Source organism: Mus pahari, chromosome 9 (genome assembly GCF_900095145.1).
Source record: "Mus pahari chromosome 9, PAHARI_EIJ_v1.1, whole genome shotgun sequence".
In the NCBI taxonomy this organism is placed as follows: domain Eukaryota; kingdom Metazoa; phylum Chordata; class Mammalia; order Rodentia; family Muridae; genus Mus; species Mus pahari.
The window spans coordinates 41,215,626-41,280,163 of NC_034598.1; the positions used below are offsets into that span (position 1 = coordinate 41,215,626).

Consider the following 64,538-nt stretch of genomic DNA (forward strand, 5'->3'; position numbering starts at 1 on the left):
GCGCCAGATCTTGTTACGGATGGTTGTGAGCCACCATGTGGTTGCTGGGATTTGAACTCAGGACCTTTGGAAGAACAGTAGGGTGCTCTTACCTGCTGAGCCATCTCACCAGCCCACATTTTTTCTTTCTTAGATATTAGAAAGCATATCACTTTATTCATGTCTAGTCCAGGAAAATATCAACCTAACTTCTTTTGCAGCTGATATCTCTGCCATCTGTCTAGCTTTGCCATTCAAGTCTGAGGTTCCGTATGGACCAGAATTCTTCTTTCCAGTTTTTCAAGTTTTGACACAAAAAGGACTTCTCTGGAAAACACTCCAGCTTCTTTCTCCAGGGAAACAGTGACTTGTTTAGTGAATTTGGGAGAAAAGTGTCCAGTGTGCTAGGCTTCCCTGGGCAACCTTTTTTGGGTCTTCTTATTGGCATACTGTGCTTACATGGTACTTGGTGGGTCGGCTCCCAAAGGCTTCAATTGTTTGTCTGGCTCAGAAGCTGAGACATGTGTAAGCAGTCGTTATGAAGCAGTTAGCCAGCCCTGTTGATTACCTTCAAACTGACTTTTCTATTGTGAATTTTTAAAACTTACTTAATGTGTACGGGTGTTTTAACCGGCATCTATGTATTTACATCTCACATGTGCCTGGTGACTGAGAAGGCCAGAAAATGGCATTAGATTCCTTGAAACTGGAGTTATAGATGGCTGTGAGTCACCATGTGGGTGCTGGAAACCAATTCCAGGTTCTCTGACAGAGCAGCAAGTGCTCTTAAGCACTGAACTTAAGTATTGGACTCCAGTCCCCAAATCAGTAGTCTGAGGCAAGGCTCAGTTAAAATGCCTTGTCTTATATCTTTATAAGTTTCTAAACTGGGGAAGGAAGAGGTTAGTGTTTTTGACTAGCCATCTAAAATTCCAATTTTCTATCTAGGGAAGCAGTGTGGGCATTCTTTGCCTTTTACTTCTTCCTTCTCTGACTTGTGGTTCATGGCCCCTTCCTTGGCAGCGTTTGAGGGCTAGGTGCAGGGTGGCTATCTGGTTTGGGTAGTTGTAAGTAGGTCAGCACTCTGTAGGACACACTGAACCGCTGTGAGTTCTTGGAATTATATATTTTTTCCGATCTCTGGTCGTCATTCCTCCATGCCAACAATGCTTCTCAAATACTATGTTCAAATGTTCTCCATTGCACCTCACTAGTAGATTCTGCCGGCATACCACGGGCTTTCCTGCTTCCCTGTCTATTTTCAAACATAATCAAGGCCTTTTCCCCTTTAACTTGTAGGACCCCAAGCTCCAAGTATCCTGAGAGTAGTTCTGTGGCTAGGGAGGTGGAATTCTACCTGCTAATGGGCGTCAGGACACAGCCCTCTGCACTCTCTTGAGCTGCTCCCTGTGAGGAGCCTGTGCCGGCTTTCCAAGAACACTACTCTGGCCCTCTTCCCAACCCCGCCCCATGATGGTCCTTCGTGGCGCCTCGGATCAACGCTAGTTTCACCTCAGGTCATTCTAGCCTCTTCCTTACTTCTGAAGCACTCCTGGTTTCCGCGGCCTCTTTCCTGCAGATGTCGGAGGGGCCATTATCCACCAACCCTGTAGGTATCTCGGCTCAGAACATCCAGACCAGAAGTCTAAAACTGTCATCAATAAGGATCTAGAGGGGCCGGCCCTGCCCCGTCCCGCCCCGCCCCTCCAACAGGCCTGCCCCTCCCATAGGCCCTCCTCGTTCACAGGCCCGCCTCTCCCATAGGCCCCGCCTCCGAAGCGGTTCCCGCCCCATAGGCCACGCCCCCCGATGCCCTCGCGGCGTCGGGCGGCCCTGCGCCCAGCCACTGTGGTCGCGGTGCGTCTCTCGTGCCCACCTGGTGATGCTCTGATTGGCCGAGCTCGCATCGGCCCACCCAGCTGTTCCGGTCGGCCGAGACTCGCGCCTGCGCAGTGCACTAGGCTGTCAGGTAAAGGGCAGGCTAGCCCGTGGCAGAGAGCAGTGCTGTCATGACTGAGGGCACGTGAGTCGCGGACCCTGGGCCTCCCGCGGGTGTTGCGAGGGACGCGGCAGGGCGGTGGCAGGGAAGGTGCCTGGACAGCAGGGTGGCATGGCTGGTGGCTCGGCATGGTTGGTGGCTCTGCATGCCTGGTTTGCAGGCATCCCACCTGGGCGGAGCCTAAGGAAGGCTGCTTCCTCTCGCTGGTCCCCTCAGGTGTCTGCGGCGTCGTGGGGGACCCTATAAAACCGAGCCCGCCACCGATCTCACCCGCTGGCGGCTCCGCAATGAGCTGGGTCGGCAGAGGTGGACTTACTATCAAGCGGAGGACGACCCTGGTCGAGAGCAGACCGGGCTAGAGGCCCACTCTTTGGGACTGGACACAGTAAGTGATGCGATTCTGAAGGCACCATTTCATCCCAGGGCTGGAAGCCATCACTGATCAGCCTATGCCTTGTCTTCCTGAGCCAGAGCTCAGAAACAGTGAAGAGCCTTGTTTAAAAAGCAGGCAACCAGCCAGTAATATATGCATATGTGTAAACCAATGTATATGTGGGTATAGTGTCATATGAGGAAAAGCTGACTATAAGAGGATCAGGAAAGTTCACGAGTTATGTAAGAAGATGTAAAGCTAGCTGCTTTTCTAGTTCTAGTTCTGTCATGGACTTTGTGGTTTGGGGGATGGATTAATGCATAAACTATATTGGGTACTGAAAGTGTTAACATTTTATGGAAAGTTTCACAGTCTCCCTTTTCTTTCTTTCTTTTTTTTTTTTTTTGGTTTTTCGAGACAGGGTTTCTCTGTATAGCTCTGGCTGTCCTGGAACTCACTTGGTAGACCAGGCTAGCCTCGAACTCAGAAATCCGCCTGCCTCTACCTCCCGAGTGCTGGGATTAAAGGCCAGTCTCCCTTTTCAAATGCCAAAGTAATTAAGTTGAGTAGACTTTGTGTCTGGTTAATTTTGGTGAGCGATGTTTTTATTTATTTGCAGGTTTCTTTTTATTTAAATAGTAAGGCATATATATATATATATATATATATATATATATATATTTTTTTTTTTTTTTTAAAAACAAACAGGTGTGAACCTGGGCCTGACAGGCATATCTGTAATCCTAGCCACTGAGGAGGCTGTGGTAAGGATAAAGTTTAAGATCTGCCTGGGCAGCTTAGTAGAGCTTGTCTTACAAAATAAAGAGGCTGGGGATGGTAGCGCTGGCCTTTTAACCCAGCACACAGGAGACAGAGGCAGAGGCAGGCAGATCTTTGTGAGTTAGAGGCCAACCTGGTCTACAGAGCAAGTTCTAGGCCAGCCAGGTCTGCGTAGTGAGACCCTATCTCAAAACAATAACAAATAAATAAAGAAGAGGGCTGGTGATGTAGGTCAGTATTTGTGAGTATTTGCCTCAGTTCAATCTAACAACAACAAAAAGTGTGGCACCTCCTTCCAGAGACAAGAATTGAAGCATTATTTAAGTCCCTCCACCTCAGAGACCTGTGGAAGAAGTTGCCCTAATTTGGTTTTATTTTGAGCATTCTACTTTGATATTTAACTTTTGATTTGTAGGAGAATTACAAAGGTGGGTGTGGTTTTGTTTGGATCCACAAGATGAAATACTTAGGATCTGATTTTCTGGTTGTGTGTGTCCATGAATGGATGAAGTACAACTAATCATGGAGCAGTTAGTTAGCTAACAGGCTTCCTGCGAGTCTTGGCCATCCACTGGGAAGATCTTCTCTGAGCAACACTATGCTATTGTGTGGGTCCTTTCTGAAAGGAAAGAGTCCCAGTATCAGTTGGGCATCAGTACCCTGCCCTGTGTTCTGTGCTGGGCTTTGTTAAGACGTCTTGAAGTTTTGAAGAGATTTATAGATCAATGGTTGGAAGGGAAATTGTGACAACATGGAATTGCTTCCTTATTGTACACGGGGTGAAATTGTCCTATCCTGTCTTGTTTCAGATCAAAACAGTTGAAAAATTTAAACTACTTTAGAGTCACTACTTTGACTTGACTTGTGATTGACGAGGGTTCCTTGGGGCAGCAGGCACCCTCAACTCTCCTCTCTTGCCTCTCTTCACAGAGGAGTTATTTCACGGACTTACCGAAAGCGCAAACAGCCCACGAGGGGGCCCTGAACGGAGTAACCTTTTACACCAAGCTGCAGGCTGAGGATGGACACTGGGCTGGTGATTATGGTGGTCCGCTCTTCCTCTTGCCAGGTAGGAGGAGCGTGCTACCTCAATTCAAGGGAAAGGCTGTTCTAGATTGTCAGGGCATACACACGGGGTGTGTGTGTGTGTGTGTGTGTGTGTGTGTGTGTGTGTGTGTGAGATTGACCTACCCTGGTCAAGCAGGTTAAAATCCAGGAGCTCACTGGAAAATCTCTGGGGGAGGGTATCCCAGTCACCCTGCTGCCAGGATTTAGGGAACAGTGGTGGAGCACAGCTAGCCCAGGCTAGACGGGCAAGTACTGTAATCATGGAAGCAAAGCATTCTCGAGACGAAGGGGATGTATGGATGCTCTTGAATCCCAGTACAAGATGGAAAGGGTACTGTAAGGTGGAAGGCCCAGCCAGTGCCAGGGTGTTTGCCTCAGGAACATGAGGCAGTTGGTCATAGTGTGCCAACAGTTAGGAAGCAAAATGAGACCAAGGCTGGTACTCAGATTCTTTTCCTTCTTTTTATTTAGTCTGAGACCCCAGCCCATGCATTTGTAGCACCCACAAAGTTGAATGATTTTCCCCACCTCAGTTTACCTAGAAACTCTCTACAGATAAGTTTGTTTTATGGAGATCTAATATACCATCAGTTTGATGATCAATAGTCACGTGGTCTTGAGTCTTCTAAATAATACAGCTCTTGCCATCCTTTGGGCCTTTGACTGTGCTGCTTCTTTGGTCTGGAAATTTTTCTTCTCCTTTGATTAAATTAGATTTTAAGAGGTTAGGATGAGGAGCTGGTATCCATGCATCCTGGATTGCCTGGTTTCTAAAGAAACCCATATTCACACCGCAAGACCCTTTTCCGCATTGAGTTCTAACTCTGCTATATCAGTAGCCTGAATTATGAGCATCTGGGTTTGTTTCTGTAGTAGCTGCCCTATGATACCCTGTGCCATGCCATCAGTGTATGATAAGCAACTGCTCTATGGGTGATGAGGATAGCCATATGCCCAAAGACCAGGCTTGGAATGAAGATTTCTTGTGTAGTATCATCTCTCCCCATGTATGCAAAATAGCACATACATGTACAAAAGTTTATAAAACACAGCAGTACAATCTAAGCAATAACTACTATCCTGGCTGGGTGGTGGTGGTGCACACCTTTAATCCCAGAACCTGGAAAGCAGAGGCAGGCAGATCTCTTGAGTTCAAGGCCAGCCTTGTCTACAGAGTGAGTGTGTAGCCAGGGCTACAAAGAGAAAGCCTGTCTCGAAAACAGTCAGTCAATCAGTCAACCAACCAGTCAGTCAATCAATTAAACAAAAGCTATTATCTCATCCAGGATTACCATTTTAGTATTCCAATCCCAGGCAGGTGTTAAAGCAAGACTTGGTTGCCCGCAGTGAACCTCCTGATCTTAAACTGGCTCTTCTTAGTCCTTCAGGGCATGTGTGGGAGGCCTATTCAAGGCTCTGCAGTGTTTTTCTGACCCAGACTATGGTATTTGTATCAGGCATGACCACTTGAGCTCTGTGGGGTTCAGACATGGAGTGTTAACTGGATTCTTCTTAGTGTTCCCCTAAGCCCTGTTTCCAGAGTCATTGATTTGGCTTAGGAAGAATGGCCTTCCTGGGCTTGATTGCACGGGAAGGAACGCCACAGAGCTGCTCTGTGTCAGGAAGAAGGTCCTCAAGAGAATGGCTTGGGTTAGCAGCGCTGGGTACGTTTACTAGTGTGGAACATCCTTCTCACCACACAGGTCTCCTGATTACGTGTCACATATCACACATCCCTCTGCCAGCTGGATACAGAGAGGAGATGGTGCGGTACTTGCGGTCAGTGCAGCTCCCTGATGGCGGCTGGGGCTTGTGAGTATACTTACCAGCAGCACATATATACATGTGTGTGCTTGCGTGTGTTTTCTGTAGCTCATGCTTGGGTTTTCAGGCATCTGTTGAGAAGTGTGGTGACTGTAACCATGGACCTAGGGTGGGAGGGGCGAAAGCCTGGCCGGAGGAGAGCAGCCTGGTACCTATGCATAGCCCGGCTAATGGTTTTACCTCTGCTGTGTTGTGAATGAGTCTTGTGGTTGGCAGCCTCTTGAGACTCAAGTGCCAAGTTAAAGCCATTGTATTTTAAAATTCTGGAGGCAGCAGAGATGGCAGCAAATGTAGGGGGTCCCACAGTCCCATCTCAGTCTGCTTTCCTGATGTGGAGCAGATGGGTAGGGCGGGCCCTGCCCAGATGGTTTTGGAACAATTGAGTATCTTCTGTTGGGTGACTCAACTTTCCCTGGGCATCCCTGAAGTGTGCGTTCTGTGTTGTCATGTTGGTGGGAGATATTACAGCAGTCTTCTCTAGGTAGATGTCATTGCCAGGGTTGTTTCATTTCTTAGAAGTAGCGACAGATGGCAGGGCCCTTCCCCACCAGTCTTTACTCCCACTAGGCACATCGAGGACAAGTCCACAGTATTTGGGACCGCCCTGAACTATGTGGCTCTCAGAATCCTGGGTATTGGGCCTGATGATCCTGACCTTGTGCGCGCTCGGAATATCCTTCACAAAAAAGGTACTTCTTATACGGCACATGTGGTTTTCGTCATACTGACGTGGTGAGCTCTGGTAAATGGGACTTAGTAAGATGCACCTCTAGTTGGAACACTCGGAAAAACACATGAGTAGGGTGGAAACTGGTGAGCTGTTTAATAATAATAATTATTAATTTTAACTATTTGAAAAGATGTATTTATTTTTATGTGTCTGGGTGGTTTTGCTTGCATGTAATTCTGTGGACCACATGCATGCAGTGCCCATGAAGGCTAGAAGGGGGTGTCAGATTCTCTGGAACTGTAGTTACAGATACTGTTACTAGCCACATTGTGGGTTCTGGGAACTGAACTCAGATCCTCTGCAAGAGCAATATGTGCTTTTAACCTCTCGAGCCATCTCTCCAGCCCTAATTTTATTATTTTTAATTTAATTAATTAATTAGTGTGTTTGTGTGTGTTTTGTGTAATGGGTGTACAGTTAGCCTAGCTGCAACTTGAGTGTTTTTTTTTTTTTTTGGAGGTTTTTGTTTGTTTGTTTTGAGACAGGGTCTCACATAGCCCAGGCTAGCCTTGAACTCACAGTGTAGCTGTCGTTGGCCTTGACCTCCTCCTGAGTGTGGTATCCCAGACATGCACTACCATGCCTGGTTTGTGTAGTGCTGGGAATTGAACTCAGCTTTGTGCCTATAGAGAAGCTCTCTACCAATTAAGCATATGCTTAGTCTAAAAACAATGTGGTATTTTATATTCTGCTTTCTCCATGAATTGGTAAAGGTTTAAAAGCAACACGCTAGTACAGTGTCTGTGCAGTCTGCCTTGGGGGCAGCTGAGTCCTAGGTTAGCAGCCCCAGTGAGGGAGTCCTGCCCATCCCCTCCTTCCACACTTGTCATCCTCGAGCCTGGGCACCATTACTCCTTTCCTCTCAGAACAAAGCTCCTCTTGTCAGACGGCTGCCGGCAGCACCTCCTCTGGTCCTGTACGCCTCCCTCCAAGGCCTCTGCTCCTGGCTCACTCTTTGCTGCATGCTCCAGGGCCTCCTTTCGTTTTGTCAAGGTGGTTTCCTGCCCCAGGGCTCCTGTGCACCACATCCCCTCACCCCACTTTCCACCTTCACCTGGCTGTCTTGGAAATACCTCTTCGCACTTACAATGTGTCTTCCATTTCACCCTTTCAGGGTTTCTTTCTGACTTCCCAGGCTAGGTGAAGTGTTCTGTATGCATTATGAAATTCTGCAATCTTCTTTCACGGCTCTACCCTTTGTGACTAAGTAAGTCATCATCGGCCTCTGACGTTTTTGATCATGTACTTTCAACTTTACCTTCTGTTCTGTTGCTCTCTTGTTCTAATGTTTGCCCAGAGGAGGAATGTGCTTGCATCACGCTTTAGCTAGCAGCTTTCTCGCTCTCTCGGACTTTGACACACTTGGATTTAGGCCAGCACTCATAAAATGTGTAGCAATCAGTGTTGCCCCGTGCTGCACAAGACTAACTTGCTTGGTAGGGGTCCGGAAGGCTCTGAACATGGGGCTGCATGTTAGACTGTCCATGAGTCACTTGTGCTAGGCTACCTGCTGAATGGAAACCCACAGATAATGCAGCAGCTTGGGCTCAGATGGAGAAAGAGAAGCCAGGTCACCTCCCCTCTTCCCTCTTTCTCCAGGCTCCTAGTGCCATGTATCTGGGCCCCCCCTCTCTTTCTGAGCTACCTGTGCAAGTAGCTGTCTTCATGTGCTTCTGCTTGGGGTCCGGGCTATAAACAGCTCTTTGCAGGTTGGACACACTTGTTCCTGGCTGCTGTTTCTACCCAATGGCTGTGGTGTCTTGGGCAGCTGTGGAAAACGTCTTCTCATCTGGGAGTTACAGGATCCATGGAAGGCTGACCTTTCATTCATGCAAGGAGGGGCCCAAGAGAAAGCTGCAAGCCAGTATTCATAGTTATTGTTCCTTCTCTCTTCGCAGGTGGTGCGGTGGCCATCCCTTCCTGGGGGAAGTTCTGGCTGGCCGTCCTGAATGTTTATAGCTGGGAAGGACTCAACACCCTATTCCCTGAGATGTGGTATGCCTGCCCTCTGCCCATTGCACTTCCTTCTAGTAGACTGATGAGACCTAATGGGGTGGATCAGCGTCTCACTAGAGGCCCTGATGTGTTCTATAGATATATAGAAAGGGGACTCTTTTAGGCAAAAGCAAGGTGTCAGACCACCCAGCTCTGTAGCCGGCTGTGGAGCCCTGTAGGGTAGTTACAGAGCCCATTGTGTGGCTCGGGCTTTGTGGGAATAGACAACAGATCATACCAGGTAATTACAAAACCTTGGAGTATATATAGGAGTAAAGGAAAGGGCCTCCCCCACCCCTGTATCTCTTTTTCTTTTTGTCTTTTTTGTTTTTTGTTTTTTGTTTTTTGTTTTGTTTTTTGGTTTTTTTCGAGACAGGGTTTCTCTGTGTAGCCCTGGCTGTCCTGGAACTCACTTTGTAGACCAGGCTGACTTCGAACTCAGAAATCTGCCTGCCTCTGCCTCCCAAGTGCTGGGATTAAAGGTGTGTGCCACCACGCCCTGCTGTATCTCTTTTTCTTAGCTAAATTAATTTATGGTAAATGTTTGGGAAGTCCTAGATATTATTTTACCAATGAACATTTACATGTACATCGTTAAATTTTTTTTTTTTTTTTACCAATATTTACCCAGAAGAGTCAAAGCCTATTCCTTACTAACTGACCCTATGCTCAGTGTCTTTTTCTATTTTGTGAATATCTTATAAAAGCATTGGTACCATATGTAATACATATGTAATTTACCTCCAGATTATACATACTGGGTGGTAAGATCCCCAGAACAGAGTTCATGCTGAGCCTGTTGTCCTCTTGAAGACAGAGTTGAGGGTTCCTGTGCTATAACTTTTACATGCGGAAAGACAGGATGTGAGGGGCTACTTGGGAAAGGACAACAGGGCCCTAAAACAAGAACTAGAAGGCTTTGCTCTACAGCCTAGTTGAGTGGGAGAAGTGTGTGGCAAATGCCTGGCTCAGTGAGAGGTGTAGACAGAGCTTTCCATGTGTGGGGCGGGGTGGGTGCACTGTTACTTGACGTAAGGAGGTATACTAGACTTGTGCTAACATCCAGTGGTCTGTCCTTGGCAGCTCTCCTGGCTAGGGGCTAGACTTGCCTTGGGAGATGCAGGCAGAAGAAAGCCTCGTCAGGGTGGAGTGGGGTGCAGAAGCTTCGTGCTTCTGGTCCATGTCCCTACACTGTAGGGCTCCTCACATGACCCCCATATATGTAGCACTAGCTCCAGTCATTTGACTTAGGATGTAGATGCAAGTGTGCATGTACACTGAAGAATGTGCTCACAGCAGCATGTAACCTCAGAGCCAGTAACAGTGTAGGCTTATGTTCTTCTGTCCCTCGGACATGGCCTGTCTCTTCCAGGCTGTTTCCTGAATGGGTACCTGCGCACCCCTCCACTCTCTGGTGTCACTGCCGGCAGGTCTATCTGCCCATGAGCTACTGCTACGCCACTCGGCTAAGTGCCTCAGAGGACCCACTGGTTCAGAGCCTCCGCCAGGTAAGCCTCGTGATCTCTAGGGACCTTGTGAGGAAATGGCACATAGCCATTGGGGTCTTGGGCCTTGGGAGCTTAACTGCTTCTCAGTCCTGTGGGGGGTCCTGAGGGGTCTGTGTCATGGGAAGGGCATCTACCATTGCGCAGTGTCCAGTGAGACCTGGAGAGTTCAGAAGCTGCAGTCCTAGCCTGTGCTTGCAGTGACTGTTCTTGGGAAATAGTCCTGAAACAGGCTTTGGGAACAGGGTTTGCACTAGAGTGGGACCTAGGCTCTTAGGGCTGGGACGGCTCCTCAGATAAGCCGTGGTATAACTGGAATAGCTGGACCTCACACCCTGCAGTGATAATTCATTGGGTGTTCCTACTGCTGAGAAAGGCTATGACCCAGAACCCTGAGAGTGTGCAACTCGAGACCTCTCCTGGCTAGAGTTAGTCTAGCTTCTGTGTCTGCTGCTTCTACTAGGCACTCAGGTCTGCCCTGCCCTTTAGGAACTCTATGTGGAGGATTACGCCAGCATCGATTGGCCAGCGCAGAGGAACAACGTGTCCCCCGATGAGCTATACACGCCACATAGCTGGCTGCTGCATGTGGTGTATGGTGGGTGCCTCCGGAGGGTTGGGAGAGCCTGGGGAGTGCACAGTTAAGATGTTGCTCAGCTCTCCTCATGAATCCGTCCACTCTGTCAGTGCAACAACCAACCTCTGTGCTGGGGCCCTGGAGTGGGAGCTGGAAAGACATATCCTTGCTCTGGTTCCCCAACAACAGCTGACTGCTGCCCAGCGATCCCCCGCAGCATCCCAGAGGCAGGGCAGGACATGGTGGGAGGTATGAGGCAGGCCTTCCTAAATGGGAAGGAGGAAGCACAGATGAGGCAGAGTGAGCAGGAGGAGGGATCCCAGGGGAAAAGAGGGGTCCAGATGCTGTACTGTGGAGGACCCACCCCTGTCTGAATGACTAGGGCACAGCCTGCCCCACGTATCTTTCCTGTTGCCGGGTGTCCACTAATGCCTTTTCCCCTGCAGGACTCCTCAACCTGTATGAACGTTTCCATAGCACCAGCCTGCGAAAGTGGGCCATCCAGATGCTGTATGAACACATTGCAGCTGATGACCGTTTCACTAAGTGCATCAGCATTGGTCCGGTCAGTGTCCTTCCTCTCTGGTCCCTAGAGCAGCTTTGGTGGCAGTGGGGTTGTGTGTCTCTGCGTGGGCAGAAAACACTTTGGACTGGGTTCGTACTGAAGAGCTTAACATCCTAAAAGAGGATAGGCTGCAAAGGAAAATGAATGCCCTGTCAGTTTGTGCTGATCAGAGCATGATTTTTATTAATCGGACAAGGAAGGATTCTAAGCCCGCCCCTGAGTCCCCTGGAGAAACTCTCTCTGTCTCTCTGCCTGCTGCGCGGTCAGATCATGAGCGGAGATGTATCTGGAAGGCGGGTTCGAGCGAGTGGGCGGAGACGACGTTAGTGGTTGGTCCAAGCGACAGTGGGTGGCGACAGTGGGCGGTGATGACGACGACGTAGGGCGGTCTGACGGTGGTCTGACAACGCTGCATTCTGGGAGATCTGGGGAGGTCTTCTCATTAGCAATTCTGTGCGCCTGTAAAGGGCGCAATATAATATTTAGAGGGAGAGTGGTTAGTGGAGGTGAGAGACCCTAACATGGGGTCCTCTCAGATGTCCTAAGAGCTAGGCTTTGTTGAGCTGAGAATGAGGCAGGCTTATTTCCCAGATCCCGGCACATCTCCGTTTGGGTCAGTACATTTGAAGCACCACCTGTATCCATTCTCTGCGCTCAGTGAAGCTTTTCCTCCCGTTGCCCTGCCTGGCTCTTGTCTAAGTCTGAATATTTCCTGGAAGACTACTTCTTAAGCTTCCTGGCCAACTGGGTGGGGTGTTTCCCCTCTACTCACAGATCTCACCTTCCTCCCTTATAGGTGGCAGGCTTAGAGGTGCCCAGGGGTAATGAGAACAGTAGGACCCTCATGCTCCGCTTCCGGTCTCTCTTCCATCTGGCTGTGGATGCCAGGCCTCGAGTTGCTGGTTTTGCTTTGCTTCCTGGGCCTGGCCAACTGTGTACATGCTTAGGGACCTTGAGGAGCACATGCCTGAGGCTGTAGTCAGAGTGTACTGGCCAGAGTTACCAGAGACCCAGTGAGGAAGCTGTCCTCACAGATGAGAGACAGTCAGGATGTGAGTTGTGACATTGGCTACTGTACTATGGTGGGCTGCCCATAGGTTCTCTGGATAAACTCAGCTAGCATTGAGCTTCCTTCAATCTCTCTGTGGACTCTCGGTCCTTCTTTGTCACACCCTAAGCTCGCCTGGAATCTTATTGGCTTCAGTGTGAGTCTGTTCCCAGGGACATGAATGTATGGAGAATTCTTAGGAAGCTGCTTTTAGGGCAGATGGGGCCCCATCCCAGGGTAAAGTTGCGTGGATCCTGATGGCCACATTCCCTGCAGATCTCAAAGACCATCAACATGCTTATCCGTTGGTCAGTGGATGGACCATCCTCCCCGGCCTTCCAGGAGCACGTCTCTAGGATCAAGGATTACCTTTGGTGAGAGTGGTTAAGTGGTGGCTGGGTGTGGTGCAGAGAGTTCCCTGGAGACATGCGGCTATAAAGCTGGGCCCTTGGCTCATCTACTTAGGGGGCAAACTGTCAAGTTTCTGAGAGTGTTTTGTGGAATCAAGAGCATCGCCAGTTAGATTGTCTTGGGAAGTAACTAGCAGTAACTACGGGTGATCCCAGAGTCAGAGCCAGGAAGCCTAGGGACACTGTGTCCAAAGTAGGGACCGTTACAGGGGACGGAATCCTTGCACTTTTAGAGGCCATCTTCTCTCAGGTGGTGGTGTGAGCTAGGGTAGCTAGGTAGTCCAGCTCTAGAAGCCTATGGCACAGGCCAGTGACCCTGGGTAGGCCACTGTCTTGTTTCTGCCTGATGTAGCCCTCGTGCTTGTGAGCCCAGCTGGGCAGCACTGAAGTCAGCATGAGGGAAGTGGGTATGGATGCTCCAGGGGGATCTGGATGCCTTTTTGCGTGTGTGTGGCTCCTGATGGACAGCTGGAATTCCAGCTTACACCTTCCTGACGTCATCTTTTCTTATCCCCATAGGCTGGGCCTTGATGGCATGAAAATGCAGGTAAGGGCACAGAATGGAGGCTGCTGGCTCTTTGTGACCATCTCTGCTTACTTATTTTTAATCCGTTTAGAGTTATTATGATCCAAAAGTGACATCCAGGCATGGTAGCACTTACCTGTAGTGCCATCACCCAGTTGATTAAAGCAGGAGGATTGAGTTTGATACCAGACAGTGCTGTATAGCAAGACCCTGTTTCTGAATTAAAATGGGACATGGGGGTGGAGCAAGAGTGACAAACCATGAAAAACCAAAGAAAAAATTACTTCCCCAACACCATTCTTGCAGTAAAAGAGGAGACTTAGTCACCCTTTAATCCTCATGTTTGTGGGGACATGGGGCCGTGGGCACCTCCTGGTCTCTGTGGTTACTGTATGTTCTCACATGACCCTCTGCAGTCATTCTTCAGAGCGGACTAAACCATGACAGGTCCAGGCTTGGCTCAGACCCTCCAGAAGCCTTCATCCTATCACTGTGATGGAGAAGTGGCTCTGGGTAGTACTGGCCTCTCTATAAGGACATCTGGAAGCTCCTCTGGCAGGCCATGTGTTCTCAACTCGCAGGAGAACCCTAAACATTACACTCTCTGGCCACCCGTATGGGAGGAGCCTCCAGGTCAGAGAGGTGGGCCCAGGCTTGAAGATTGTTCCTTTCTGTGGTACCTAGTGGTAAAGGACGGCATATGTGCAGATGTTCAGAACAAGCATGAAGTGGTTTGCTGGAGATACAGTGCTGGCGATAGTACATGATGTATGGCCAGTTTTCCCCTAGGTGCTTCTAGGGCTCTAGCCAGAGGGTGGACAGTGGGTGTGTTTCTTTCTGGGCAGGTGTTTAGCTGGGATCTTTAGCCCCTACAGAGGTGTGATCACCCTGTAGGATTGGGAGCTGTCAAATATTTATAGAGATTCCTGAACAAAACCCCCTGTGGACTTGATCATTTATTTCCTACACTGAGACCCAAGGCTGTTGTTCAGAAAACCAGGTTTCTAGGATGGGATTTGAAGGGACCTTCCTTGCTGTATGAGGGCCACAGTAATATGTCATCTGGGTCCTTGACACCTTAAGCATACTTGGAAATGGAGGGGCTTTGTTTCTAGCTGTCCCATGCCTGGGGTACCATGCTGTCATGGGGTATGGAGGAGTCTTCAAGGGAACACATGGTTCTGGGTATGTCCTGAGAAAGTGCTGTTCTCCCAGGGCCTGTAAAGGCAGTTGGGGCTCTGTTACCCACATGTGCCCACAAGATTCAGTGTTCTTTCATTCATTTGTCAGCTAGTAGGGTGCACAAGGCTCAGAATCTGGTATAGGGTATTGACTGGGTACTCTGTGACAGGTTGGATCCTAGGAGTCAATGGATGGGGTTGCTCTAACAGCTTGTTGTCTGTGAACAGGGCACCAATGGGTCACAGATCTGGGACACTTCATTTGCTATCCAAGCACTGTTGGAGGTATGCGGCTGTCCCCACGTGATCTTCCTGTGTGTATGACCTACACATGCACCCTGAGAGAAAAGATACTGCTTACCATGCCTTCTGTCCCTTGAGCTTCTCTCTTGCCTGTCTTGTAGTGATAATCCTAACCTAGAGAGTGAGTGGGCAGGTGGTCCCTGGGTTGGGTGGGCCTGAGGCTGAACATTAGCTGCTACCTGAGCTAGAGAGAAAGAATGTTTCTCTGCAGGTGGGGTGAGGGCAGTCAAGTCCCGAGGGTGTCTTTGGACGACCCAGGGCCTAGACCAAGTTGAGCTGCTGGAGGCAGGACCTGTCAGAACAGTGGGAGTCTGGTAACTATCCAGGGTGGTCTTCTCTCTGCTCCAGTCTTTAGTCACATCTCATTGTCTTTTCTCTTTAAAGCAGAGAACATTAGGGAATCCTAGAAAACTCTTAAGATGTGTCAGTTTCTGGAGGTGGGGGTGGGGAGGCAAGATGTCACCAGGACACCGGAGGACTGGCTCAGCTGTGCTACCCTGCTGTTTTCTAGGCAGGTGCGCACCACAGACCTGAGTTTCTGCCCTGCCTGCAGAAGGCTCACGAGTTCCTGCGGCTTTCACAGGTGAGGCCCGTGTGTGCTCGTCAGCCCTGCCTCCCCAAGATGGCTTTCTTAGCTTGCTTCCATGCTGCTCTGCCTGGCCCTAGACCATGTTGGTGTATCTAGTCACCCTAAGGTAGCTCTGGCCACAGCCTGCAGTGGCACATCACTAGCTGGCAATTTCTGTTCTTCATGCCAGAACACCGGTGTGCGGAGGGCCAAAGCCAGCCTATGGCACAGTCAGGAGTTATATCCTTGAGTGCCACAGCCTGTTCACATCCTAGCCATCTTTGAGGCACCTCAGGCCTGTGGGTGCCCTCCCCGATGCCATGTGAAGCAGCCACCTGGCCTGCCAGATCACTGTCTTGATTCCTGCCTTTCAAATCCACCTCGAGCCCCTATCATGTGCCACTTTTTCAAGCTGGCCTTGCATACCCTGCTGCAGACACACTGGATGCCGCAGGCCTAGATCCCACTGGCATCCTCCTCTGAGTGCCCTCATGTTCCTGTTTCCCAGTCCACCGATCCCACTGGGATGTAGCTTCCTCAGATCCCCTATGTGGCTTCCCTAGCAGGGCCTGCTCTAGGACCTCACTGAGTGACGGGCCTTTAGAAGCCCCTCTGAATGGACCCCACTGCACATGCATGCACATGCAGACCTGTTTGTTTGCTGCTTGAACTGAGTCATGCAGCTCAGGGGTAGTGAACCCATGAAGCTGAGCGCAAGAGTAGGTTGTTCAACCCTCTGTGGATGATCTAATTTCCTAGTAGCGATAAGGTCATATGGGGCTCATGGGTGTCATAGCGCACTAACTGTGGCTTGCAGTAGGTCTGTCTGCCAGATGGCAGCACAGGGTCCCAGGCGCCAACATGTTTCTGTTTTCCACATATGCTCCTTGCTGCTGTGCAGGTCCCAGAAAACCGTCCTGACTATGAGAAGTATTATCGCCATATGCACAAGGTATGTATGGGCAACCCACCCAAGCCCAAAGCTCAGCTGTCTTCCCTTTGAGGAGGGCTTTCTGTTGCTTTTCCAGCTCCTTGTTCTGTAGATGCCCCGTGTCAGGGGCTTCGTTCTCCCCTGAGGCAGCCATGCTTCAGGGTCGTTGCGGTGTGTAGCACACACAGATGCTAAGAAAAGAGCTGAGCATTGAGCTGGAGTGTTGAGCTCAAGGCAGAGGGTATGAGGGACTCAGCCAGCATCAGCCTCCTTTGCTGGAAGGGCCTGCTGATAGATGCTGGTTGTGGAAGGAGACGTCCACATGGCTGCTGCCTTTCCTTAGTGGGGTCCCTGGGGTACACGTGCTGCTATTCAGGTTCCAGACCTGTTTTATTGCTAAGATTGGAGGGCATTCAGGCAGGGCAAGAAGTCTGCTCAACTGTGTCCCATTCAGGTACCCTGTGCGGTGGTGGCTAGGCCTTGCCGTGACTGTTGCAGCTCTCTAGGGAGGAGCACTGTTGCACTCTATCTCTGTAGGGTGGTTTCTCCTTCAGCACACTGGACTGTGGCTGGATCGTTGCTGACTGCACAGCCGAGGCTTTGAAGGCCGTGCTGCTCCTGCAGAATCAGTGTCCCTCGATCACCGAGCATATCCCCCGAGAGCGGCTGTGTGATGCTGTGGATGTGGTGAGCAGCTTCCTTCATCTTCTGTGGTTATGTCTTAGCAGATTCAGACGGAGTTGTAGGATGTCAGAGTCTAAGACTGAACGAACCCTGGGGTAGATCCTTGGAACTTTGGTTGGGTATGAAGGCTCTGCAGTATAAGATACGGTGCCTAGCCCGTCCCAGAAGCAGGCGGTGTGGTCCCCGAGGCTTCTCTTCTTAGCTTCTGAGGCTCAAGGAACTGTCCATATTTGTGATGAGCTTTCTGCAGGTCTCATTTGGGAGGTTTGGTGGTCTTTGGTGGGTATCCAAAGAATTGGAAATGTCTGTTCATCTTTGTGCAAAGTCCTTTGGCACATCCGCTTCTTGTATATATTTTCCCATGGAGGTCTATATTGGCCTGATAGTGGAGTATGTCTCCAGAAGTTGTGCAGCTGCATTGGGCACCTACCACGTCTGGAAACTGGCTTCTTACCCCTCATTCCTGTCCTGTTGGTTGTCAGCGGTGCTTCAGCCAAGTCATGCTGTCCTTGTATGCTCAGCTGTCTGGGTGCTCTCTCTCGTTCCAGTTACTGAGCCTGAGGAATTCCGACGGAGGATTTGCTACCTACGAGACTAAGCGTGGAGGGTACTTGCTGGAGCTGCTGAACCCCTCAGAGGTCTTTGGTAAGTGTGTTGAGTAGCGGCATGGTGTGTAGACCAGGCCAGGCACACAGGCAGGTCCATGTAGAGCCCCCTATGAGCCCCAGAGTATACAATGCCTGCATTTTTCTGTCTCAGGCCATGGAGACCTTAGGCTGGGGTTGCTGTTTATCCACAGGGCCTTGTGCTGTGTGGAGACTGCCATGTGCCCTTCATACGCTCAGTGACCCCCAGCACTTGTAAGGACCTATGTCAGGGGCTGCCTGGCCATGACTGTTGTCACTAAACTTCTAGTCTGTCAGGGCAAGCTCTCTCCTCATGGACCCTGGCACCTGCCTCATGCCTTCTAATTATCCTATGCTTTGACCTGTCATACATGTGGGGGTTTGGGTGGATGGCAGTGGTAGTAGCCCAGCTGTCTTGTGTGTGTGTCATAGCATAGGTGTGCAGGTCTCACTATGCCCATTGTGGCCCCACTGCCCAGGTTGAACTTGGGGTAATGTCCAGGTGTGAGTCCTGCATGCTTTAACACGCTTGCTCACCACACTCTGGCCTGAACCATAGTGGAGCTCAGGTGCCTTCTTTTCTCCCTTTCTAGGAGACATCATGATTGACTACACGTATGTAGAGTGTACCTCCGCTGTGATGCAGGCACTGAAGCACTTCCGTGAACACTTCCCAGACCACAGGGCAGCAGAGGTCAGGTAAGGAAGGTAAGACAGGACTGAGTAGGCCCACAGCTTAGTGTTCCCTGACAGCAGACCGTGGTTTTTCAACAAGATAAATGGAGACACTGGCTTGAGTAAATACAGGGACAGTTTCAGATGCCTACCTATCCATCAAGTGTGTGTGTGTGTGTGTGTGTGTGTGTGCCATCTGTGTATATCTGTGCATGAGTCTTTGTATATAGGTCTGAGAAAGACAGTACAACTGTAACATAAGGGGTTATTTTTCCTATCTTCTTGAACATGTTTTAAAATGGACATGTATACCTCAATTCACCACCAGTGTCCAGGTAAATATCTGCTAAGTGTTCTTTCATGTTGAGAGCCAATGAATGGTCAGAGGCTCTTGAAATTGTTATATGGGGACCCTAACATCACCTGATTTACACCCCGTTGTCATTCCCCCATAAAGCAACTGCTCTTCTGTCCTCTTAGTCATGGATTGCTGTTGCTCTCTTTGAACCTGCTTTGGTTGAGTCCCACACTGGCATGTGTTGGTTCCTTTTATTGTTAGTTACATGGAAGTGCAGGGAGGGTTTCATTTGGTGGAAGTAACTACACAACGGTCCATCCCTTTCGCTGGTTCTTGCATTCTTTGGATCCGCCTTGTTTGTGGTGTTTCTTGAGTCTTGGAGAGGTTATATAGCTGTTCATTTTCTCCATCTATGGTTGAATATTAGATCATTCTGACATAGCAACAATTACTTTGTCTCAGGAGCTTGACTGGTTATGATTCTTCATGGTACACCTCTCATTCTTAAAGTTTCCATTCATGACTGATGACAGCCGAAGGCAGCAGTGACGTAAGGCATAAACATAAACGTTTAGAAGGGGCACATCATACCTATTTAATAAAGCAGTGGCAATGGCCTCCTCATAAGGATGACCTTTGCCCCAGGTTACAGTAACATGAGTTTCTTCCTGCGGAGGGGGCCTTATATCACAGCAGAAAGCAGTAAAGTTGCATTTTCTTTTTTTTTTTTTTTTTTGTTTTTTTGTTTTTTCGAGACAGGGTTTCTCTGTATAGCCCTGGCTGTCCTGGAACTCACTTTGTAGACCAGGCTGGCCTCGAACTCAGAAATTCACCTNCCTGGCTGTCCTGGAACTCACTTTGTAGACCAGGCTGGCCTCGAACTCAGAAATTCACCTGCCTCTGCCTCCCAAGTGCTGGGATTAAAGGTGTGCGCCACCACGCCCGGCAAGTTGCATTTTCTTAACTGTCGTATTCATGTGTTATTATTGTATTAATGGGCATTATCTTACCTGGTGCTTCTACTGTAACAAGCAGGGTCCATAGCTGAGCTGGACTGTTGGAGACAGTTCTGCACCAACAGCTTGCATGCTTTCTTCAGTATTCTGAAAGCCAGCTTGTAAGGAAGTAGTTTCTACTTTAGTCTTAGCCTATCTTTGCCAAAGCAAAATCTTTAACAGTAGGGTCTATTTAGTTTTGTTTTGCAACCAAAAAGCATGGCTTTGAGGGGCCTAATAGCTCCCAGGGAGGTAGCCCACTCCCAGCATTGAGAAAGTTCACCAAAAACCCATAAATAAAACAATACACTTTTTTTAAAAAAGAGACAAAGCTTGGAGAGATGGCTCAGTTAATAGCATTCAAACTGATCTCACTTGTCCCCGTGAAACAAGGCATGTTCAGTTGCTCCTTCTCACCCTCGGGCACTGTAAGCCCGATTAAACTCTTTCTTTGGTAAGTTGCTTGGTTGTGGTGTTTCACCACTGCACCTGAAGAGTAGCTAATACAGAAGCTGGTACGGAGATAGATTGCCATGAAAGATCTAAGCATGTTTTTGGGGAGGATGTGGTCGGCTTTGTAAGGCTGGACTAGAAAAGTAGTTGAACGCTGTTCGTAGATGATGGACCATCCTAGCAGGAGCTTGGGAGACAGCGCTGAGAACTATGCCACTCACTCATGGAGGCCCAGCTCAAAAGGCTCAGGGTGGGAACATTACCAACTGGGCTGCAGGCCATTCTTGTGATACTTTAGCAAAGAATGTAGCTGTTTTCTGCCCTCTCCTAAGAACTCGCCTGCGGCTGGGCTTGGTAATTAGTAATTGCTTGTAGGCAGGTGTACCCTGAAAAAGGCAAATGGGGCAGAAATACAGATGCAGTCTGAAGAGGGAAGAGAGTACCAGGGAATTTAACATGGGAGCCAGGGCCTGTGCTGAGAAAGAGCATCTGCTTCTCTGAACTTTGACGGCCTGTGTTCCCTTCTGTGTCCCATAGCTGCCTTTCCCCCTCTTCGAGCATGTGTTTTGATCTGTTTGAAGGGGAAGCCGGTCTCACTTTCCTGAGAGCCTTGTGTGGGCAGGACTGGGGAAGGTTTTGTAATTTGATCTGCAGTGGTCATCGAGCTAACAGCCTGTGTTGCAGGGAGACCCTCAATCAAGGCCTGGACTTCTGCCGAATGAAGCAGAGAGCTGATGGCTCCTGGGAGGGGTGAGCAGACAGGAGGTGGGATCAGTGTGCATGCCGGGGTGGGAGGAGTCTGTCCTTACTGCCTTCGTCCTGGGAGCCTCAGCTCTGTGGCCTGCGATCACACCTTCCTTGCTGTACGCAGTACTTGTGTGCCTTGGTTGGAGGAGGCTGTGGCTGAGCCAGGTGAACAGTGCCACCTTCAGCAGGTCACACTCCCCCTGCCTGGGATGTGTGTGAGAACTTCTTGTACCAAAGTCCCTTCCTCCCCCTTTCCTCTCCTTTCCAACCTTCCATCCTCTTTCTCTGTTTCTCACTCTCTTTTTGGTTTTGTGAGACAGGGTCTTGCTGCAAGTCTCAGGCTGGCTTTAAATTAGCAATCCTCCTGCCTTAGCCCAGTGCTAGGAATATAGGCATGTACCCCCATGCTTGGTCCAGTTCTGCCCTCTCTGAGGTTGTCCCAGTACCTGGGTAGAGTTCCTGTCCTCTCACTTTGAGTGAAGACCGAGGCTGACGTTCTCTTCTGCTCCCTCTAGCTCCTGGGGGGTTTGTTTCACCTACGGCACCTGGTTTGGCTTGGAAGCGTTCGCTTGCATGGGGCATACCTACCAAGACGGGTAAGTGTGGCTTTCATGGCAGGTGAGGGCATTGCCATGGTTACTGTTCTGTTCTGTTTCCTGTACTGTGATAAAGCACTGACCAACAGCCCCTTGCGGGGAAGAGTTTACTTTAGGCTTATACTTCCGGGTCATAATCCATCATTGAGGGAAGTTAGGGCAGGAACTGAAGCAGAAGCCATGAAAGAAACCCTACTCAGCCAACTCTCTTACACAGTGGGCTGGACCCTCCCAGTTTCTTCCATTGGTGGCCCTGTGTTGACAGTAAAACTAAGCAGACCAGTAACACTCTGCCGTGGTGGTCTTTTTCCTTTGACATTTGACTTTATTTTGTTTACTCTTTTTAAACAATGAGATAGGGTCTAGGAACTCAGGAAAAGAGGGGTTGATTCAAGCCCTATCTCTGGCTGCCCTCGCCAGTGCTTCTAGATCTAGTGGGTTTGGGGAGTCAGGGATGTTGTACTGAAGTAGATGCAACCTAGGGCCTAGTTCTGTTTCTGTGTGCCCACATACCCAGCCTGCATGTGTCTGAAGCTGCAGGGTGTTTTCCTCTGCCCAGCAGCTCTGTGAGACACGTGCACCCATATCCACTCACTTCTGCAGGCCCCTCCCATGACCCTAAGGCAGCCTGTCAGGGTAGGTTATAAAGGGCTTAGATCCGCCCAAGGCATCATGTTCTAAACCTCCTGCTCTCTCTACAGGGCTGCTTGTGCAGAAGTAGCTCAGGCCTGCAACTTCCTCCTGTCCCAGCAGATGGCAGATGGAGGCTGGGGGGAGGACTTTGAGTCCTGTGAACAGAGGCGCTATGTGCAGAGTGCCAAGTCCCAGGTCCACAGTACCTGTTGGGCCCTGATGGGTTTGATGGCTGCCAGGTAAGGACAACGGGAACCATCCTTGGGAGTGTGTACTAGGGACAGTCAGTCAGCTTTGAGGAGGTGGCCTAGGGTATGGACAGATGTGGGAAGATGTGAAAGTAGCCACAGGACTGAGCCATTATCCCTCGGTAACTGTGGATGGAGACTGCTTCAGAAACCACATACCCTATTCCTAGGCTAAGTGGCAGCCCGTCTGGATGAGTGGTACCTACAGAGAGACTCATCCTTAGAAGTGGTCTACCTATCCATTGGCAGAGCAGGAACAGCAGGGCCTGTGGGGCTGTGGTGGGGAAGGGAAAGCGCTGCCTCAGGATCCAGAGCACACGGCTGCTGTGGCCGCTTTTCCTCTCTTGTGTCCATGGCTCGTATTGGATTGAGACACATGTATTGCGCCCATGTACACAGGCCCACATATGTATCTGGATGCACATGCAAGTACGTATATATGTTTAGGTATATACATGTGTGTTCACACAGCTGTAGGAGTACACACACATACACACACACACACACACACACACACACACACACACACACATTGTACATGCTGTCTTAGCCTGTGTTGCCACAGTACACTTGGAGTCATTTGGAAATCTTCCTGAAATCCCCTTAGTCAATGTGTACAGGGAGCCCAAGGGCAGGAGAGTCGTCAGTCTGTCCCCACTCAGTCCCTAGCAAGTGTCTTAGTTAGGGTTTTACTGTTGTGAACACACACCATGATTGAGGCAACTCTTATAAGGACAACATTTAATTGGGGTTGGCTTACAGGTTCAGAGAGTTAGTCCAGTACCATAAAGGTGGGAGCCTGGCAGCATCCAGGCAGACATGGTGCCGGAGGAGCTGAGAGTTCTGCATCTTCATCTGCAGACCTAAGAGAGGACTGACTTCCAGGCAGCTAGGACTAGAGTATTAAAGCCCACACCCACTGTGACACACCTACTTCAATAGGGCCACACCTCCCAACAGTGCCACTCCCTAGCCCAAGCTTATACAAACCATCACAGCAGGGTAGGCATAAGGCTTGTCTTCCTCCCTAGGGAATCTATCAGCACCGTGTGCCAACCATATCGTTATGGCAACCACCTGTGCATGCTCTGCTTCTCAGGCTCATGGGAAGATTCCAGCAGGAGTCTCGGGTGTTCTGCTTGTTAGGGTTTACTTACCGTCTTAGGATTTCATTGCTGTGAAGGGACACAGTGACTACAGCAACTCATATAAAGGACAACAGTTAATTGGGGATGCCTTACAGGTTCAGGGGTTCAGTCCATTATCATCATGGCCGTGTGCAGGTAGACACTGCGCTGGAGAAGGAGCTAAGAGTGCTACATTTTGATCCTCGGGCAGCAGAAGGGGATTGTGTATGTCACACTGGGCATAGCTTAAACATATATAGCCTCAAAGTCCCCCTCTACAGTGACACACTTCCTCCAACAAGGCCACACCTTCTAATAGTGCCACTCCCAGTGGTGGAGCATTCAAACCCATTCCTGTTCAAACCACAGCCGTCATCGTCATGGGATTTGGAGACGTTTTGTTCTTCTCCCGGGATGCGCGTTTATGCCACATGCTAGGTATGTTCACGCTGTCTTCTTGCCCCTCAGGCATCCTGACATCACTGCTCAGGAGAGAGGAATCAGATGTCTGCTAGGGAAGCAGTTCCCCAATGGAGACTGGCCTCAGGTGTGTGAGGGGTGGGCAGTCGTTCCCACACGAATCCCGACTTGCCCGTTAGTCTTCACACGCTTTCCTATGCCCATGTTCCTCTGAGGGGGCTTTGGGGACCTGGGATAGGGGCGCTGTTCAGCAGAGGCTTGTCCTGCTGGTAGAGCTACGATGTGTTGAGCACATTTTGCTGTGTGTAAAGGAAACTGGCTGGGGGGAAGGACTGGAGAGCTGAAGTTTCCTGCACAAGCTCAGCTCTACCGTGTGCTGTTTGTGTGTGGTTCATCACTCACAAGATATGCAGATGGTCTCCATGTGTCCCTGTGCTTACAGGGATTCTTACAGACTATTAGTCCAAGGAAGAATGTTTACTTGAAGTTATAGTCTCTGTGCTGGGACCAAAGTCGAGCAGGATTGCTGCCAGCCTGTGCTTCCCTGTCTTTGCTTGCCTGTCTTTGGTTCATCAGCTTTTCCCAAGCAGACTTGTCCTAGGGCTGGGAAATTCAGTAGTTAGGACCACCATCCAGGGACAAGCGCCTTATTGCTCATTTTTTCCATTTCTTTCCAGGAGAACATCTCTGGGGTCTTCAACAAGTCCTGTGCCATCAGCTACACAAATTACAGAAACATCTTCCCCATCTGGGCCCTGGGCCGCTTCTCTAACCTGTACCCTGACAATACCCTCGCCGGCCACGTTTGAACACGTGTGTGCCTGTGCTGCACCTGGCCAGCATCATCACCATCCAGGTCCTGGCGAGCCCTGTGTCTTGGCAGGGTGATAAGGGCCTTCTTAGCCCTGCTTAGGCCTCATTCTCTATTTCTGTAGACAGGAGGCTGGGGATAGGATCAGGGTTGGCATCTTTAGACACTTGTCAGTGTGCGCTTAAAGTTCTTGGACTAGCTGCAGTGAGAAAGGGAAGAAGATGAGCCTGAGATTCAGAGAGGCACAGTGGATAGACTCAGAAGCTCCTGGGTATTCTCCTTGAGGCAGCAAGGCTGTAGAGCTTTCGTGATCAATGACTTCCCTGTGAGGGAGCAGCTGGCTTCTTCGCTGTCTCCCTTGTTGACTGTGGAGTGGGCCCTTGAGCATCTTGTGTTTGCTGTGCTGAGGGTGTTAGAGCAACCCTATGGTGCAGGGATGCTCAGAGAAAGGCTCAATGGCAAGTGAGGCAGGTCCGTTGCTCATTGTGCCCTGAGAAGTAAGTATCTGGTGTCCCCAGAAACTTGCCACCCACGACTACATCACTGTATGAAATGCCAGTTATCCAGAAAGGAAATATGAACTGGCTTTGTACTAGAAACGCTACTAAAAGTCATTTGAATGATCACCGACTCCCTTACTAAACAGACCCTGGACTGATGGCTCAGTAGTAAAGAACATCGGCTGCTCACTCAGAGGACCTGAGTTTGATTCCCAGCACCCACCTGGTGGCTAACAGCATGTAACTCCAGTTCTCAGGGAACCCAATGTCATCTTCTGGCCTCTGTGGGCACTGTACACATGGTACATAAACATACATGCACTCATAACACCTATACACATAAAATAAATAAAATATTAAAAACTACAACCTACCTTCCTGAGACATTTCACCCTGGAGTGTCTATGCTGAGTCTGTGTGGCAAGGGGCCAGATGTAGCACCCAGTTCTGCCCCTAGATTATAAGCTTATACACATCACATTGGTTTCTGCAAGATCAGTGTCCTGATGTCCAGGGTTTTCAGTCCTTGCTGAGATAGAGATGTATGCATGGGAAGCCAGTAGGGTAGATAGTGGTTGTCGCGGTTCCTGCCACGGGACAGTGCTGGCGCAAGGACAGCTGATCATATCCTGCTCACCACTTAGACACACCGAGGCAGCCAGGAAAATGCCCATGACACCCAAAGATCGTTATCAGCCCATATGCCAGCTGTGCTTTGTGAGTCCAAGCGAGGGCCAGATGTCTGAGGCAATCCTTTTTGGGTGTGAGCTCTTAAGTTCCTGAGTCTAGTTGTGTCTGGCCAGCACGCAGGCACAGTTCAGGGTGGGAACTGTGTGTCTCCTTGAAGTTATTGCTTTTCTCCCTGGCCATGGTGAGCAGGGTCCAGCTGGATGCCCCTTGAGTTAACGCTCCACATCCATAGTGCTTTCTGCTCTGGTAGCTCCAACTGCTCCCTGGCCCATAATCTTCCCTCAGACAAGCAGAGAGCTGTGTCTGGTCCCCTTTTCCCTGTACAGGACCCTCTAGGGCAGCCTTTGGCCATGATGCAGGTTCCCTGAGGCTTTGTGCTATCTGCCTCCCTGCCCAGCTCCCACCATCAACACCTTATGCTGTGACTCGGGGCTTTCCTGCCTTAGATGGTGGCCTGTGCTGTTCACAGCACTGACTTCCTAACCTCTGCCAGGAGTAGAACTGATGAACTCAGCTAGCTCTGCCCCTGGCAGCAGCGACCATCCCTTGGAATTCCCAGTCACGACCAGATCACTGTACATTCCCTTAATAAACAGACCGCCGGGGAGACGTGCTTTAGGCTGTAGCGGGTCGTGCTGCAGAGTTTAGGGAGTTCTCCAGGCTCCGTGGGGAGTTGGTGGGGGACACTCATCAGATAACTGTCCAGAAATTCTTAAGGATTCTTAAAATGAAAGTTTTAGCTTGTCAGGAATAATTTGGAATGCTCTGACGGCTTTTCCTTGGAGTCACAGCAGATTTCCTCGGTTAATTGTGATGTGAACCTCAACACTGTTTTGAGGGATCCTTTAGTAAGAAATGTTGATGTCTCCTTCCCCCCTTTCCCCCAATGCTGAAGCAGTTTTCCTGTGTGGTACTCACTATGACATGATCTTCACTACATAGTCCAGGATGGCCTTAAGCTCGAGGGTAGTCCTCCTGCCTCCACCTCTAGAGCATTATAGGCGTGTGCTACCATCCCCTGCTGAAGGGCTTGATGGTTACGTCTCTCTGACAAAGTATTTTTTCCTTTTAAAATATAACTTATTGCTAAGTAGAATTGAATTTACTAAGATGTTTTTCTTTTTTTTTTTTTTTAATAGATTTTTCCTGGGAGCTGTTTTCTTATGATATGTTTTAGCAAATACAACTGTATGGTGATACATAGTTATTCAACTTGATTTATTTTTAATTAGTTAATTAATTGGTTTGAGACAGGGTCTCACTGTATAGCTCTGGCCATACTGGAACTTACTATGTATGTAGAGCAGGCTAGCTTGCAGTTCACAGAGGTCCACCTGCCTCTTCCTCCCAAGTGCTGGGATTAAAGGCATGCACTATAATTTATGACTTTCAACTTGACTTATTTCTATCTTTATTTTATCTCTGTATTTTATGCAGACACTACTACTCTCTGTTTTTCTAAAGCTTCAGATATTTTTATTCAAAGGTTTGCAAAAGAAATAAAACAGAAAAAGCTAAAAATATGATCAAATAAATGTACAGTTCCAAAATGGCCTTTTGGGCTTTAACAGTGAGTCCTAGGAAGGAATCTGCAGTCATCCTGATGTGGTAGCTAAGTCTCCTGGCAAGGGTATAGTACCAGTAGAATGCTAAGAATTAGCTCTTGATCATGTACTTCACTATGAAAATCTTTTTTAAAAAAATCTGTACAAAAGGTCTTTATAAATCAATTTTTAATAAGGGACATCCACTATGTGATATGTAACTGACTTTTGTTTTATGTATAGAGGTTATATTTCCCCAATCTGACCCAGATGATGTGGTACTCAGTTCAGACATATCTAACAGCACATTTTCCCTTTCCCTCCTGACTGAATTATCAACTTCTTATCTGAACTAATGCAAAAACAATCCAGCAGCGAGAGGCCTGGGATGATAAATGTGCTAGGTACGCGATGGAGAGGTGCTCGATGTGGATGGAGAGGTGTTCAGTCTGGACTCCCGCAAAGCAGTGTCTAGGATGTGTGGGCCCAGTCACACCAATGCTTCTTAGAAAGGGAACAAGAACAAACCACATTTCTCTTAGGAGTATAATTTTCACTAGAATCTACACTTCTCAGAGGAGCAAGAATGTTTGAAACGATGAAATGCTGGTGACACCCATCATCAAAGACAAGCAATCAAATTTAAGAACTAAAAAGTCCTCGAAAGAAATAACTGCTTAGCCCTAGCTCTGGAGCTAGGGGGACTTGGTTGACAGAAATAGGGCCAGCAACCTGTCCTAGCACAAAAGGAAAACAGCCTCTGAGGTGGGCAACTGATCACGCACAGCCAGCTAAGCACACAGGTTTGGAAAACAACATTGTTTTAAAGAAATTGCTTTGGGTCTGGAGACATAGCTCAGTACTTAAGAGCACTAGCTGTTCTTCCAGAGGACCCAGGTTCAGTTCCCAGCACTGACATGGCAACTCACAATCTACTGTAACTCAAGTTCCAGGGGATCTGACATCCTCATACAATGCACATTAAATAAAACAGTTAAATTATTAAAAGTTGCCTTAATAAAAAGTAACAGTGAAGTATCTCATGTTCTGAAGTAGAAATAACTATGAATGAGTAATGTTTCAAAATTGTTTTTTTTCTTTTCACTTGAACACTACAAACATGCAGCAATGACATAAATAAAGTGTGGCACTGATTGGATTCAAGTCTTCCTTTTGTATTTTTTGTCTCTGTGTGTCCATACATCAATTAAAATTATAAAATCTAACGCAAAGGCACTAAAAGGGCACACACATTCTCCTAGCTGCAAATTTGCCTGGCAAAAGTAAAGAGTGGAGAAGATGTGATGCCAAGACAAGGTGGACCTGCTGGCGACCTTTAAAAATGCCAAGTCATGTTTATTCTGTCAAAGTTACCTAATAGAGCAGAAGCCTGTGAGCAGCAAGCAACCCTTAATGGTTCTTGCCACACTTCGGCTGTAGGACTCTTTGGTCAGAGGCAATACTGTGTGGGATAAACAGACCAACCACTTCGCCATTGCTTTCGAGTTCCTGTCTTCCCTCAAGGACAGTGACAGAGAATTATAAGCTGAATAACATCTTTCCTCTCTTGCTTCTGGTCAAAAGTGTTTTTATCACATCCACAGAAATCAAGCTGGGACAGCCCGTTAAGAGCAGGTTCTTGTATCAGCTGACAAGCTCATTGGCGTTTGTGAAGGCTTCATCTGAAGCCGTGGAGACAACTCAAGGTCTTTGGCATCCTTCATCATGCTGGGATGTGTGATTCTTCAGGAACCGAAAAGTATGTTCTTAGGCCATAATGGAGTTCAGTGAGAAATGAAGGGGTTTGGGAAACCCCCCAAACTTGGGAGATAAACAACACACTTCTAGCTAAATAATGGTTATGAAAGATAAAGGCAAGAACAAAGTTAACTGACATTACTTGTATTATGGGTGTTTATTTTACATCCTGACTGCAGTTTCCACTTCCAGTATTCCCAGTCCTTCCCCCTGTTCCCTCCCGCTCTGCTCTTCAGAAAAGGGCAGGCCTCTCATGGCTATCCACCAGCTCTGACATAAGTTGCAGGACACTGCTCCTTAGAGTGAGGCAAGACAAGGCCACCCAGTAGGAGAAAAGGGTTCCACAGGCTGGCCACAGAGTCAGAGGCAGCTCCTGCCACTGCTGTTAAGAGCCTGACAACTCATCTTGTAGCATGACGGTGTAAAATCAGGTCAAGGTGCTATTAAGAAGCTCTGAGATGCCTCCCTGGGTAAAGCTGGCTGCTGCCAACCTGATGACCTAAATTTGACCCCCAGAACCCACGTGATACCACGAGAGAGCTGACTCCAGAGAGCTGTCCTCTGACTGTCACGTGTGCGCTACGGCATGGGTGTGCACCCACACAAAACACACAAAGGCATGGAAAGTCACTAAGGTTTTCAGGGGCTGGAAAGATGGCTCAATGATTAAGAGCATCAGGTGCTCTCCCAGAAGACATGGGTTGGATTCCCAGCACCCACATGGTATCTCACAACTGTCTGTAGCTACAGTTCCAGGGGAACCTAGCACCCTTTTCTGGCATGCACATGGGACACAGACATGCATGCATGCATGCAGAACACCCAGACAGATAAATTTATAATAAATAAATTGATAAACTTCAAAGGCATAAGGAAAGGTGATTCAGACCACATCTGTCACAGATGTGGAATTAAACTTAAGACTAATAACAAATTGAGTCCAGTGACAATGTAAAAGGACAGTGCACCGTGTTAAGCAAATAAACAGAATGCTGACGGGCTGGTGGCTGGATGGCCTTTTCTTGCCTGAGAAAGAGGTGGCCTTTCAGTGTGGTTAGAAGCTAGTGGAGGGGACCAGGTGATGATAGACATGCCTTTTATCCTAGCTCTCGGAGGCGGAGGCAGACAATCTCTGAGTTCAAGGCCAGCTGGTTTACAGTGTGAGTTCTAGGACAGGTGAGGTACACACAGAGAAATCTGAAAAAAAAATCACACACACACACACACACACACACACACACACACACACACACAGCTAATGGAGGGGAAAGCCATTCATGCACCCTGATCCCAGAAACTGGGAATGGGAAATACCTGACTGACTTCTGACCAATGCTCTTATGTGCTCTACTGGCTGTCTTTGAAGGCTACCGAAAGCTCTTAGTGGCTCTCATTCAGGTTCCCATTGCTCTTGTTTGAGGAGAGAGGCCAATTGAACCAGCATTTGATGTTTAGAATCTCTTTTCTCCACAAAATCCGAGTTTGCTGCACTTGAAATATACTAACATGGCTGCCTAGCCTGAATATAAAGATTTGTACCCAGGAACCGTGCCAATGTCTGCACAGGGTGACCCAGACATTGATGGTGAGCCCCAGACATCGGCAGATGAGGACCTAGTAGAAGCTGGATTGGGGTTTTCTGGTTGCATCCTTTCTCATCAAGGCAGACCAGGCAGCAACCCTTGGTGTCTCTGAGCAGCCAGAACAAGAAGACCTGATTCGGAGATAGAGCTCATTCACTTTATGCAGTAGGAAGAGCAGCGTGTCCAGGTGAGTTCTCGGACAGCTACATTAGCACACTACCATAGTACCGCTCATCTCCTGATCACTGGTTCACAGGACCTCATCCCTACTTAATCTAGTGTTTGGCTTGGAATCAGACACCCAGTGCTCAGTGTGTGCGGTGGACACAAATGTGCTGCCTGAAGTCTTTTCATGAGGGAAGTGTGACGTGACCAGTAAGTGGCCTCCTTTTCCAGCCCCGTAAGGGTTCCTCTAGAATCTCCCTGGGACTGTGGGGACAATCATAGGGTTGTGCCCTAGGCTGGTCATCTCTTCTGCTGTTACAGCCCTTTCCTTCCTTAAGTATAGGTTCCAAGGGTGAGACACAAAAGCAGCATCCCACATCTCCTGTAGGATCTGGGAGTCCCGTCAGCCTATGGTTCTGTGGAGCCAGGGAATGCGAGATAGAGACGTCATGGGAAGAGAAGCCATTGAGATGACAGCCAAGTCGTCACTGTGGCCTGTGGGCTTCGCGTGGTGTGGACACATGGCCCTCCCATGCCCTGTTCTGGATGCTTCTGGAAGGTGCTAGAAAGGTCTGTCCTCCCTGACTAGGCTGCCTTCTAGAAGGTCACTCTCCTTCCTTCACAGTCCAAAAACGAGCCAGTGTTATGAACACTCAATCCCTCTGTGGTTTGAGGCGCATGCCTACGTACTTGTATGCATCTGTGTATCACCAGATTCGGGTTGGTTGAGAGATGTCTGGGAGCAGAGAAGCAGATGAGCAGACGAGGAAGGAAGACGTTCCTTGGCTTTGTGGCGCTGCCTCTTTAAGGGTAACGACATCACAAGGCTGCGGAAGGCCAGGCAGCGTGGAACTCCGTGGCCTTAGGCTGTTTCTGTGGGGTCTTCGGGCTCTGTATTTCCATCTCTATGGGGCCACAGGCCCACGTGTGAGCACCTGACACCATGGCAGAGGGTAGCGAACTGATGAGCAGGCTCATGAGTGAGAACGCAGACCTGAAGAAGCAGGTGCGCCTCCTGAAGGAGAACCAGATGCTGAAGAGACTGCTCAGCGAGAGTTGCCAGGAGAGCTGTGGTCGAGGGAGCCGGGACCTACTCTATCCCAAGGTCCCTACCTACCCTGAGGCCTGCTCCCCAGGGAATGGAGGTGAGGTGCAGGCTTAGCCAGGACCGGGCAGCTCTACCTGGGAAGGGCTGTAGGGTTTGGATTGGCTGCTGGCTATGTGGTGTGATCACGGGGCTCCAGGCTGCTGAAGTCCTTTCTGTTTTGCTGGGCTTGGCTGGGAGGTTTCATCCCGCTCTCTGTAGCGGCTTGTCCCATATAGCCTTGTCTTGCAGAGGTGCAGGTGTCTCTACTGATGGAGCCATGAGGACTGACATTCATTTGCCATCGGTTGACAGGAGAGGGGTGCAGCACCCACCCCAGAGGGAGATCCTGATATCCACTCTTGGATGTCAGTAGAAAGCAATGCTTGTTGGCGGGCTGTGCTCACCCAGCTGGGTCACACATGACACCCTGCACATGTGTGCCATTTGTAACATGATGTGCTGTGGCAGTCACATAAACCCAGGTCTCATTGCCGCTAACCAGTCAGAGACAGACAAACTCCATGCCACCCGATCATGTTCCAAGGGCGTGAGGGAGGGGTCAATCTCTAGTCTTGTACTTTTCTTTTCTTTTCTTTTCTTTTCTTTTCTTTTCTTTTCTTTTTTTAAATATTTATTTATTTATTTATTATATGTAAGTGAACTGTAGCTGTCTTCAGACACTCCAGAAGAGGGAGTCAGATTTCGTTACAGATGGTTGTGAGCCACCATGTGGTTGCTGGGATTTGAACTCAGGACCTTTGGAAGAGCAGACGGGTGCTCTTACCTGCTGAGTTATCTCACCAGCCCTTCCTTTCTTTTCTTCTCTTCTCTTCTCTTCTCTTCTCTTCTCTTCTCTTCTCTTCTCTTCTCTTCTCTTCTCTTCTCTTCTCTTCTCTTCTCCTCTTCTCTTCTCTTTTCTTTCCTTTCTCTTCTTCTTCTTCTTCTTCTTCTTCTTCTTCTTCTTCTTCTTCTTCTTCTTCTTCTTCAGATTTATTTATTTATTTTATGTNTATGAGTACACTGTAACTGTACAGATGGTTGTGAGCCTTCATGTGGTTGCTGGGAATTGAATTTAGGACCTCTGCTTGCTCTGGCCCAAAGATTTATAATTATTATACAAAAGTACACTGTAGCTGTCTTCAGACACACCAGAAGAGGGTGTCAGATCTCATTACAGGTCTTTGTGAGCCACCATGTGGTTGCTGGGATTTGAACTCAGGACCTCTGGAAAAGCAGTCAGTGCTCTTACCCTCTGAGCCATCTCGCCAGCCCTAGTCTTGCACTTTCACAAGTGAAATGCAGTTTCCCCAGAACTATTGTTGAAGAGACTCTCTTTTCTCAGAATTTTTAGGTTTTGGTTTATGGGCCCACTTTGGTTTTCTGCTTCTTACTGAGACGTTGGACACCGGTTCTAAGAAAACATTATTCATGTTTCTAGCTGGTGTACATACAGCCAGCTGTATGTAAAGCTCTTTGGTGCTTTGAAGGGTATATGGATAGGCAGGCCTTTGAGGACCAATGGGTCTTACAAGGGCAGACAGGGAGGTGTAGCATCTTGCAGGCAAGATGTTGTGCTTTGTTCTTATAAAACACTTTTGGGACAGAGCAGTGGCTCCTGCCTATGTACATTTTACGGCATGATTTTTGATAGGCTCTAAGAAACAGTTTCTTAAGTACGCTTGCTTTCTTGCTAAGAGAACAAGCTTTTAGGAAGTAGATAAGAACTTTTGAAGTCAAAGGCTGAATAGATAAGTTACATTTGATGGAGACCATGAAAAAACACGGCAGTCCAAGATGCACACACCTGAGCTTAGGTGTGGCCACAGAAGGGCTCCATCAAGAGCAGGAAAGCACATCCAGAGATGCTATCGCAACAAATAAGTTTTTTTTTTTTCCAAGTACTGAGCTTTGAACTCAGGGCCTAGCCCATCTAAGCAAGAGTCCTACCCCTGAGCCACCATCCCGAGCCACAGCTTTGCTTTCATGATGAAATGAGGTAGAAAGTCGTTGGCTGGGCTCATGGGCCAGTGGACAGAGGAACCAGGTGATTCACGGGTGTCTGGATATGGGTAAAAGATTTATGTTGCAGAAAAACTTAACTGGCTGGCACCATTTGTGACGAGTTTGAAGAGCATGTAGACACCACTCTAGTGAGTGTGGTTGTTAGCACACTGAGGAGTACGCGCTTACTGTTGAGTTCAGGAGGCAGGGAAGCACTCCCTGTAGCTCCAGGTGAAATGCCGGGAGGACGGGGAGGGGCACCGCTCTGGCTGGGAGCTGTACTTTGCATCCACAACCTTGTGCTTCCAGATGTGTCTATGAGTACCTCCAGTGTGACTTATTGCCCTTTTCTTCTCCATCCCAGGTCCAGAGTTTGGAAGGTTTGCCGGTGTCCCTGACACGCCCTCCCAGCTACCGACATCTTCCCTGGAGGACCTACTATGCTCACATGCCCCACTCTCCAGTGAGGACGAAGCCTCCCCAGGCTGTGCAAGCACTTCTCAGATCCCTTTCAAGTCCTTCCTCAGCCCTTCGGAGCTACACGCACGAATTGTCGACAGGAAGCTGTCTCCACTCCTGAGTCCCTTGCAGGACTCCCTGGCTGACAAAACCCTGCTTGAGCCCAGGGAAATCTCTCGACCTAAGAAGGTGTGCTTCTCGGAGAGTAACCTCCCCACTGGGGATAGGAGCAGGAGGACCTATTACCTCAATGGTATGGTACACACAGGTGGTCCTGGGTGGGGAACCACGTTTTTAGAGACTTGGCTGTGGCTAGCCTTCTCCAGTGGTGAGGAGTGGGAGGAGCGCTGGGGTGGGCCTGGGTCCAGGATTAGATCTGGCCTGGCCTTTTGAAAAAACATGGAGATGCTCATCCTCAATATTTAGCTGAAAAAACCAAACCAAACCAAACCAAAACAAACTCTTCATGCGGTTCCACATCTAAGTCTTTCTGGGTTTACATTCCTTAGGTATCTATCGCCTCCCAGCCTGAGACTTTCCCACGGTTTACTGTTTGCCTGGGGGCAGGGTGAAACTTGAACATAGTCAAGTAGAATTTCCTGATAGCTTTCTTTTGCAGTTTGTGCTTTTCTTTTTGGTGTCTACTTTAGGAAGTCTCCATGAAGCCCAGGTTATAGATGCTCTTTAATCTCTTAGAGGTTTCGTAGCTTTAGGTTTTGGATTTAGGCCTCTGACTAGGACCAAGTGTTTGGGGTTTTGTCTGTGGTGTGAGGTTTGTGTGTAGAAGTTACTCCAGCGCCAACACGTGAAAAGATGGCTTTTCCTCATGGCCTGACCTCAGCATCTTGTCAAAAGCCGGTCCCCTTCCTGCCTGGGGAGCCCATCTCAAGTCCAGTCAGAAAGTGGTTGGTTACTCCTATAAAAATCATGCCGTTATGGTATCAGAATAATGATATTCTGTTTGGCAGGTCAGCATTATAGCATTTCCATGCTGGGGAAGGTGATAGCTCCCCCAGCAACTTACTTAGCATCTTCTACTGCTTTAAAAGCTGCTAGCATTGGGCAGCTTCCAGCTTGGTTCTCAATTCCTGGGCTTTTAGTACCCGCAACTTTGCAAAATGACTAAGAAATAAACACATCAAAAGGCTTAAAACTTTCAATAGCTAAGACAGTTGTATTCGTGCATTAGAAGACAGTATTGCTTAATGGTCGGTATCAATAATAACCAATAGATCATTGCAACTCTTATCAATTCTAGCTAATTTCTCTATGAAAAGGTAAAGCAGAACCTTATGTTTATATTGAAATAGACAGGACCCAGGACAGGTTAAAAACAACAACAACAACAACAACTTTTAAAAAGTGAACAAAGGACTCAGCACTTTCCAATTGTAAATTTACTGTAAAACTACAGTAATCGAGACCATCATAAGACTCATTGTGGGATAGACATACCTATCAATGGGAAATAGCCCAGCAGTAAGCTCACGCATTTAAAGTCTGATCATTATAATGTTGCTCAGACAATTCAGGGGAGGAAGGACACTCCCAAACACTTGGCGGTGTACATACAAAGAGGGAAGCCGGGCCATACCTCACGGTCATATGTAAAAATCAACTAAGCATATGAAAATGCCTGAGAGACCCAAGAATTTCCCAAACCCATAAAACTTAAAAGCACAGGGTTTGGTCTTCATTGCCTTGGCAATGGACTTTTATGTATGACACCCAAAACCTATGCAACCACCAAAGATAGATACACCAAACTCCTTTCGCCAATGAAAAATCTCCTGGGCTTTAAGGAATATCAAGAAAAGAAAAGTCACTGTAGAAAATATTTGTAAGTTATGTATTGGTATAAGAATGGTTCCAGAGCCTGGCAATGGTGGCGCACACCTTTAATCCCAGCACTTGGGAGGCAGAGGCAGGTGGATTTCTAAGTTCGAGGCCAGCCTGGTCCACAGAGTGAGTTCATTCCAGGACAGCCTGGGCTATACAGAGAAACCCTGTCTCGAACAGCCACCCCCCTAAAAAAAGAATAGTTCCAGAATATATAAGGGACTCTTGAAGGATGTGGTGGCTCAGTTTTATAATCTCAGCTCATAGGAGGTTGTAGCAGGAGGATTGCTTTGAATTTCAAGTCAGCCTGGGCTAGATAGTGATTTCTAGGCCAGCCTGGGCTACTGAGTATGATCCTGTCTGATAAACTAAAAAAATACAACAAAATCCCCTTGCATTCAATAGTAAAGAGCCAGACAATCCAATTAAAAATGGACAAGGCTCCAGGAGTGCGGTGCATCCCTGGATTGTCAGCATTTAGAACAATGGTTTTCAATTCTCCTAATGCCAGGACCCCTTAATATGGTTTCTCAGTTTGTGGTGACTCCCCAATCAACTATTTATGCTGTTACCTCATAACTGTAACTTGGCTACTGTTATGAATCACAATATAAATATCTGATGTGTAGGATATCTCATATGCAACCCCTGTGGAAGAGTTGTTTGACCACAATGGAGACAAAAGAATCTCTAGTATTCTACCAGCTTGGGCTACACAGCGAGGCTGTCTTTAAAAGATATGCAGAGGGCTTGGGCGGATTGGCCAATATGCACCGTTAACAATGTAAGGAGAGCCAAAAGGGGTTCCGTGCCCCAGCTCCATCTGCCGTAAAACAAGTGCACAAGAGTGGTGTAAGATGAAGTGATGTACAGATGGGAATGCAAGATGGGGCAGCTGACTGGGGAAGAGAGTCTGGCATATCCTCCAAAGATCATAAAGCTATGACCCAGAAATGCTAGGGAACAGAAACACCTGTTCACACAGAAACTTTTTCACTGGTGTCCACCAAGGCTTCATTCATAATAGTCCAAAGAGGCAAGCAACACAAACACCCATCAGCTGACAGGCAGGTGAATACAATGTTGCTCGTTTATATGACGGGGTATTATTCAAAGGCCAATAGAAATAATGAATCGCTGGCATGCTACAAGGATGGGCCCTGGAAATGTTATGCTAACTGGATGATGTCAGACGTAAAAGGGGCCCCACTGTGTAGCTCCACCTATGTGACAAGCCCATCCTTGATAAATCCACGAGAGTGGTAGTCATAAGGGCTGGAGATTGAAGAGCGACTGGGAATAGAATCGCTTGCTTTGGGAGATCTTGGAAACTTCCGGAAAGAGATAGTGGTGATGGCTGTAAGACTCTCTGTGTATAATAGTGACCGTAGAATCAGCTGCTTGAAAGAGGGAGGGCTTATTGTATATAAGTTGCATTCTGATAAAGGATTTTTAATTGACTGGGCAATCAGGTGACTCCAGCCTCAGCTGTTCTGGATTCCGTGGGCCCCTCAGAGGGTTCTCACATGGGAGAACCGACTGTTCCAAAGTTAAGAAATGAAAGCAGGGTGCGCATCTGTGGGCTGTTGGCCTGGCTGCTTGCTGGTTTCCTATGCTTAGAAGGACATTACTTGTTACAAGGGTCACTTTGAGAGCGATCTCTTCTTCAAGTAGCTGAGCCAAGGTCACAGAGAATAGCAAAGTTCACTCTCTATACTGGTCTATGCCCCTGGGTGTTTTCCCCAGAAGATGCTGGAGAGAGTATAGCCCTGCAGGTACCAAGAACCCAAAGTCTTTGGCTTCTGCCACCTGGGACTCTGCAGCAGGGCAGGAGATGTGTCCTCAACCTCTCTGCGCTGTCTGGCAGTGACAGTGCTTCTGAAAGCACACGTGGGAAAGGCTGATCCTGCAAGGGAAGGGCCAGCTGATGCAACTTCCAAGTGCCCAATTATATAGAACAATGGCCTGGTTTCTCTTCTGCCCTGATCCCTATTCTGTGAGCCCAAGTTGGAGGTTCCTGTTTTTCCTGTCTAAGCTTCTTCCTGGTTGTCTCACTCACTGATACTCACAGCTAGCTTTTCATCACCGTAATGTCTAGTTAGTGTGTATCACAGACTTGTCTTGTGTATCAGAGCTTGACACCTGATGGATGACCCCTTGACCAAGATCATATAGGCAGAGCTAGCCTTGGGGCCTGTCCACCAGTGTCCCCATGATAGTCAGGAGGATAACAAATCATTCTGGGTCATCTCCCAAAAGCTCACGGTCACAAGGCACCACCAGCAGGGATTCGGGTCCAGGGTCCACGTCTCCATGTGGTTATCAATGCCTTGAGTGTGGGTGTTGAGCGATCATAACGCACACAGGGCCTGGATTTCCTGAGCCATGTGGTACTATTCATACACTGTGGAAGCCTTTGGGTCAGATGCACAGGACCTTACCAAACTGACATCCTGTCAGGGGTGTGAATCTCGGGTCTTGCCTAGGCGTTAGCATATTGTCCTCTGTCTTCTGTCAGGATGGAAGTGTGCAGCTCAGTCAGGGGTGATGCCTCTACATGAGATCAGCATGTGGGGGTGTAGCACGGGGGGGAGGGGGGTCCCTAGGCTAAGTCACCTGGGCTGCCATCTTGGGCTCTGTAATGTGGGAATTGAACCGAGAGCGATTGTACAGCTTACACACATCCAAGTGTAAGTGGCCAACGAGGTCCCTGTAGATAGAAGATTATTTTCTACAGGTCTTTTAAATTCAGATGAGGTTCATTTTCCAACGAGCACGAGGTTTTCAAAGGCTATGGATACGTACTCCATTGCTTAATAATGATGGGGGTTATTCGGGGGCCGTTTTTAGGGGGATGCAGGGTAGTCCCAAGAAGTTGAAGAAGAGGAATAAAAAGAGAATCTTCTGTCAGTCTGTCATCCTCTGCACAGACATGGGCGAGATAGGGCTGAGACGGACCTTGCAGACATTGGCCCGTCTTTGGTGGCGATGCTGTAGACTGGAAGAGGCTGGCTCTTTCCAGACCCAAGCTGTGATGTCCCCTGCTGTCCTCAAAGAAGGCTGAGTTGGTGGGGTGGCAAAATAGAATCTGAGAACAGCAGAGGAGCGCTCCGCTCTCTCTGGATAGACTTGGGTACCATCTGTCTTCTGCAGATTCACATGACTTTTGGCTTCTCAGACAGAGACATCTGTGTGCCCAGGTCCCAGGGGAACATGCTGGGAGCAGAGAGGAATGGTCCCCTCTTCAGCTCCAAATACCTCAGCTTTTAAAAAGATTTTCATGTACTCTGGCAATGGGGGCGCCAAGGTACCTTGGTACCTTGAAATGGTCAGGATGGTACCTGTCTTACCCAGAGATCCAGAGTTTTTCGGGTGCTGAGAAGGATGGCCGAATCGTTGGGGAGATCGCGTTCCAGCTTGACCGGCGTATCCTGGCCTATGTGTTCCCAGGGGTGACTCGCCTCTACGGTTTCACAGTGTCCAACATCCCCGAGAAGATCAAGCAGGTACACTTTGTTGCCTCAGCTCAGGTCTGATACTTGGGGTAGGCACATCCTGGTGCTGGCAAGTCCGTGCAGACACCTGACTCTTCTGGGGTCCAAGTGTAACCTTCCCCCTACATCCACTAAGGTTAGAGACTTTTCTGACCTGGTTCTTTGTTTCCTCTGCTCCGTGTCCCACAGACGTCTATCAAGTCCCTAGACGGCTCTGTGGATGAGAAGAAGCTGCGTGAGCTGACACATCGCTATCTGACTCTGACGGCACGGCTGGAGAAGCTGGGCTACAGCCGCGAAGTACATCCGGTGTTTAGTGAGTTTCTCATCAATACCTATGGCATCCTGAAGCAGCGTCCAGACTTGCGGGCCAACCCACTGCACAGCAGCCCGAATGCCCTGCGCAAACTAGTCATTGACATTGTGCCGCCCAAGTTCCTGGGTGACTCCCTGCTACTGCTGAATTGCCTGTGTGAACTTTCCAAGGAGGACAGTAAACCACTCTTTGCCTGGTGAGCCGCTCGCCTCACCCTTCCGGCAATAAATGTGTTTGTTCCAAACCCGGGGGCCACCCGCGTTCTCCCGCATGGAAAGCTGTCTGCCCAGCTACAGTGGGGAGAGGCCTCCTCCACGTCTGCGCTTGCCCAGGGCATCCAGCCGCCCGGGCTGCGCACAGCCAATGGGCACCTGTTGCCTTATTAAAAGCTTATTTATTTGTTTGCCTTACCTCTGGCTCTTTGAGGGCGTGGTGAGGTGTCTTGTCTCTGCAGGCCTGCAAAAGCTGTGGGTTGGTGTTTCTGAGCAGAGCCTGGGGCTCAGCCGCCACTTAGGTTGAATGCTGGGACACTTCTTAGCACAGCATCCTTGAAAGCCTCTGTCTCCCCTTGAAAGGACCAGTAAGTCCTCTTCCAATTTGGGTGTCCCGAGATGCAGAGCTGGAGGCAAGATAGTTGTGGAACCCGCAGAGCCTATCAGAATGGAAACAGCCCTGTGGTCAAAACTAGGGACTTGGGACTATGACCGCAGATGGTGTCAAGTCTGTGTTTGGCCTAATTACTGCGCATGTGCGGAGCCCGGGGATACGTTCTGTGGAGCAGCAATTACAGAAGCGGCAGCAACATAGGGAAGAGACAGACCTCTAAGAGATGATGGGCTTAGTTCTTGGGACCTAGGAGGCCTATTCTTCTTGGACATTGGCCAGAGTGGCAAGGTTACTGTGACTTCACACCAATTCCAATCCAACAGTACCTCTTGTGTGCACAGACACAGCTCCAGAGCCAGCCCTATAGCAAAGGGATTGAACCGTCCGTGAATCACTAGGGTTGAGACTGGGGATCCAGACACGAAGACCCGGAGTGGTATGACACTTGGCAAGTTTGAGAGCAAAGATGGCTCAGACAGTACAGGTAGCTAATCTGGAGTTGCCTAAGCCCTTGAGAAGGGCTGGCTCAGAGTTGCCATCAGCAGCCCCCTTTTAGAGTCAATTTTGGGGTGATTAAAGCGAGGCAGTGAGCATGCCGCCGCCCATACAGCATGCTATAGGAGCTGTCAGACCACAGGCCAATAGCTATGTCTATTGTCTTAGTCACATAGGCCAGAGCCACTTCCCCTTGAAGACAGCAACTGGATGTTTCCTGCAAACCTGAGGTAAGGGATAAAGGTAGATCTGTCGGTAGAGTTGTTTAATCAGGAACAGCAGGCTGCAGACATGGAGTGAGAGGAGAGAGGGATGCACAAGTAGGAAGCATTCCCTGCTGCTGCACAGGGCTGTGTCGGGGATGGGCAGGATGCTTTTAAGGAGCAAGAGGTCTTGAAGAAGGGGGAGGAAGAGGAGGGAGAGGAAGAGGGAGAGGAGGAGGGCTGCTTGTGGACGTTGTACATCGTGGTGCGGAGCCTAGTGCGCACCACGATGTACAACGTCCACAAGCAGAGGGGAAGGAGGAGGGGAGGAGGAGGGAGAGGAGGAGGGGGAGGAGGGTAGGTAATCATGAACAAGAATAGGAGTGTTTAACTTCCACAAGCTTGGACTATGATAGATTGTGCCTCTACTGACCAAGTGCCTTGCCCTGTGTGGTTTGGAGGGCAGAGACCCTTGACTTGGAGAGAGTTGAATGAAGAAATAGGCTTTGAGTTGGTCCTTTTGCATAACAGACATGCGTTTATACACCAGGAGTTGCTAGATCACAGTGGAAAGATAGTTGTTGTTTTTTTCTAACTAGCAAGGTACCCAAAATGTCATGGTGTCATAAAAGAATAAACAGAGCTGGGCGTGGTGGCACATGCCTTTAATCCCAGCACTTGGGAGGCAGAGGCAGGCGGATTTCTGAGTTCGAGGCCAGCCTGGTCTACAAAGTGAGTTCCAGGATAACCAGGGCTACACAGAGAAACCCTGTCTGGAAAAACCAAACCAAGCCAAACCAAAACAAAACAAAAAGAATAAACAGAAAATTAGCACAAGTAAAAAAAAAAAAGTAACCCTGGAGAGTGGGAGGGACCGAGTGACTTGGACCCCAGACTTTAGGCTCTGAAGAATCATGCTCTTGGACTTGACTGTGAGTCTCTGTATTAATCAGCTTTCTGGCTCTGTGGCAAAACATCCGAGAAAGTGAGTTTAGTGGGGAGGGATTTACTTAGCTCACATGCAGAGGTTTCAGGCCATGCTTGGCTGGCTCCATTGTTTCTGGGCCTATGATGGAGTGAGACATTCTGGCGAGCTATTCATTTCAGTGTCCAGGAAACAAAGAAAGAACACAGACATGGGGCAATTATACCCTGATCAAGGGCAAACTCACTCCTAGTGATTTACCTCTTCCAACCAGGCCCTGCCCCCACAGTTTGATAAGAACTCATCAATGACCTAATCCATGCAAGAGATCAGAGTCCTCAGGATCCAATCACGTTCCCAAAGCACTTTCTCTTAACATTGCTGTTGTTGGGATCAAGCTTTCAATAAGGAGCCTTTTGGGAACACTCCAAACTCAAACCCAGAGGACATTGGTGTATGGATGTCCACAAGCTCTTGAGCTCAGCTCTGCATGGTCCCAGGCTGTGGTGTGTCCACTTGACTATCCTCTGTGTACATAGTGGGCCCAGGCTTGGAAGTGTAACTAGAAATTAGGGACTTGTTTGGTGTGCTGTTTGGAAGGCTTGAGAGTGTCCTTGCATGGAAAGCGATAGGGCAGTGGTGAAGGATGAGTGTGTATGTGTGTGTGTGTGTGTGTGTGTGTGTGTGTGTTTGAGGCAAACTTTGATAGTGATATAATTTATCTGTAGTCACATTCTGCATTATAGAGGGCTGGAGTCATGTGCTATCTTCCCAGGGCTGATGCCTGCACGAATGACTTGGGATGCTTCTACATGGACAATTCATCATTTATCTACGAACTCCTGGATATCTGCTCTGCATTTGTGACTGGGCCCAGCACTTCACTTCCAGTTGTTCAACTTTGTGATATCTTCAATGATTCTTCAGTCTTTCCAGCTGGCCACAAGGAAGACTGAGTCTCTATGTCCACATGAATCTCTTCACCTGGGCCCAGCGATGCTATGGGGAGATATATCTTGATACTCTGATACCCCAAAAGCTTTGTGGAATAGGGGCGATCTTTGTGAAGTATATGGGTAATGAGGGCACCTGGGAAGGGGGCTGTCTCTAGGACAGGGATGTTAATGTGTGTCCAGGACTGTCATTAGATCTGTAGACCACATACAGAAGGGATACATCTGCCTCTACTTAGAATTAGTAAGAATTGGAAGAAGGGGGGCTGGTGAGATGGCTCAGTGGGTAAGAGCACCCGACTGCTCTTCTGAAGGTCCTGAGTTCAAATCCCAGCAACCACATGGTGGCTCACAACCGTCTTGTAACGAGATCTGACTCCCTCTTCTGCAGTGTCTGAAGACAGCTACAGTGTACTTACATATAATAAATAAATAAATCTAAAAAAAAAAAAAGAGAGAATTGGAAGAAGGCATCTGGGAGTTGGAGCCATGAGCTGGATCCTGTCATTCTCGTGCAACTGGGTCTATCAAGTATAAGGAGTTTTGGCTCTAGAATTCTTCACCTGCCAGCCCTGTGGAGCTCTGTACTACACAGCAACATCATACACAACAGCATCACCTGCTACACTCTCACACTGATTACCATGGGTACACTCACACCTACACCCGCCCCAATACCCATATGTTCATGCAGCATCAATGCAAACACACATCTGCTCACTCAAATTATATATATATATATATATATATATATATATATATATATGCAAACATTAACATCTGTACATGAACACTCCTCCCAATGCCACACACGCTAACACTAACCCTGCACACATACTAATAATACAACAACATATACATTGCGCTGGTTAGTTTTTATTATTGCCTTGGCACAACCTAAAGTCCCCTTGGAAAAGAGAACCTCAATTGAGTGATTGTCCAGATCGGATTGGTCTGTGGCCATGTCTGTGGGGAACTGTCTTAAGTTTGCTTTTTTAGATTTATGTGTGTGCCTATTTTGCCTGCATGTACGTATGTGGACCATATGCATGCCTGTGCCCACGGAGGCCAGGAAAGGGTATCAGATCCTCTGGAACTAGAGTTACAGATGGTTGTAAGTTGCTGTGTGAGTGCTGAGAATTGAACCCTCTTAACTACTTGAACCATTTCTCCAGCGCCAGGAATTGGCTTGATTTTATTGATTGCTGAAGGAGGGCCCAGTCTATTATGGACAGAACTATTCCCAACGGACTGGGACCTAGAAGTGTAAGATGAAATAAACCCTTTCCTTCCCCAGGTTGCTTTTGGTTAAGAGCTTTTTATCATAGCAACAGAAAAGCAAGGACACGTACACATCATAGGTTTGTCCACATCAGCATCCACATACAACGTCAGCACCCATCTTTCCTATATTATGGTTGATGCACACATTAACATCCATCCACTTGCAAATGCCAGCATCCACACACGTGCCAACAGCTCCACAGTGCATGCATATAGTCTAATATATATATATGGGGTGGTGGGCTCTGCACAGATAGCCTGGTCCCTGGTTGAGCATAGGTCTGGAACCCCAGAGCCCTGGTGGGTGGAGATTTTCACCTGCGTGGGATGGCAGGAGTTCGGCCACGTCTCCTGGGCACCTGGCTCCAGTGGCATAGCTACGGCCTCCCACAGCCCCCTGCAGAGAGGTATATGGCATCAATCACATAGGAGCTGCACCAAGCCCTCCCACATGCAAATAAGTTTTCCCCAAACTCTCAGTCCAAGCCAATGAGAAGTACCTGCTGTCGAACCCTGACTCATCCCCCAAACTGTATAGAAGTCCGATCCGGGGAATAAAGGTGTGCGAGAACTGCTCTGTCATCCGAGCCTTCGTCCTAAGAGCTGTAACACTTGGAAGAGATGGATTCTCCTGAAGTGCCGCCTGAGGCCCTGCCGCACTCCTCGCTGATTAGTCGGCTTCTCATCTGCCCAGCCCGCCCTGACTCAGTGCAGGGTGGCATGGAATTACCACAGGGCAGAGATGGAGGTGGAGCCGACCAATTGACCGTGCAGCAGAAGCGGGGAAGTAACTTCCCCTCCCTGCCCGAATTTGCTTCAAATGCCAGAACCCTCGTACCTGGCTTGGCCAGAGATCTCCGTGGAAAACCTCAGGCCCACATATATACATACTAGCACCCTCATGCATATTCACACTAACCCCTACATATTCCCATATGCCCTTGTATACACTCATGTATACATACACACACTCATCTGTTCAGTTCACCCATGTGCACATCTAACCCATGAACTGTACACATAAGCACTCACACATAGATCAAACACATTCTTGCTCCCACCCCACCCTCTCTCCTGCCTCTCTGAGCTTAGCTGACTTCTGGGGAGGATCAGGCTTTCTGCTGGAACTCACACATGACTTCTCCTCCCCTACATCCCTGAGGACCAGGCCTGACATGAAGAGTTACTAAGCCAGAAGTCCCATGGGGCCTCTTCCAGAAAGGCCACACTCTGAGGGCAATACAGGGTCACCTGGATGGTCAATAGGCAACCCTGGCCCAAGCTGGGCCTTGAGCTCAAGTTGGCTTGATGCCCTAGCCTGAACTTTGTCCCTCTAGGCCTCCTGGGATCCTCGGCCTGTGCCCCTCGGACACTGTTCATGTTCTTCTCGTCTAGTTCATCCCGGAGAACACCCCTGCATTCTTCAGCTCCCATCGCACTGTCCCTGGTTAATAAGAAACTAACTGTGGGAAGGTATAAAGGCCCCAGGGCCATCAGAGAGTTGTCACTCTGTGTCCCTCTACAGCCTCTTGAGAGGAACCTCTGGACTCAGGTGCTGGCCATGTCCCAGTTGGTGGAATGTGTCCCCAACTTCTCAGAGGGGAACAACCAGGAGGTGAGACTCCTTCCAGGGCTGTGTGGGTGCTCTGGCCCCAGAAAGGGAGTGAGTTTGGTGTGGGAGAAGGTTGCCTTCCCAGAACAGGCAGAGCCACAGCCTATTGGATCCCTCCCAGGAGCTATTTCTGTCAGCTCTGGAACACTCTGGAGGAATGGCAGGGGGCCTGGGGATTTTGGAGTGTTCCTGGTAGGGGCCTAGTAAATCCTTTGACTGCAATGTTCCTACCTAAAAACGAAGTACCCTGAATAGAGATGCAGAGGGCACAGGTCACAGGAAAGGTCACCCCCCCCACATATATTATTAACTCCTGCCTTGCCCCTGAAGCCTTAAGAGGCAAGCACTATTATCAACCCCCTTATGTGATAGAAAAACTGAGGCACAGAGCAGTCCTCAGAATAGGGTTTGGACTCTGGGCCCCAGTTTTGACCTCTCAGTTCATCTGGCTTCTTTCTCATATTAGTAGACAGTCCCTACCCTGGCTGTCCTCACCAGAAGGCTGTGACTCTGTCCACCCTCTCTGAGTATCTGGTTGTTGGCAACAGGCCCATTATTTCTTTTTCTGGGCCAACCTGAGCCTGGGGTGATCATGGCCACTGCCACGGCAGGGGGGGGGGGCTTTCTTGTTGTACCATGTGGGTTCTTGGACAAATGAAGGTCAGCTCTTTGGGGGGGTCAAACTACCTGGAAATCACATGTGGGTGTGGGTTTACAGCCTTTCCAAGTGGGGACTGAGGCACGGTGTCTGGCCTCTCTCTCTAGGTGATCGATGCCATCTCTCGAGCCATCTCCCAGACCCCGGGCTGTGTGCTGCTGGACGTCGATGCCGGACCCTCCACCAACCGCACTGTCTACACTTTCGTGGGGCAGCCAGAGTGTGTGGTTGAGGGGGCCCTCAATGCTGCACGTACAGCCTCGCAGCTCATCGACATGAGCAAGCACAAGGGTGAGACTGCTCAGACTGAGCCGGGGTTCGCGTGGTTCAGTTTCCAGGCTGAGCTGGTGCCAAGGCGTTCTAGTTGAGGGGCAGGCCCAGGGCATGGCCATTCGGTGTAAGTCAAGCATGGCCTTGGTGTTTATTCCCAGGAACGGGTTGGGGGGAAGGCAGAGAGATGGCCCTAGGACGTAGGCTGTGGAGATCAGCTGCGCTCTAGAGTGGGTACCTCTCTTTTTGGATCCAGTGGTTCTATGATCATCAACAGGGGCTCCCTCATCCCAAGACTAGACCTAAGACTTGACTAGACTAGACTAAGGCCTGGGGGAGCCAGAAGAGAACACAGAGCTGGGAAGCAAATGTGTCAACTGCCTCTAAACCAAACACAGTGGTGGGGGGTGGGGGGTGGGGATGGGGATGGGCAGAGCCAAAGGTTAGTGGACTCACAGAGCCTGGCAAAAGGCCATGACCTCTGTCTGTTCTCTAGGGGCGGCTTTCAGAGGTCACAGTCAGGAGTAGATAGCATGTTTGTCAAGGTTAAGAGGAGCCAGGCACAGTATTCTGGATGTGGAGCGGATGCTCTCCTCCCAGGGAAGGCGGAGGCATTCCAAGGCCAGATACTTTCAGCCTGGCAAGGTCTCACTAAGGTTTTGTGATCCTTTTGCACTTTTTTTTTTTTTTTTAAAGATTTATTTCTTTATTTACTTTATCTATATGAGTACGCTGTAGCTGTACAGATAGTTGTGAGTCTTCATGTGGTTGTTGAGAATTGAATTTTTAGGACCTCTGCTCGCTCCGGACAACCCTGCTTGTTCCAGTCAGCCCAGCTCACTCAGTCCCTGCTCACTCTGGTCCAAAGATTTATTTATTATTATATATAAGTACACTGTAGCTCATATATATATATATATATATATATATATATATATATATATATATACCCAGCTTCCTCAAGCTCGAACCCTTCTCCATGGCTTTAAGGGCCTTCTCTTGCCAGCCACATACTGTGGCATCCCTGATAGGCCACCCTAGGAGCAGTTGCTATTGCCAACCACTTGAGGCTGGCTTCTATCACCTCTGTGGTCAGCTGTAAGGATGACAACCCCGCCCCCTCTCCCGCAGGAGAGCACCCTCGAATGGGTGCTCTGGATGTGTGTCCCTTCATCCCGGTGAGGGATGTCAGCATGGAAGAGTGTGTACTCTGTGCCAAGGCATTTGGGCAGCGGCTGGCAGAAGAACTTAATGTACCAGGTGAGTGTCCGGATTCCAGTCTCCGACACGCGCTCTGGTTCTCTGAGTGTGACACCTTTTAAGAGTGCAGACCATGCCTAGCATGGTGGTACACACATACCTTTAACCCCAGTGCTAAGGAAGCAGAGGCAGGCAGATCTCTGTGAGTTCAAGGCCAACTTGCTCCATAGTTTCAGGACAGTCTGGGCTACAGAGAGATACCCTATCTCAATAAAACAAAACAAAATAAAACAAAAATAATGCAGATTAATTACCAAAAAAAAGAAGCCCCATTACCAGCCCTCTTTCTTAGACAAATACCAGATGGAGTCACAACCCCAGCGGAGTGTAGGCAGCATGTCCCGTTCTGCTTGCTGGACATTGTCTGACCACGTGATGAAGCAGTTTAGCTTGCTGAGCCTGGAGAGTAAGAAACCATGGCTTGTAAAACAAAGAATTGGGAGGCTGGGGGGGGGTGGCTCAGTGGGTTCACCATTTGCCACTCAAGCACGAGGACCAGAGGTCAGATGTCCAGGAACCTCTATAAGTGCCAGATGGGTGTGGGGACCCACTTGTAGTACCACCCTTCTAGCAGAGACAGAATAATCTAGTAAGCAAGGCTAGCCATACATACCAGGGTGAGAGACCCACCCCAGTGAATAGAGCTGGAGAATGATCAAGGATTACTCCTTGGGTCTCTACATTTATATGTAAACGTGTTCATGAGTCTACACAAAGGCAGGAATAGGCATACACAAGGGTACACTATACATATGTGAAAAATGGGGGAGGTTATTTTGGGAAACTAGCTAGATCAAGAAAATGATACGGGACAAACTAGACACAGACTGCATAGCATAGTCTTGTGGGGAGATACCAGGGTAGGCAGTCCACACAGCAGCATAGGTAGGGTCCAGCCAGGTCCTGTTGCTGCTGTAAACACAAGCTAACGTCGAGGCCAGGACCCACGTGTACAGCAAGCGCTGTCTTTTCTTCTCTGAGGACAGGTTTATCACACAGTCAAAAAGCATTTTTATGATTTATTTATCTATTTTATGTGTATGAGTACACTGTAGCTGTACAGATGATTGGGAGCCTTCATGTGGTTGCTGGGGATTGAATTTTAGGACCTCTGCTCGCTCTGGTCCACCCTGCCCGCTCCAGTTGGCCCTGCTTGCTCAGGTCCAAAGATTTAGTTATTATTGTACATAAGGACACTGTAGCTGTCTTCAGACACACCAGAAGAGGGCGTCAGATCTCATTATGGGTGGTTGTGAGCCACCATGTGGTTGCTGGAATTTGAACTCAGGACCTTTAGAAGAGCAGTCAGTGCTCTTACCCGCTGAGCCATCTCGCCAGTCCCCCCAAAACATTTTAAAACAGAAACCTGAGAGTATTCCATCAGCGCTCCCCACACATCCTACCCTAACTCCTGTAAGTATGCGCTCTGCAGCAGCACTGGTTCTGGGCGGACCGGAGGCATCTGCATTGCAATTCCCATTCCAAGAGTATGGAGAAGGCAGGGCTGCCTAGTGAGTTAAGCCAAGGAAGATCTACCCCCAGTTGAAGCTGGAAGGAGCCACCTTGCCTGGGTCCCTGTGGGATTGAGAGTACTAGACTCTATCCAGCTAAGCACCTGACCGGTTGGGTTTCTTTTCAGTGTATCTCTATGGTGAGGCAGCTCAGACACCCAGTCGTCAGACCCTGCCGGCCATCCGGGCTGGAGAGTATGAGGCCCTGCCTGAGAAGGTGCTCCCCCACATACGTGGCAGGGTGTGAGAGGGTGGCCTCCCTGCCATTTCCCCCCTGGGGAATGTAGGTAGGTACAGGGCCCCTTTTCCTCACCCCCAGGTAAATGTTTCCACAGCTCAAACAGGCCGAGTGGGTGCCAGACTTTGGCCCTAGCTCCTTTGTCCCCAGTTGGGGTGCTACTGTCACGGGTGCACGGAAGTTTCTCATTGCATTCAATATCAACCTGCTAAGCACCAAGGAGCAGGCCCACCGCATTGCTCTTAACCTGCGGGAGCAGGGCCGAGGGAAAGACCAGGTGGGTAGTTTCCAGTTTGCTCTCTCATCCCCCTAGGGATCTTCCTCGGAATCCCCTGGGGAGATTGTTTACCTTAGTGTCACAGCCGTGTGTGTGTGTGTGTGTGTGTGTGTGTGTGTGTGTGTGTGTGTGTGTGGTGTCTCAGGATCAGAGTTCACTGTTTGAACTTGAGGAGCCCCTTAACAAATATTTATGTGTCTGTGTTTGGCCTGCATGTGTGGCAGAAAGTATACTATGTCCCTTGAGTTACCTATGATTGTAAGCCATCATGTGGATGCTGGGAATCCAGCCCAGGTCCTCTAGAAAAGGAGCAAGTGCTCTTAACTACTGAGCCATCTCTCCAACCCCAGACGCCCTTGTTTTTAGCAGACATTTCCACAGAAGCTGACAGGGTCAGGCTTCTGTGTAGACAGCTGCCTAGCAGTCCCAGAAATCTTCACAATCCCATGTCTTTTTAGATTCAGTAAATTATCCCCCAGACCCCACCCCGACCCAACACACAATGCCTCTGTCCGCACCAGGTCTGCATAGAACTCATCAGCTAGCCTGATCATCCCGTCCCTGGAGTCCATATCAGACACAGGGGACACAGATATACCTGGAGGGATCCCCCTCATCCCATCTGACCCAATCTCCAATCTTAGTAAGCAGGGAGGGTCCAGGAGCCTGGCTTCCTGCAGCATCGGCTATCTATAAGCACAAAGTGAAGAGTAGTGACCTTCCTTTCTTCCAAAGGTGAGGTCAGAGTTCCTGCCTTAGGTCATCAAAGAGAGTAGATCAGAGTGACTGATATAGCAAGTGGGTGGAAGATGGACCATATCGGAGCTGGGACTTCCCGTGACCTCCCACATCAGCATCCCTAGGTCTCTAGAACATGATGTGGTGAGAGATCGGCACCAAACCTGGCCTCTGGGGCCTCAGTTTTCATGTGGTAAGTGAGGTTTTTGCCTCATCTCTCTAGCCAGACCAAGGAAGATAGAAAGAGCAGGGAGAGTCACAGTGTCAACCCAGTTACCTGGGGTCATCTTGCCTGACTTGTCTGGCTAGGGAACACAAGTCACAAAGGAAGCTGGGGAGCAGGGGTCAGCCAGAGATGAGATTCTTAGCCTATGCCTGGGGATGCATCTCTTTGTAGCCTGGACGTCTGAAAAAGGTCCAGGGCATCGGTTGGTACCTGGAAGAGAAGAACCTGGCTCAGGTGTCCACAAACCTCCTGGACTTTGAGGTCACAGCTCTGCACACAGTGTTTGAGGAGGCCTGCAGAGATGCTCAGGTGGGTAAGACCATGCATCCCACACCCTTCTGATACCCGGAAGCCCTGAGGCACTGACCTCGCCTCTGTCTCACAGGAGCTGAATCTCCCAGTGGTGGGCTCGCAGCTGGTGGGCCTGGTGCCGCTGAAGGCTTTACTGGATGCTGCAGCCTTCTACTGTGACAAAGAGAAGCTGTTTGTTCTGGAGGAAGAGCATCGGATACGGCTGGTGGGCTGTGCTCATTTTGTTGTTGTTGTTGTTGTTGTTGTTTTTGTTTTGGGACATGTGGAGGGAGATGTCAAGGGAGGCCTGGAGGCTGTAGGAGTTGTTCTAGGAGCAGGCCGATAGTTCCAGAAGGGCCCACCCCAAATCCCAAATCTGCATGTGCATGCATGTGCACTCTCGTGCATGCATGCATGCATGTGTGTGACATGGTCTTTCACTGACTGGAACTCACCAAGTAGGCTAGGCCTCCTGTCTCCACTTCCCTGGCACTGGAATTATAAGTAATGTCCTTGCCACTGTGACAGGCTTTTACCTTTTCCTTCCTTCCTTCCTTCCTTCTTTCCTTCCTTCCTTCCTTCCTTCCTTCCTTCCTTCCTTCCTTCCTTCCTTCCTTTCTTCCTTCCTTTCTCTCTTCCTCTTTCTTTCTTTCTGTTTATTCATTTACTTCTGATATGGGTCCTGGGGATCTTTCTCAAGGTACTGTGCTTGAGTGGCAGGCACTTCACTAACCATGTTCTGCTGCCAGCCCTAGACTTGTGATTAGAAGAGTTTCCATTTTCATTGTCCATTTAGAAGAACATTACCCCACCTTCCTTTGTGACTTGTACTATATAAATGTTATGTTCTCTGCTTTCCTAAATCCCAGGCTGGCCACTCCTGTGAGGAGCCATGTCTGTTGCCAGCCCTCTCCAGCAGGTTCCTTACACCCCTATACCTGACAGTTTATGGATTTGGATACATATGTCCCAGGCATATACCTCCCCTGGTCCCATCTACGAATGACTCTCTTTGGAAGCATCTCTGCTAACCTACAACACCTTTGCTCAATTCAATAAGCCTGAGATCTGCTTGGGGGTGGGGTGGGGATGTATTTACAGAGACATTGTTTTATCTTCTCATCCTTCCATGAGAAAATATTCCCCACTGTTTGCTAATTCTGTGCATCCCAGCTCTCGGGTGACATCCCTTACCCATTTCTATAACCACTTTTGGGGTGTGTCCCCTCCCGCCCCCACCCCGTCCTGCTTTTAGAACGTGAGGCATGCGGACACTGATGTATGGCTTCATAGAGGGCCGAATGGTCTTAGTTGGGATGAATTCTAATCTTAAATGGGAGAGTTTTCCTCATATTTATGTTGAGGTAAATCAAGGCTGCCCCTGACTGTGAGAATCTCTTAGAATCTGAGTTAGATTTTTTTTTAAAAAATACAATTTCTTTTTATTTATGCATTTATTTATTTTTATTAATCATTTTATTCATTTACATTTCAAATGATATCCCCCTTCCCAGTTACCCCTCCACAACCCCCTCCATCCCATCCTCCCCTTTGCCTCTATGAGGGTGCTCTTCCACCCACTCACCCACTCCCTCTCCAGATACATATGTAGAAGAGTTAGAATCTTGTCCCAAGAAGAGGGCTTAGCTGGCCCCTGCCCCTCTCACGGCCTTGGAGGCTCCTCGAGAGGGAAGAGCGGGAGACCTTTTCTCTCCCTTGTTTTCCCTGGGAACATGGGGTGTTTCTGTGTGGATCTCAACCTGGCAGGAAGCGAATCGGTTAGGTTCCTGGGAAGGGAGTGTGGGCAAAACTTGTCAAGGTGAAGCAAAGCTAAGCAGCGGGCTAAGGTGGGATGCCTGTTCTCCAGGTGGTGAACCGGCTGGGCCTGGATTCCCTGGCGCCCTTCGACCCAAAGGAACGGATCATCGAGTGAGGCCTCATGTCTCCGCCCCAAATCCTCCACTCCGTTCCCTTCCTGCCCCCCTTTTACTTGCTTTATCCCTCTTCCCACGTCTTCTACTTCGTCCTCATCTTCACATCTCTGGTCCCCATACCTTAAGCCTGATCCCTTCACCCCCGCCCCTACCCCACCCCCACCCCCTCATGCTTCAGTCCCGCCCCTTTCTGCCAGCCCGCTTCTCTTCTCTCCTGGCTCTTAGCTCGGGGCTCGGGTTTAGAGTGTCTCTCTCCCCTTCTTTAAGTCTCTCCCACTGCGTAGGTACCTAGTCCCCGATAGTGGACCAGAACAGAGCCTGCTGGACACATCACTGCGCGGTTTTGTTCGGGAGGTGGGAGCCCGCTCTGCTGCCCCAGGAGGAGGTTCTGTAGCAGCAGCTGTTGCCGCTCTGGTGAGCACCTGAGGGAGGAGCTATAGTAGGCAGGACCCAGGATGGTGTGGGGCTTGGGGGGCAGAATAGGATATACTGGAGGGCAGGAATCAGGTTGGGGGACTCTGTAGTGGGGGACCCTGTAGGTTGAGACTCTACAGTTCATCTCCCTGCACTTGTTCCTCGCTGGAGGACAGGGCAGTCCCTTGGCCAGGATCTGCCAACCCCTGTCCCCTGTCCTCCCTGCCCCCCCCCCCCCATCTTTCACCTTACCAGGGTGCAGCCCTGGCTTCTATGGTGGGCCAGATGACCTATGGCCGGCGCCAGTTTGATCACCTGGATTCCACAATGCGGCGCCTAATCCCACCCTTCCACACAGCCTCTGCCCAGCTGACTTCACTGGTGGACGCTGATGCCAGGGCATTTGCTGCCTGCTTGGTAAGTGTGCAGAACTACCAGGCCTAGGCTGGTTAGCCACAGTAGCCTGCAAATCTGCAGCCAGAGGCCAGGGGCACTCGGGAGGTGTCATGATCTGCCTCTGTCCTAGGAGTCCCTACTTTCTGCAAGCTTGAGGGTCCAGTCCTGGAGGGCATGGGCATTGTCCCAGAGAAGGAAGCTTTGGAGGATAGAACCGCAGAGTGGGGGGGGGGGACCCTGGAATTGGGGATCCTGGAGGGATAGAGGCTGGTAACCTTGAGTGCATGCGCAAACGCTTCTCATAGGCAGGCTAGCCAGAATCTTGGCTTCCAGGCCAGCGATGTGTGAGAGCTGAACCCTAGATTCTAAGACCCGCAGGAAGGAAGTCTACTGCCTGTAGCTCATCTGGTCCACCATGGAGACTGGCACTGTGCCCTGGAAAGGGGCAAGCTGCAGGGGCCGCCCCACCGCCTTTCCTGACCACCCAAGCAGGCCAGAGCTCCAAGGAGGTCATAGAACAAACTTGGAGATTAGAGCCTTAGACTGGAAAGAATCCCTCAGCCTTGTGGATAATAGGAAACATAAGGCGAGTCTGGAGGTGGAAGAACCATCTTGAGAAATAATGACAGGCTGTGAGCAGATCAGAGGACGTGGCGAGGATCCAGGGCCCAACTCTGAAAAGATGAAAGAGATGCTTAGAAGCGAGAGATACACATATCCAGACCGACATAGAGAGATACAGAGACACACACTTAAAGAGACACAGAGTGCTGGGTGTGGTGGCGCACGCCTTTAATCCTAGCACCTGGGAGGCAGAGGCAGGCGAATTTCTGAGTTCGAAGCCAGCCTGGTCTACAGAGTGAGTTCCAGTACAGCCAGGGCTACACAGAGAAACCCTGTCTCAAAAAACCAAAAACTGGAAGAAAGAGAGAGAGAGAGAGAGAGAGAGAGAGAGAGAGAGAGAGAGAGAGAGAGAGGCATACACAGTGATAGACACACAGAGACAGAGATGTACATAAACAGAGACACGGTGAAGGTAGAAACAGAGATAAGAACTGAGTGACAGAGACAGAGAGAGATGGAGACACTCGAATACACAGAGACACACAGAGACAGAGAGATAGCCACAGACAGAGTTGTAAACACACAGAGACGTAAAGAGAAATAAGTGTTGATACAAATATTAGAAATTCAGAGACAACCCTCACATCACAAATTAAAAGTAAGAAATAAGATGAATACTCAAGAAGCCAACTATTAAAGTCAGCTAAATGAAAGTTGATTGAAAGCCAACAAGGAAGAGAGTCAATAAACATCAAAAACATACAAGAAGATAAAAAATAATATGAAATGAAGTTTGTGTAAATCCCTCATGAACAACAAGAAGATGGATTTTATAAAAAAAAAAAACAAAAAACAAATGAGGCAAGAGCCACAATATATGGAAGACATTTCTAAAAGCAAAATGCTAGCTATGTATACTTTTCTCATCAAAATCAAAACAATTTAAAAAAAACAAAAACAATAAAACTCATAGCAAGTTGGGAAACAGAACTGACCAGGTGGGCTGTCGGAGGAAGGTCACGGCAGACAAGAAGCTAGCTTGAGTCCCACATTTCCCACGCAGGAGGAGAGGTGTGTACTGTGACATAGTGACAAGCTAGTTGTGGACATTGTGTCTGCTTAGCCTCTGCTGTCAGCCATGGCTGTCCTGCAAGATGGAAGGGTATTGTGTGGGAGGCTCAGGTTTACAGCACTTGTCCCGCACAGAATCCCTTCCTGTGACATTACAAACCATACCTGTAGCCATTCAGAAGAAAAGCCAGGTCTACTGATGGCCAGAGTAAGAGATATTGGCACCACGGCAGTGAAGGTCTCAGGGCGTCACTGAAGGCACCAGTGTCACTCCTGTGGGTGACAAAGTTGTTTGCATCATTTTAAATTGGAATTTGCACCAGGAGAGCCTGTTGCTGGGAAGAATTCGGGGGGGCCTTTATTGGGGATCTTTAAAGGTTCTTGGCGTCTTTTCCTAGAGAAACAAGGTTCCCAGAGAATGCCACACACCTGTCTCCTCCAGGTGGCCAGGGGGGCTTATGACACCCAGACCCTGGTACCCAGGCCCACAAGTCATGGACACCAACAGAAACATCATCCCCAAAGAATGCATCCTTGCCTTTGGCCTGTAGCACACAATGCACATCAGTGGGAAACGCCCATGCTGGAGGCTGTGGGTAAATGCTGCTCATGTGGCCCTTAGCTGTCAGTGCTGCCATTCCAGCATGGCCAGGGGACACAACCGCTCATGGCTGCTCACCATGTGTGTTTTGGTCTTCTCCCCCCCCCCCATAGGAGGCAATAAAGCTGCCCAAGAACACGCCTAAAGAGAGAGACAGGTGAGCACACTGTGTTGGCCAGGCATTCCTGCTGGACCTGACCATGGGTCTCAGTGTCTAAAGAGCTGGCACAGAATGTATTCTGTCCTCCTAACTCACACATCACTGCCTGGGTTCTAGGCGTGCGTGTGCTCTGCAGGAGGGGCTGAGACAGGCGGTTGCTGTGCCACTGAAACTGGCAGAGACTGTGTCCCAGCTATGGCCGGCGCTGCAGGAGCTGGCCCACTGTGGGAACCTGTCCTGCTTGTCTGACCTGCAGGTAAGATGGTGCCAGGGAGTCACAGAAACTCCGGGTGGTGTTTACAGTCTTGTTCAATATCCAATTATAGACAGAACACCCTTATCCCTATATACTGAGGACTATCCCGGGCAGTCTATGGAAGCAGACATCACTCAACTGTGTCCAGTGTGGGGGATGGGACAAAACAGAGCCATACACTATGACTCCTGTAGCTAACTCAGAAACCCTATAGTATGCAGGGTATTTCAGCATCTAGTTCTGAGGTTCCAGAGAAGTGATCCTCTATCCTGGGAGTGGCCCTACTTTGCTGACAGACAGCTCCCGAGGGCAAGTTCAGAGGGGTTGACAGCTTTTAGAGCATACCCCCACCTTCACAGCTTCCTCAGGCCTCCTCCCACCTTCACAGCTTCCTCAGGCCTCCTGCAGCTGTATCTTCAAATTAGTAGAGGATTCCTTTTTCAGGTTTAGGTCTCAGGCCACAATGACCAGAGTTGGCCTGATCTCTGTGGGTAGGGAGGGTCAGGTCTGATGGTATAGAGCATGCAGGTCTGCATGGAGTCCTTGCCTGTAGGGCAATCTGTAGGAGGGGTCAGCTTGTTCAGTCTTGACACGAGGGGTGAGACTTTCAATGGGTGTGGAGGCGCTGCGGGTCCAGAACCAACCCCTTTGTCTGGTGTCTCTTCAGGTGGCAGCCAAAGCCTTGGAGACAGGTGTGTTTGGTGCGTACTTCAACGTGCTCATCAACCTGAAGGATGTGACGGATGATGTATTTAAAGAGAAGGTGGGCAGATGTGATGCCAGGCTCCACCCAGGGATCTTCCATGTCTACTGTGGTCAGGGTTGACTCTTACTAGTCACCTGAAGGAACAGGCCCTTTCTATCTATCTATCTATCATCTATCTATCTATCTATCTATCTATCTATCTATCTATCTATCATCTATCTATCTATCTATCTATCTATCTATCTATCTATNATCATCTATCTATCTATCTATCTATCTATCTATCTATCTATCTATCTATCTACCTACCTACCTACCTACCTACCTATATATCCATCCATCCATCCATCCATCCATCCATCCAAGGGCCATGGGGATGGAGTGACCAGATGCCTGATGGAATACTTTGATATTCTCCTTCCCATAGGTCCTGCTTGGCTAAGAGTTGTTAGACAGCGCCCCAATGCCCACATGACATTCCCTGTTCTATGTAGAACTGAAAGTTAGACCACTCCAGGTTGGCACCCCCTCTCCACCCCCAAACACCAACACCTAGGGACTGGAAAAAACAACGACTTTAAGAAATGAACTGAACCCCAGCATTCCTAACAGCCATGTGACAATTTTATTGTAGTCTTGAGGTAAATTCCACGGAGCATACAAATTGCAATTTTAAAGTATACAACAAAGTAGAGTTTTTGCACATCCATAATAGTATATAGCCACCACTCTAGCAAGTTTCAAGGCATTTCTATTGCTTTGCAGGAAGTCCCTGTCAATCAGCAGATACAAGTGTTCCCTGCTCCATTCTTAAGCATCTGACTCATGGGTATTTCAAAAATGCCTTTTTAAGGGCTCAGTTCTTATATGGGATGCTAGCAACTGGATATCTTTTTGGGTCCAGCTCCTCCCTGACTGACTTTAGACAGTATGAACCACGTGAGTTCTGCCCCTTTGGGTCTTATGGACACAGCTCTACCCTTTGCAGTCTGGGGAGAAGCAAAAACAAACAAACAAACAAACAAACAATCTTGGATAGAAGTCTATGGAGGGTCAATGGTTGTGGCTATCCCCTGAGCTCCTACCCACACTGAGAAATCTAGGAGTAGCTGTCTAAGATGTCCCTAGTCACTGTGAGGTGGTTATGTCATGGAGAGGGGGCAGTGGGAACCTGGGATTTCTCTGTCAGGAGAAGCAAGCCTGGAAGCTGTAGGGTGACATATCTCTCTTTGTCTGTCAGACACACCATCGAATCTCCAGCCTTCTGCAGGAAGCCAAGACCCAGGCTGCACTGGTGCTGGGTAGCCTAGAAGCCCGGAAGGAGTGAAGAGACACCCCCCCCCCCCAGTGAATGGTCCAACTTTCAGTATTTCTTACCTATCTTAAGTGGTCCAAGCCTTGCTTGGGGGGAAGAGTCAGCCATGACATCAGCAGGGTCAGGTTGGGGCTCTACGCACCGCTGTCTATGCAGGATCAGAAGATGCAACAGAGGTGGTTTGGGATAGGGTATGGAAGGATCTGACTGGTGGTGGTATCCCAATACCCTCTGTTATCCATGGCTTCTAGTAAATTCTGAACACAAGTCTCCCTGGTGTGCTTGGGTTTGGGGCCCACGGTCAAGGACTGAGACTGCAATTGGGAGCAATGAATTAGAAGCCCCAGCCCCAGAGTTCCCAGATGTAGGATTTATGGGGGATGCACCCAGCACTAATAGACTCTAAGCACTGGATTCTTAGGATTACCATTACTGTGATGCAACACTATGAGCAAAGAAGCAAGTTGGGGAGGAAAGGGTTTATTTGCTTGACACTTCCACATTGCTGCTCATCATTAAAGGAAGTCAGGGCAGAAACACACACGGGGCAGGAACCTGGAGGTAGGAGCGGATGCATGGGCTCTGGAGGGGCGCTGCTTGCTGCCTTGCTCTTTTATAACTCACTCAGCCTGCTTTCTTATAAAAATCCAGGACCACCAGCCCAGGGGTGGCCCCACCCACAAAGGGCTGGGCCCTCCCCCATCCATCACTAAGTAAGAAAATGCCCTACAGCCAGATCTTAGGGAGGCATCTTCTCAGTTGAGGTTCCCTCCTTTCCCATGACTCTAGTTTGTGTGTCAAGTTGACAGACAATTCGCCAGCACAGCCGCGTAGCAAGGAACAGAGACAGTAATGCTCCCCTCCCATTGGAGGGGTGTTTGGCTTCTAAGGACTGTGAGGGCATTCTCTTCCTTCACCAGACAGTTTATATCTACCTTCCATCCCACCTTTCGGGGGGCTCACCCCAACCTCCATCCTCAGAGGTCCTGTTTGTCGCTTCCTTTCTCTCTAGTCCCTATTACTAATAAACCATCCCAATGGCTTTCAGATGTCCCAGTCCATGAAAAGCTCTCCCAAGTATGGTTGTACTCATTAACACGGGCTATAAAAAGCAAACAGCATGTGGTACATTCTTCTCAAATGAGGCAGGGAATCTCAATGCCTTTTAAAGACAGATGGGCTATCGGGAAATTTAAGTCATTTGTTTCTGGGAAGGGGACATAGTCAACCAGGGGAAGCCACACAAGCAGTCATTTCACATGCGTTGCAGGCTAAGGGGTAGAATCCTTCAGTGCAGGAAGTTCCTACAAACTAGACTGTACCTAACAAGGTGCTTGGAAGGGCCGGGCCAGTTCCGGTGAGGGGCCCTGGCCAATTTGTGTATAAAAAAAATGCCAGCGTTTCTGCTGGAGACAGGACAAAGATGACCACCGTGACTCAATGGTTTTGCCCCCCTATTGCCCTCTGAAGAGCGTTTGCTTAAGCATCTCTCAGGGCTCATTCTCTGTCCTTCACAGCAGCAAGTTGAGTTTCAGAGGATGTGTGTGTAAGTCTTGAGTCCCTGAACTCACTCCTGTAGAATGGAGGGTACAGGACCTGAGCTTTGGAAGGACTAGGCTGAAAAAGGCCGATGTGGTACCAGCACAGGGGGGTTGCTCCTTTTTGGAGCTTAGGATTCCAAGAAATTTCAGTGGTGAAGGTCATTGGCTCAGAGCTTTGTGGGGGAAGCCTTCCACAGTCAGTATGCAGAACCATGCAATGGCGGTGCTTGCAGATAGGAGAGGACCACAGAGGCTGTTTTAGTCAGGGTTTCTATTCCTGCACAAACATCATGACCAAGAAGCAAGTTGGGAAGGAAAGTTTATTCAGCTTACACTTTCCACATTGCTACTGATTACCAAAGGAAGTCAGGACTGGAACTCAAGCAGGTCAGGAAGCAGGAGCTGATGCAGAGGCCACGGAGAGATGTTACTTACTGGCTTGCTTTCCCTGGCTTGCTCAGCTTGCTTTCTTATAGAACCTAAGTCTACCAGCCAAGGTTTGGCACCACCCACAATGGGCCCTTGATCGCTAATTGAGAAAATGCCTTACAGCTGGATCTCATGGAGGCATTTCCTCAATTGAAGCTTCTTTCCCTGTGATAACTCCAGCTTGTGTCAAGTTGACACAAAACCAGCCAGTACAAAGGCCATTGGTATATTGCTGTGTCCCATGGAATCTCTCATGGCTGCCTGAGCTGCTAGTCTCAAATGTGGGTCCCACCCAGTGTTGGGGCTGTCTTGAGAGGAAGCAGACAGATGAGGATCCTGTATTCTTCTCCTTAGGTCCAGGGACATCGAGGATTGAGGAGGTTAGTACCCAAATCCCAGCCTAGCCTGGGTTTTGCGCTACACACAAAAGAGCCACACAAAAGTGGCTCAGAAGACTTCTCTCTCCAGGGCACAGCTTCCTTTATCTCTTCCTCAGGCAGAGAGGAAATTTGGAATCCCCTACTGGACTTAGGTCCCAACCCTAGCCATATCCCCAATACTGTAACCCAGAAATGGAATAGCAACCCAGAGAGGCTGCAGGATGGCAGAGAAGGTTGGATTAACACTCTTCCCTCCAGCATGTCTATTGCAGGAACATGCAGGCGGAGTGGCTAGGCATGTTATTATTTTCAGGAAGAGACATCCTACTTAGTTTGTCTACAACCAAGAATCATCTGGGAAGAGGGAGTCTCAGTTGAGTGACTGCCCAGATCAGATTGGCCTGTGGCTGAATCTGTGGGGAATTGCCTTGATTGCTAAGTCATGTGGGAAGACTCTGACCACTGTGGGCGGTGCTAATCCTAGGCAGGTGGTCCTGGGATAAGAAAGCTGGCTGGGCATGAGGCAGAGGGAGGGAGCCAAGAAGCAGCATTCCTCTATGGCCTCTGCTTCAGTTTCTGTCTGAGCTCCTGTTCCAACTTCCCTTGATGATGGATTGTGACATGGAAGTATAAGCCAAGTGTGTTATTTCCTTCCAGAGTTACTTTTTGTCCCTGTATTATCAGAGGAAAGAAAACTAACTAGAGCAATAGCTATGATGATCCCAAAGCAGGGTGGGAGATTGGCTGTTCTCACTGTGATGGAGAGGAATCTAGTATGGTACAGCCAGCATCCATAGTAGAAATCTAGTATGGTATAGGGGAGCATCTGAAATGTTCTTGTGTGCATTTGGGGGGTGGGTAGGGACTGGTTATTACCTATTCGGTTACTGCACAACTTGAACTCATGACCCAAGCCAGTACCATAGAGGTCTAAAGGCCCATAAGCAAGGGGACATTGGAAGGGCCACAACAGTAAGAGTAATGTGGTTTGGTCCTATGTGTGAGGAGTTCTCTTGGAGGGAATATGAGTGATGATATTGGTGAAGGGAAGGTGGGAGTGGATCCTGACGAGGGAAAGTAGTGAGATGATTCTGATGAGGTGACTGGGGTGGAGTAACTTAGTAAGGGGGCAGTACTGAGGGAAAGGTGGTGATCGGAAAGCCATGATTGGCAGATGTGGAGGTGGGAGGAAGTGAGTTGAAGGAAAGTGATGGAAAGGGGAAGGGCGTGAAGAGAAGTTGACAGAGGGATGGTAAGGACATGCTGCTGATGGGGAGAATTTGAGGAAGGACGATGGGAGGGGATGCTGGTGTTGGAGAAGCAGATTGCTTCTAATCCAGAGGTAGTGATATCATTAGGCTTGTGGAGGTGTGTGTGTGTGTGTGTGTGTGTGTGTGTGGTAGGTGCTATGGTGAGGAGATCTGGTGACAGGACAGTTGTGAGAGGCCGCTGGTAGGAGCACAATGGTGAAGGAACTTTGGTTTGGAGCTGTTTGCAACAGATATGGTTAAGGATGTAGGGCTATGGACACGGATGGAAGTATATTAATGTAGTGATGTTTGGTAGATCCCATGAGATGTTAATGAGTGCACGGCTGTCAGGCAGTGTTGACAGGAGAGTGTTGGTAAGGAGATGCAGGGAAGGGATACTTCCGAGAGAATGTTGGTAATGGTGTGATGGTTGATGCTGATAAAGGGCTGTTTTCTAGGGGACTGTGGTATGGGCATATGGGATAGGGGATGCTAGTGAAGGTGCTGTGGTAGCAATTGTGGCATGGAATGGCTGCAGATGGACCCCTCTCCCACATCACTGATGTATGAGAAGTCCCTTCTTCGAGACTGGCTTTCATACTACTCTGGGACTGCTGCAGGGACTGTGACACAGGGAGGATGTTCATTTCATCTGAGAGGTTGGTGTTATAGTCCTGTGCTCTAAACTCCTGTGAATGGAGAGAGTCCTCCATGTCCTCCCACATTCCCCGCTCCTGGGGTTACTAAGGAATGTATAGTGGTCTTGGATTAACTCTCTGATTGCAGGGACTTAAAGTAGGTAGCAGGTGGGTTTATGGCTAACACTTTACGTGGTTCTTCGTAGGGAGATGGGTTTAGGGTTAGGGCTTTTCTGCTGCAGGCTGTGTGGCCATATGGCAGAGATGGAGTGTCACCCAGTAGCTCATGACATGCTGTCAGAGTCTTATAGAAGGGATGCTTATCCATGTTGACCTCCAAAGCCCCATACTTCAGAGTATGGCCCTACATGGAAAGAAGCTCTTTGCAAATGTCACTCAGTGCAAAGAGATTTTTACTAGAGGAGGGAGAGCCCCAACCCAATAAGATTAGTATCCTTTTTAAAAAGGGCTATTTGGAATAAAGCAGGCAGCAGGGAGATAGCAGCAATTCCTCAGTGGGTATAGGCTGTGGAGCAGCTGTCCGAGAGGGACACAGCCTAGTTTCTGCAGGATCACAACTGAGATCTGTTTCTTGGGAATCGTTGGTATTAGGAAACATTAAAACATAGCCAAGGATGCTAATAAGAACCATGTGATGACAGCCTATAAACACCTTTTTAAAGCAAATGTTGTGAGTATACTCAAAGCATTCAGTGTTCAGCGGGTGGAAAGCATGGTCTTAATGAAGATAAACCAAAAGAAATGGGAAGGGTCCACCCAACGGGCAAAAACCTCAAAAGGGAAGCTACAGCCAGTGGGTCTCTGAGAGGGAGATGTTCACCGTGCATACAGGAATGTAACAGGAAATGGCTGCTGTTGATACCAATATCCAAACAAGTTCAAAGAAACCAGGTCCTTGTCTTTAGGTTGGAGCAGGCAGCATTATCAGAGGCCACCAGATGTTGGCATGGCATGCCTGTTGAACAGGAGGGGACGGGGTATATGTGGGAGTGGGGACGGCTGGGCTGGAGAGTGAGCCACAATGGGCATTGGAGAGAGGGAGAGGATGGCTTGATGCCAAGATTCCACCAACACACCTCGCCTTTGAAGGGGAATTAGCTGCTATTGATTGGAATCCAACACACCTTGCCTTTGAAGGGGAATTAGCTGCTATTGTTTGGAATCCAACACACCTCGCCTTTGAAGGGGAATTAGCTGCTATTGA

At 49.0% G+C, this 64,538-nt stretch overlaps 3 protein-coding genes across 4 annotated transcripts; all 3 read left to right on the plus strand.

Moving 5' to 3' along the window:
• Nucleotides 1-1,953: 1,953 nt before the first annotated feature.
• Nucleotides 1,954-25,537, plus strand: Lss (lanosterol synthase). The gene is made up of 22 exons (XM_021205215.2): nucleotides 1,954-2,002; nucleotides 2,195-2,363; nucleotides 4,062-4,200; nucleotides 5,903-6,011; nucleotides 6,591-6,712; nucleotides 8,652-8,748; nucleotides 10,121-10,256; nucleotides 10,743-10,851; nucleotides 11,277-11,395; nucleotides 12,720-12,817; nucleotides 13,373-13,400; nucleotides 14,789-14,845; nucleotides 15,375-15,446; nucleotides 16,333-16,383; nucleotides 16,900-17,049; nucleotides 17,595-17,691; nucleotides 18,266-18,371; nucleotides 20,778-20,843; nucleotides 21,356-21,436; nucleotides 22,138-22,308; nucleotides 23,913-23,991; nucleotides 24,542-25,537. The coding sequence occupies exons 1-22, from the start codon at nucleotides 1,989-1,991 to the stop codon at nucleotides 24,671-24,673; spliced, it is 2,202 nt and encodes a 733-aa protein (XP_021060874.1). The 5' UTR covers nucleotides 1,954-1,988; the 3' UTR covers nucleotides 24,674-25,537.
• Nucleotides 25,538-31,764: 6,227 nt separating this feature from the next.
• Spatc1l (spermatogenesis and centriole associated 1 like) lies at nucleotides 31,765-40,512 on the plus strand. Of its 2 annotated transcripts, none has more exons than XM_021205727.1 (4): nucleotides 31,765-32,060; nucleotides 34,368-34,715; nucleotides 39,656-39,807; nucleotides 39,985-40,512. In XM_021205727.1, the coding sequence occupies exons 1-4, from the start codon at nucleotides 31,859-31,861 to the stop codon at nucleotides 40,309-40,311; spliced, it is 1,029 nt and encodes a 342-aa protein (XP_021061386.1). In that variant the 5' UTR covers nucleotides 31,765-31,858; the 3' UTR covers nucleotides 40,312-40,512. The 2 variants fall into 2 exon arrangements, 1 of the variants encoding a protein (XP_021061386.1); XR_003844526.1 differs by having other exon boundaries at nucleotides 31,802-32,060; nucleotides 34,368-34,651; nucleotides 39,985-40,347.
• A 5,586-nt stretch (nucleotides 40,513-46,098) lies between these two features.
• Ftcd (formimidoyltransferase cyclodeaminase) lies at nucleotides 46,099-59,342 on the plus strand. The gene is made up of 14 exons (XM_021205700.2): nucleotides 46,099-46,192; nucleotides 46,955-47,138; nucleotides 48,249-48,377; nucleotides 50,017-50,105; nucleotides 50,224-50,403; nucleotides 51,539-51,676; nucleotides 51,753-51,884; nucleotides 53,526-53,587; nucleotides 53,877-54,006; nucleotides 54,262-54,423; nucleotides 56,752-56,795; nucleotides 56,916-57,054; nucleotides 57,722-57,817; nucleotides 59,001-59,342. Exons 1-14 carry the CDS (start codon nucleotides 46,139-46,141, stop codon nucleotides 59,085-59,087), a joined length of 1,626 nt encoding a protein of 541 aa, XP_021061359.1. The 5' UTR covers nucleotides 46,099-46,138; the 3' UTR covers nucleotides 59,088-59,342.
• Nucleotides 59,343-64,538: the final 5,196 nt, after the last annotated feature.

What these genes read in the sequence shown, in the direction of transcription:
- Lss (XM_021205215.2), top strand. An exon ending in AGGATCAAGGATTACCTTTG is followed by an intron (nt 12,818 to 13,372) that starts GTGAGAGTGGTT and finishes TTATCCCCATAG; the next exon opens with GCTGGGCCTTGATGGCATGA. An exon ending in TGTGTGATGCTGTGGATGTG is followed by an intron (nt 17,050 to 17,594) that starts GTGAGCAGCTTC and finishes CTCTCGTTCCAG; the next exon opens with TTACTGAGCCTGAGGAATTC.
- Spatc1l (XM_021205727.1), top strand. Translation starts at nt 31,859, where the DNA reads ATGGCAGAGGGTAGCGAACTGATGAGCAGGCTCATGAGTGAGAACGCA. An exon ending in GAGGACCTATTACCTCAATG is followed by an intron (nt 34,716 to 39,655) that starts GTATGGTACACA and finishes TGTCTTACCCAG; the next exon opens with AGATCCAGAGTTTTTCGGGT. An exon ending in TCCCCGAGAAGATCAAGCAG is followed by an intron (nt 39,808 to 39,984) that starts GTACACTTTGTT and finishes CGTGTCCCACAG; the next exon opens with ACGTCTATCAAGTCCCTAGA.
- Ftcd (XM_021205700.2), top strand. Translation starts at nt 46,139, where the DNA reads ATGTCCCAGTTGGTGGAATGTGTCCCCAACTTCTCAGAGGGGAACAAC. An exon ending in CAGAGGGGAACAACCAGGAG is followed by an intron (nt 46,193 to 46,954) that starts GTGAGACTCCTT and finishes CTCTCTCTCTAG; the next exon opens with GTGATCGATGCCATCTCTCG. An exon ending in ACGCCTAAAGAGAGAGACAG is followed by an intron (nt 56,796 to 56,915) that starts GTGAGCACACTG and finishes CCTGGGTTCTAG; the next exon opens with GCGTGCGTGTGCTCTGCAGG.